The 72,089-nt window shown below is 42.5% G+C and overlaps 1 long non-coding RNA gene across 1 annotated transcript; it reads right to left on the reverse strand.

Moving 5' to 3' along the window:
• Positions 1–15,547: 15,547 nt before the first annotated feature.
• On the reverse strand, positions 15,548–32,856 carry LOC117073667. Its single transcript, XR_004433313.1, has 3 exons — positions 32,747–32,856; positions 16,234–16,279; positions 15,548–15,578 (listed from the first exon to the last, which is right to left on the reverse strand). It is a non-coding gene; the product is annotated as an uncharacterized LOC117073667 (long non-coding RNA).
• Between the last annotated feature and the right edge of the window lie 39,233 nt (positions 32,857–72,089).

Consider the following 72,089-nt stretch of genomic DNA (forward strand, 5'->3'; position numbering starts at 1 on the left):
AATTATTTTTATTTACTCCTAGTTCAATAAGGGAGTCTGTAGAAAAATTACTCTTCTTTCTGAAGTCTTATCTGGAAGAGTATTTACTCACAATAGTCTTTTTCTTTTTTCACAAGAAAATATATTTCACAAACAAAAGAAAATTGTTTAATTTTCTTTAAATTAAGTTTAAAGAAATAAAGTTTAAATTAAATTAATTTGATTAATTGCATTTGTGGCTATACTATAAAAAGGTGAGGCATTGAAATCTTTGATAATCTATGCAATGGGAAATGGGGCTATTACATTTTTAATTATTGCGGTAATTAAAGTTTTGAAGTTTTGCACCATCTGTCATGGAGAAGAGGCTTAGTTCTGAAACATATTTGGACAGCTTTTGCTGAATGACTAGTTCACACACAGGTAGCTGTGCATATAGTAGTACAGTTGTGGGTTGTTTAATGATGGGGATACATTCCAAGAAATACCTTGTTAGGCAATTTTGTCATTGTGAGAATGTCCCAAAGTGTACTTACATAAACCTAGTGGTACCACCTATTATGCACTTAGGCTATAGCATTGTATATATGATCTGTCATTGACCCAAATGTCATTACTCAGCTCAAGACTATATTTGATTTTGGCCAGCATGGGTTGGGCAATCTCTTCCAGCACTGTGGCTCGGTGATCACATGGATTTTTCACTTACCACATTCCATGAAATGCAAAGAGAAGAATTAATGGGAAAGCCAGAGGTATTTTCCAATTTACATAGCTCCATTGTTGAAACTTGCATGTTCTCTCTTAGCCTCAATTAGCTATGACACACAGCCTTGCCTTTCTACTCTGAGTGATGCGTGTGTTATCCACAGCCTCAGGTGGTCAGCCAGACTGACTCAGGCCTCGGCAGGTGCTTGGATGTTATTGCTCCTTTTCATGCCCTTCTTCAGGGACAAATGCCAGGAAAGATATGCTATCTGAGAACATTAGAAAAGCTGTCACTACTCACAGCTTAGCACTGCTGGGAAAATCAGGTTCCTCTCCCTGATCAAGAACACCTGCCAGTTCCACATGCATCATCAGAAGGTGAACCTGTGAGTCACAGTGAGGCTCCAGGCTCCACGTGTGAGCGATCGTGCAAGCACCAACTCCTAGAGATGAAAGAGGTCCAAGAATGCCTGATCCAATTCTCCTCAGATGTGAGAGTCCCTGTCTGGCATCCTCTTAGGCGGCACTACAGTGCATGTTTGAAATGTGGGTTCAGAGCTGTGCCCTTGGATGTCATTATTATTGTTGATAGTTGTGGCTAGAACAACTCTAGGGGGCGCCATACACATGCACCCTCGAGCTGTGTGCCACAGCCTGTGGCCCTATCTGATGTCTGTGACTGATATTATCCTCTAAGAGCCAAGAAGACACTCAAGAAGATGTTTATGTCTGAGTTGAAGACCAACTACCTCCACGACCAAAGTGTCCCTGGAGAGTGCCCAAAGTCAAGTTTCAAATTCTCTGTAAGAATTATTTTTATGTTTTATCTAACCATAAGGGCCAGGCTGATCCTCACCAGTGTCTTGAGTGCCTCCTCTGACAGAGAAAACATTATTCCTTCTATCCATGAGACAATGGGAAAGGCAGTTCTTCCTCATGTTGAGGCACACACACTCAATTTGCCTGTGGCTTCCCGACATTGGTCCTGGTCCTGCCCTTTGGGGCTTGCCTTGGATTGGGATCTCAAAAAGCAGAAACACACTGTACTTTCAAGCATTTGCTTACTGTCCCTTTTCAACCCTAAGGCAAACCTATGGATGAGCAGGCATGAGGCCTCCTCCCACCTTATGAATGGGGATACCGAGGCTCACCCACAGGCCAGGTGCCTCCCAGTTCCTGTGGCTCTTGACCCTGGGGGCTAGAGCCCTCAGCTCAGCTTAGGATGGGCTGAGGGAAGGAGGGTGATATGGTTTCACTCTGTCCCCATCCAAATCTCACCTTGAATTGTAGCTCCCATAATCCCCTCATGTTGTGGGAGAAACCCGATGGGAAGTGTTTGAATCATGGGGGTGGGGTCTTCTGTGCTTTTCTCGTGACAGTAAATAAGTCTCATGAGATCTGATGGTTTTATAAAGAGGAGTCCCTCCACACATGCCCTCTTGCCTGCTGCTGTGTAAAATGTGTCTTTGCTCTTCCTTGCCATCCGCCATGATTGTGAGGCCTCCACAGCCATGTGGAACTGTGAGTCGATTAAACCTTTTTCCTTTGTAAGTTACCCAGTCTCGGGTATGTTGTTATTAGCAGCATGAGAACAGATGAATACAGAAAGCCTTCTGTTAAATGTTCTGTGCCAGCCCTTCCTGAGGATTGGTTGCCGCAGGGGCAGTCTGCTTCATTCCACTTGCTGTGCAGTGGCCCTGAGAGGATTCTGTAGGAAGAACGGTCTCTGTGCCTTGAATGGGTCTCTCGCTTAACATCAGTAGCTGACCCCCTGGGAGCCAGGAGAGAACAGAGATCTGCAGGCAACCCTGCTCAGAAGACTTAGTCCTATACAGAAGCTGCTGGGCAGTCTTCCACCTGAATTTTATGCTTTAATTATTCACCTTGTATATGATCTCATTTCACAGTTATATTCATTTTATTTTCACTTTAGCACTTGATTCCAAGATGTTAAACTTGGAGTGTGAAGCTATGAGAGATGGGTCTGGGATTATGACTATGCGGTCCTAATGCTTTCTCAATAATGAATATGCTCTGATCATAAGTTTCTTGCCTAGATTCCATTGCTGCTTTCTGGACCAAATGCATTTTGTTTGACCAAAGAGTGGGTGCCATTTGACTTTCAGGAGAGCTTATAAAGTTTCAGGAGGATGGAAAATAAATTCCTTTATGTAAGAATTTATAGGATTTGAAATTAGAATCTAAAAATGGAATAAGTGGTGATTTTTATATTGAAGTAACATAACTATTAGACATAAATTTTTCTACAATGTCAGATTTTTAAATTATGTACTTGTAGATGAAGGATCGGTTATCGACTGATAAACCGATGATAACCGGCTGATAAACAAATGACTCCAAAGTTTAGTGACTTAAAACAACAGCCATTTACTTTGTCCTGTGCTTCAGGATGTAGACTGCAGTCAGCAAAACATTTGTTTTGCTCGTCTTGCTTACAAAGAGAGGTCCTCTGGTCATCTAGCCACTGGCTACCTGTAGTTATTTAATTTTAATTACGAATTAATTTAAGAAAATAAAATGTCTGATCCTCAGCCACACTGGTCATGTTTCAGGTGCTCACTAGTTGCATGGGAGTGGAAGATGCCCTGAAAACAGTGCAATTATAGAACATTTCCATCATCACTGTAATTTCTACTGGGCAGCACTAATTCAGAGCCTTGCCTATTGCTGGACAGTTTAAGATGACCTCTGTCATGTGTCCGGTGGTCAGTGCTGGCTGTCCAGTGGAGTATGGATCTCCACAGTCTGGTCTGACTTCTTCTCATGGAGTTTGGTTTCAAAAACTGTAAAGCAAGAAGGTGGCCCACATGCCAAGGTCTTTGAAGGCCTCCACTGACATCACATGTATTGATGTCCCATTAGCTAACACAGATCACGTGACCCACCCCAGAGTTAATACAGGAGGGGCCTGAGCACGGTGCACCCCCCCAAAAACACAACTCAATGAGAGCATTGAAAACTACCACATGGTGAGACGTACATGTTATTTTGGAATAATTAGTAAGCACTCAAAGCACAGTATATTTCGAAAGCATCATTTAGGTCATCATCTCCATTGGACTCACATAAGCCAGTTCTACAAAATTATACCACAATAACAAAGATTGCCAAGGCTCAGCAAAGTATTCACACACATACACACACACAACTTTGTGTCTAAACTTACTATAATTAAGCTAGAATTTTCACCACACTATAACTCTTTGCCTTGATGGTAGAATATTGATTCAATAAATATCTGTTCAATGAGACAGTGCAGGTGACATAAGTACAAAGACAATTATCATCCCATTTTCTTGCTGGAAGAAATAAACACTAAAAATTATAAATATGGAAAATTTATAGCCATGTGGTTCATAAAGGAGGGAAAAAAAAGCAATAGTCAAAAGTAATTCAAGAGCCTGGTAATAACAGCTTCTAATATAGCATAATCTTCCACATGGCACTGTATTTCTTACATGCATTGCATGTTCTAATCAGTTTAATAGACTCAGCATCATTTCATCACTGCCTGCCATCACATTCTGCCAGATAGCATCAGTGAACAAGAGGGATAAAGATTGCTGTTTTGTTCTGCAGTTATATATTTTTGTGGGGAGAAAAATAAGGTTAAATAAGCAAGTAAATGATATGGTAAGGCGGAAGAAGAATTAGATACAACAGGGTTGAATTGCTGGTGTTGGAGTGCCTGAGGGGGCAGGGATTCAGGTTCCTGAGTTCAGGGTGAGCCTCTTCAGGGAGGTGAGGGGGAGGCCTAGCAGGTGCCCTGGGGAGGAACCCTCATGTGGGAGCAGCTCAGGGGGTCCCAGAGCAGGTATAAGGAAGCCAGATGGAAAGTAAAGAGTCAGAGAGTGGGGTGTAGTGGTCAAGGTTCTCCAAAGAGGTAGAACCAATAGGCTACATGTACAGAGATATCTATGGGAGGGAGGGGATTTATTAGGAAATTTGGCTCACACAATTATGGAGGCTAAGAAGTCCCATGGCAGGCCATCAGTAAGCTGGAGACCCTGGGATGCTGGCAGTGTGGCTCAGTCCAGGTCTGAAAGCCTTGGCGCCAGGGAAACCTATGGTGTAACTCTCAGCCTGAGGAAGCCTGAGAGCGTCGGGGGCTCTGATGGGAGTCCTGAAGTCCAAAGCTTGGAGAGCTTGGAGAGCTTGAGCTTGGAGTTCTGATATCCAAGGATAGGCGAAGAGTTTCCCAACTATGGAAGAGAGAGCTTTCTGCTTTTTTTTCCCATCTGGCCCCCCAACTGATTGAATGGTGCCTGCCCAAATTGAGGATTAATCCTCCCCCCTCAGCCCACTAACTCACATGCCAATCTCATCTGGAAACACCCTGGCAGACACACCCAGGAGTAACACTTTACCAGCTACCCACGTACCCCTTATCCAGTCAGGCTGACAGAAAATTAACCATCACAGGGGGCTTAGATTTTCTCCCTCTGAATGAAATGCGGGGCTCCCTCCAGGTCTGGAAAGACTGGCATGGCTTTCCTCCTGCGCACAAGTTTCACTTGTGATGGAGGTGAGCATCCTATCTGTAGCTATAAATGTATCTGTATCTGTATCTCTGTCTATGTATAATCTTATCCTTTTCATTCTCAACATTGTATTAAAATCATGTACCCGTGTCAGGTAAACACTCTTTGCATGTACACCATGATGATCACAGAAAACACTCAACAGTTTGGGTCTTGGGAGATGGCCACAGCTTTGTTTGTGGGATTGTATGTCCAGAATTGTGTTTAGGGTTACAGAACCAAGATGGCTGGCAGTAAAATGGGTGGCTGTGTTTCCCTGAGCCTCAGTTTCTCCAGCTGTGAAAGGGGCTGATGGCCCCAGACCCTTCCTATACTGGTTAAGTGAACTTGGGGACAAACATAGAGGATAGAGATGCAGAGCCGAGAAGCCTTGAGCACAGGCTTGCTATGGATGCAGGTTGGGGGTGTGCCGTCAGTAGAGGATGGTATCCAGCCATCACCAGGCTTCTCTGAGTTGCTGAAGGAAGAGATGGGGTTCGTTGAACAGCAGGAATTCTTCCAGAGGAAGGTCAGTGAGTTGTGCGGCCCCTCCGGCCTCTGCCCCGCACCTGGGGACACATGGTTCCCACATTCTGAGGCCAGTCACATTCACAGGTACTAACACACACAGGCGCTCCCACCAGGCACTTCCCACTGCTGTTGACATGCGTTTCTATTTTTGCAAGAAGTGATTTAACATGAGCCTCTGCGGTTTTAATGCAAGCTTGTTTACAAAAGAACGAGGTTTAGACAGAAGGGGGGAAAGAGAGAACAATTTAATTCCTTCTCTCAAAGGATTAGTGCCCTTGATAAAAGTGAACAGAGGGGCCGGGGGAGGAAATTCCTCTCCTAGGGTTGATAGCAGCGCAGATACAGAGGCCAATCTGGCTTCCTTCCCACCACACACCAGCCATGGCCAAAGGCCCAGTTGGTATCAGCCTCAGCCCTGGCCCTGAATTGAGGATGATGCTGACCTGCGTGGCCTGACTGACAAGCACGCAGAAAAAGGCACCAATGAAGTAGAAGACCCTGGAGTAGGCATGTCCAGATGGCGTCACTTGGTTAGAGATGTGCCACAATGTTTTCATGTCCTCAAGCTTGTTGGAGCTTTTGCTCAGGCCCCTGTCACAAGCATGCAGCAGCATGATGCTTTTGGGAGTGGAAATGAAGACAGTTTTATAAGAAAGCAACTTTCTCTTGTGAGAACACAGCTGGTTCTTCAGCCATGAGTTCTAGTTTGAATCTGCCAGCCTTTCCCATCTGTTTGACATTCCACAGCTTTGTGGGTGGAGACGAGGCATTTTTGAGTGGAGTGTCCCCCGCCCCTAACCTGGAATTTGGTGCAACATTGGAAGGTAAAGGTGGAGTTTCCAAGAGAACAGCACTGAAGGAGGGCTGGGAAAGCACAAGACAGGAAAAGTCTGTGCCAAAAGACTCTGGATAGGAAGAAACACAAGAAAAAATTTATCCAAAGTCAAGATTGAGTGGGAGCCCAGAGGAATGTTGCATTCAAATGGCAAGTGTTCTACTTAACTTAGCATCTTGTAATTTAGTATCTAAAGCAATTTGGTACCTTCTTTTAATTTAGTGTCTTTTTTCTATAATGCCAAGTTGCATATATAAAAACATGTATTTCCTTATGCTCAGAATAATGAATACATGTTAATTATTACCATGACTCAATAATCACTTTTTGTTTTGGCAAAAGTTAGCAATATCCATTTGAATTTTAAAAGTTAGTTTACAGAATCTTCAAGAAAATGTGCTTTGCAGACATATTTTGGATAGCTTTTTTCTCATAATACTTTTCTTGGTTTTTCAGGAGGGATTATATTTGCACTCCATTGCCTTTCAATGGAAAATTGACTAAAGAAATTGAAAATAAGGCACAGTGTTTGTAAAATTTGATATTTAAATGCCCCATTTGATGAAATTAGATAATGCTAAGATTGTTTGAATGACTTGCAATTTCAAAAACTTAGAGCAAATAATGTATTTTTATTGTTTCAAGATGGAAACAAAACTCTCAGTTGCCTGGTTTTGGCTTTGGATGGACTCTACAGATGTTTCATGTGCCTTGCCAATTCAGAGGCTCACCTTAACCCCCGCCCCTCCCAATAAATCCGTTGGCTTTACCCACCAGTCTCAGCACATCTCAACTGATGGCATCACCAATGCCTGCTTACAGCACCTGATCAACAAGGGGTTATGGAAAATAAGTGAGTGAATGAACACAATTGTGCTGCCTGTTGGCATTTGGAGAATCATGAGTTTATGGCTGAGTAGCATTTTTTCTTTTCTTGTGTTATGCTGTGACTACCAGTGCGTAGAGCCAGACATGGGAGTGCCATGAGGGCCCAGACTGGGAAGCAGCAGAGCCTAGACTGATGTGGGCCTTGGAGACAGGATGGTCATTTCCTGTGGTTTCAGCAAAACTCAGTGTGGTTTGGGAATAATTTCCCTTTGAAATTAAGTTATCTTAGAAATCTGTCAGTGGTTTAATATTTTCAACCCATGAATGTTCACAAACGTATCCTTTAAATTTGAGCACTGTGAAACAGAGCTATTCTGGGACTTACACGAGGAGTTGCTGCTGGGGGATTCTCCTTGGGTAAGGCAATGACCCAGGTGAGAACACTGCCCCTCAAGATTTGGGCACCTCTCATGGTTGAACGGCTCTCCCTGGGCTTCTGCTTGGCTTCTCCCCCACCGCCTCGCAACACCCCTGGTGCAGGAGTGAAGGAACCTGGAGGAAGTAGGTTCCTGGATCAGGGTTGGGGGCTCTGATGACAAGGATGGCTGAACTGGAGGGCCATAGTGATTTCCTCAGACCCCTGTTTCAGTATGAGCAACCCTAACAGCTTCATAAGGTTCTGAAACCATCATATCTTGAACAGACTCAGATTTAGTATCCCTTCTTTATGTCCCCTTGGGGTTTCTTTAAAACCACCGGGGCTGTGGGCTTGATTCTCAGACTGTAGGGAAGCTCAGAGGCATGGGGATGTGTAGAGAGCAGGAGAAGGGATCTCCAAAGTCCCTGGAGTCTGCAGGAAGGAGCAACTGTGGGACCTCCCTGGGGTGGACACATTTTGGATCATGCACAGGGGCATTGTCCAATGCAATGGGGACTGATGTCCATAAAGACAGGCATGTATTCTAATGGCCTACTTGGATGGGTGCATTTTTTTTCCCACAAATGTGCTGTGTAATGTATTAAGGATGATCTGCATATCTGCTTGTGGTAATGTTTTATGGCATCAATATAAATCAAATAACAGTGGTTAATACTTCCTGTTCCCGAATGAGGACATCTGGTTTGGGGATGTTCAGTAATACACCTGACACCATACAGGTGTTAGTGGTAGAACCAGAATGCACTCCAACCTGTGACTGATCCCACACATTCCTTCCATACCCTGCAGGTCAAGAGCATGGAGATGCAGAAAATAAGGCTTTTTTTCTGTAAAGACAGCTTATTCTACACTTAGTTCAGGCATATTTTGATATACACAGTGAAGGAGAAACATGGGTTATACTTTGATGTTATGCATGGACAAGCCAAAGATATAATTTTCCTAATTTTTGGCCAGAAACCATCCCACATTCAAGAAATGGCTCAATGGGATATTCAAGTAACAAAAAGATAGTTAACGTTTGTTAATGACTAAAATGTGTTTGAAGCTTTAGATATTTTCACTTTCATTATTTCATTTCAATTAATCACCTATAACATTCATTCCTTCATTGATTTCATTCATCCCATCAACAAATGCTTTGTAAGACCTTTATTTGGAGAAGGACCGATTATGTGCTGGGAGGTCCATGGTATACAATACATATAGATCATACATTTAGGGAGCTTGCATTCAAATATGAAAAAGATTCACTAATTTCAGGTGGTAGCAAATACAATTAAAACAGCAGGGTAATGTGATAGAGAGTGGCCAGACAGAAGGGACTTTCATCTCATCTCATCTCATCATGATGACAGTAGGATTCCTGCAAAGATCCTATCAAGACAAGTGGTATGTACAAAGGCCCTGTGGCAGGAAGGAGGTTGCTACTTTTTTAGTTGACATGTCTGAGGAACAGAGAGAAAGCCAATGCAGTCAGAGAGTAAGCAAAGGAAAGCAAAAGCAAATCTTACTCTGCAAATGAAAGAGCCTATATTTAGAAAAATAGAGTATTTAGAAAAATATTTACTTTTCTAATATTTAGATATTTAGAAAAATAGAGTTGGCTAAAGTCACATTACTGAGGAAACTTTACCTCATTTCTTGCCCCTGTCTAATACTAGATTTCCCATATACTTTTTTTTTTTTTGAGACAGAGTCTCACTCTGTTGCCCAGGCTGGAGTGCACTGGTGCAATCTCGGCTCACTGTAACCTCCACCTCCTGGGTTCAAGCAAGCAATTCTCCTGCCTCAGCCTCCCAAGTAGCTGGGATTATAGGCACCTGCCACCATGCCCAGCTGATTGTTTGTATTTCTAGTAGAGACAGGGTTTTGCTATGTTGGCCAGGCTGGTCTTGAACTCCTGACCTCAGGTGATCCACCCACCTCAGCCTCCCAAAATGGTGAGATTACAGGCATGAGCCACCACGACAGGCTCCCATGTGCTTTCTAAATCTCTGCACCTCTTCCCTTCATAAGACCTTTTGTTGGCCGGGCGCGGTGGCTCACGCCTGTAATCCCAGCACTTTGGGAGGCCGAGACGGGCAGATCACAAGGTCAGGAGATCCAGACCATGGTGAAACCCCGTCTCTACTAAAAATACAAAAAATTAGCCGGGCGCGGTGGCGGGCGCCTGTAGTCCCAGCTACTCAGGAGGCTGAGGCAGGAGAATGGCGTGAGCCCGGGAGGCGGAGCTTGCAGTGAGCCGAGATCGTGCCACTGCACTCCAGCCTGGGCGACAGAGCGAGACTCCGTCTCAAAAAAAAAAAAAGACCTTTTGTTATCAATGATCCCTTCTATCTACTATATCTTCAACCTTACCCTTTCTTCTGCATTTCAATGCTCCAAATCTCCTTTATTTTAAACAGTTCCTCACTAGCTTGAAGGTGTCTCTATTGCATCAAATATAAACTAATTTCATGAAACTTGCTATAGCATGAATGTTTATGTCTTCCTAAAATTCATGTATTGAGGCCAGACATGGTGGCTCATGCCTGTAATCTCAGCACTTTGGGAGGCCGAGGTGGGAAGATCACTTGAGGTCAAGAATTTGAGGCCAGCCTGGCCAACATGGTGAAACCTCATCTTTACTAAAATTATAAAAATTAACCGGGCATGGTAGTGTACTCCTGTAATCTGAGCTACTCTGGTGGCTGAGGCAGGAGAATCACTTGATCCTGAGAGGTGGAGGTTGCAGTGAGCTGAGATGGCACCACTGCACTCCAGCCTGTGTGACAGACTGAGACTCTGTCTCAAAAAAAAAAAAAAAAACAAAAGACAAAAATAAAAACAAATTCATATGTTGAAATTGTAACCCCCAAGGTGATGATATTAGGAAGTGGGACCTTTGGAGGTGATTAGGTCATGAAGGAGAGACCTCATGAATGGAATCAATCCCTTTATAAAAGCACTCGCCCCTTCCACCTTGTCAGGACACAGTGAGAAGGTCCTGTCTATGAGCCAGGAAGAGAGCCCTTGCCAGACACCAAATCCACTGGTGCCTTGGTCTTGAACTTTCTAGCCTCAAGAACCATGGGAAATAAATTGTCATTGTTTAGAGGCCACCTGGTTTGTAATATTTGGTTGTAACAGCCAAAATAGACAAGACAAAATTCTTCCCCAGATATGGTCCCTTGCCAAGGTTTCTTGCCTCCATGGATAGCACTCCCATGCACCTGTTGCACAAGTCATAGTTTCAGAGTCATACTGGACATCATCCATCCATCCTGTGTTCAAGTACACTTGACTTCCATCCTAAATATCTCTCAAATCCATTTGTCTTACTTTACCTCCACTACCAGATCCTGGTCTATGTAGCTATCATCTTCAACCTCCATGTCCTTAATTGCCAAAAGCACCCTCTCCGCCTGCCTGCTCCTTAGAGCACCTCCCCAATCCAGTCTCCACAAGTGACGATTGTGGTCTTTAAAAGCTATAAACTTGTCTCAGAAAGCCCTCAGCCATACACATGTAACATATATTCACATGTGCCCACAGCCATAAAATCATGTTTCCTAGTGTAATTTCCAAAAGTCTGGTATTACTTTTCATAGGCTCACCTTAGGTACTAATTGCATGGTTTAGAATGATTATCCCTCTCTAGATTATCTAGTTTATACCCATCACACAGACTGTGATTAAATAAATTAAAAGGTATGTTCCTTCAGGCACGATGGCTTAAGAATGATGATGTAATTTTTAAATTTAACTTCTGTTTCGATCTGCTGACTGGACCACGGTTTGTGTTCTAAGTTGAAAACTTTTTTGGAGTAAACACTCTGATGGTAGCAATACTTCCCCACTTCCAGATCAGAAAGGTTCCAAGGGGTGCCTTAACCCTGGCATTGTTGTGGTCTGCACTGGAGGGTGTCTGTTGCGTCTGGCCTGCTCACCTGGTAGAGTAATTAGGGAGGCGTTTGCATGGCTTGTTCTTTGTTAAATCACTCAGTAGAACTGGCAGCATCTGGAGCTGTACCATGGAATATTTAGACAGCAGGTCTTTGGACCAGAACTTTGATATGTAAATGATTTCCAATCATTTGCTCTCCCGAGACCTGTTGGTTGTCTTGACTAAGATCCACGATGCAGAAACCAAAATGAGAAGCCCTGAATGTTCTGGTTGGGGATTCTCATGTGAGTCATTGTCAGAGTTCTGGAAAAGAAATTATATTTGTTTCTCTTTCTAGAAAGCCAAGGAGCATCCCAATTTTAAAATTTTCTCTTTCTTTTTTTTTTTTGATTTTCACATTTTTTCCCCTAAATCTTGCCCACACAGAGTTGGGGTCGAAGTTGTGAGGCCTGGCTGGGGTGGGAGCCCTGCTGACCCCTAATTCACATTTTCCTATGTATTTGCCCCTCACCTGAAAGAGCTCAATTCTCAGGGAAGTTTTGTTCTTGTTAACTTGCTCTCACCCAACTTCTGGGCAGAATTTACTTTGTGTATGCTCACATAATCATCGGGGAGAGTAGTTCTCCACTCCTCAGGACTAGGAACAAAACCTAAACAGGGCTTAGCATGACATCGAACTGGGGTTACGAGATACTGACTTGCAAGATGCAAGATAACACTCCCCAGCAGCACTGAAGATCATGTGTCTCCAGGCTGAAACCAGTCTGTGTGTCTGGAACCCACTCTGACGAGGCTACTGCATCTGTTGCTTGGGCATTTCCCAAGGCCTGTGGATTGAGCCATCTCAGGAGTGTGAAGAGGGTGGAACAAAAGTCATGAGGAATTGGTTGGTGATTGAATGGTGAGGAGCTAGAAGTAGTGGTCCTGGATGCAGGTACCCTGTCTGTTTCTTGGTGGCAAGGTGACCCCAGGAAAGAAACTCTTACTGGACCCTTATGCTTTCATCTTTAGAGCAGGATGAAGATACCTACTTACAGATTTACAGTGACGCAGCAGCTGGGATGATGTGAAGCACTACAATGATTAATACTGGGGCATATTTACTGTGAGGAGGTGGGAGATGCCGGAAGAAAAGGGGGTCCTTAATGAGCAATCCTGGAGCAGGGAGGGCAAGGATGTGGACGAGGGCTGGTGGAATCCCCCAAACTCTGCAGTGGGATTGAAGATGCCAGCTCTTCATGGGGCTGAGAGATCCTCAAGGCAATGTGTCTCTTTCCCCATCTTTACAGACAAAGCGTGTGAAGTCAATAGGGATAAAATGAGTAATCCAAGGTCATAAAGCGAGAGAGCTGTTCTAGGACAAGCACTTGGTGCTCATGTCAGGCTCTCTCTGCCACATCTTGAGAATACGTGGCTCCTTTGTGAGTAAATGCTTTAGTGTGATGAAGGAAATAGAAGAGACGTAGTGAAATGTTTTCATGCTTTGTATTTGCACTCTTGATTATCTCATTAATTCTCCGTGACAGGTTTTGCTAGCCGTGCATTTTGTCTTGGTGTTTCGTTTTTAAAGGCTATTATTATTTCCGTGATTCATCCTAACAATGGTGGTTATTTCTAGAGAGTCAGGAATTTTAGTCTCAGTGTTTTAACATCTTCATCTCTAATACTTAGAGAAAGTCTTTGACCTAAAATGTATCATTGTAATTGACATGAAATAATAACGTGATGCCAAGTCCCAGAACGCTTCCTGGAAGACAGCATCTGTGGAAATGTTCAACGGGATGAATGCTGGGAGGATACATGAGCCCACGTGTGCATGGAGTTGTACTATGTGTGTGTAAACTTGCACCATGAGAATCAGGAAGCCTACATTTGGGGAGAGGAGGAAAAAAAGGGAAGAGGAGACAATGGAGCAAAACTGGTTCGATGGTAAGATATCCTCAGGGCTAACCTACCACTTTTTTACAAAATCTGTGTAAGTAATTAAATGGATTGAAATAAATGAACTTTTGTTGTGTCAGGGAGGACAAAAACTGTTTCCTCTACCCTTTTAGGTTCAGTAACCAGGATCTTGAAAATTAAAGAATAAAAGACAAATTAATTGGAGGAAAAAAGCTTATTTTATATGCATATAGATGGGCTCACAGAAATGAAATGGAAACTCAAAGAGGCATTCTCAGAGGGTTACATACAATTTTAACAAAGAGTAATGCGTTTGTGGAAAAGTCACATAATGAATGAAAAAGGTTTTGAGCTTCCAGGTGTGGTGAATGGTGGGAGGGTATTAGGGAATTAATGAAAGATAAGCATTATTTTTTATAAGATTTGTTATGTAGACTCCTCTTGGTGGTGTTGCTGTACTGACAATAGCCTAGAGTTATCTCTCATCAGGAGTCATTCTGTCCTTCCAGGGGAGAAGGGTACCTTCACAAAGGGAAATATATGTCCTGACTTTAGGCGAATGAGAGAAGGCGGTGTTTTTCAGTCCAGAAGGCAGTCCTTAGAGATTTCTAGATGTTAGGTTTGAAGCATATGTAGATGTGGAGGGAGGGAGGCAGTGCATGTTTCCTGATTTGCGGTTTAAATGACTTGAAATAGTATATACATTAGTGTTCCAGTCATAGAATATCACTAAAGCATCTAGCTTCAGCTTGCAGGGCTTCTTCACATAGTCTCAATAAGGATCGGGGCAGTCAGGTTTTAGTTCTCAGTGGTGCCAAGTGAGGAAGATGAGAGAAAAATTAGAAATGTTAATTACTGACAAAATGCACAGAAAGGCAAGATTCAGTTTACAAAGAGTTAAAAATAGTTCAAAGACAGTGAACACTTACAAGGGTGGATAATAGTTTTCCATTTAAATATAAATTTCTCTCTGCAGTCATCTGCATTCCTGTCAAAAAGAATCAAAATAAGACTATTTTTGTTTGCAAAATAAGTCTAGTCTCATTAAACTTGGCCTGATTATTTACATAAGTGCAGCAAGAATGGTAATGGACCATATAGGCTCTTTTTAAAGTTTGCATTTATGGAACTTTTAATGACTCGCAGATTGGACTTTTAACAACTTCTTAAGACTAGGAAGCCAAGCCAAGAACTCATCATCAGATTTTTCCTGCAATATTTATAGATTTGGGTGAATTTTCCTCTTCTCAAAATTCCTAAAGTATTCTAAAATTCCTGGAGCTGTCAGGAAGTGACTTTCTTTACTCATCTGTAAATCTGGGAACCTGTAGGCCAGGTAGCAGGCCAATATCTCAAGAGGGCTTTGTACGTATAAAGTTAAACACAGGCCCTTAAAACTATCAAGCCATATGTAATTCTATGTACATCAGTTACAAATATTTCACTCAAAGCCTAGGTAATATAATCAATGTGTCATTTTACATCTGTTTCCTTTTACAAGGAGAATAGATTCATCAGTAGGAAGAAAAAGATAAATGGTTCATTACTTAAATTAGTCTGTGGTGGGTTTCCAACAACAACAAAATAAATAATGGTAACAGTAAAAAAAGGTTCATTACTGTTTATGAAAGTGTAACCTATTAAATGACTGTAAGTCAGATAGCTTAAGAGAAAAGAGAAAAAGGGGTTTCTCAAATATGGAAAACAAAATGTTAAAAGAATAACCAGGGTTTTAGACAAAAAGCCATATAATCATTCACTTCAGTTAATTCAGTCCCATGTAATTAATTCTTACTCTGATTGATCTTGGGTTAGTGGTTTGATTAATCTATTAGCTTCTTCATGGAGTGATGTAAATCCTTCTTTGTTTCTTTCTTTTCTTTCTCTTTTTTTTTTTCAAATGAAGCACCTTGCCTTGACCTGTAGCTGATGGCAGTACGTTTCCATAAAGCATCAGAGTAAGAAAAAACAACTGTCTGTGAATGATAAAGGACTGAAAAATACCTGTTAAATATTTGATGAATGTTTGTTTTAACATACTTGGCAAAGGAATTTGATTATTTCTGTGGCATGCAACATTTTAAGGTAGCTTAACTTATGACTGATAACATTGTACCAGGATATATTATGGTCAGCAAAGACAATGAAAAATTTCTAGAAATTTCATAGAATGTCTGAAACACTAATATTAATATACCTACACAAATACAACACAAGAAGGCTAAACATCACTTCATAATTATGTCTTATTTGACAATGCTTCTTAGATAGTTTAAAGTATCAAATAAACCTAATTAGTTTAACACCTCCCTTTTTATAAAGTGAGAGAATAAATCCCTTGAGTTTTGCAGAAGTCCTCTGGGAAATTCCAAAGTCAGCTTGAGGTTAAAAAAAAAAAAAAAGGTTTTACTTAGCATTTGATTTTGGGAAAGATGTCGAAATATCAAAATGTGGAACACTTGATTCAATAGGATCACAGATCAGCATGAAACAATACTTAGTTATCTGTTCTGTCAGAGACAATAGAAGCTCTCAAGGGCAAATACAGGTTACACGATTATTAAACAAACAAACCCCTTACCTCTTTCAATATTGAGTGGGCTTGGTTTTCTTACATAATCAAATACCTGAAAAAAGGAACACAAAGTAAAGAAAATTATTTTAATAAGACACAGAATGCTTATTTCCTAAGTAAATTACTCAAGTAAAGAAAAGCCTTTACAATCCCTTATTAAGAATAGACCATTAATCTAAGAAAACTTTACATTTTTAGCAGAAAAGAATAATCAAACTCTAGTTTTTCATTTGTACACTATGTATATTAAAACCCATTCAAAAATCTTATAATAGATTTAATTTAATTTTAGCTTTCTTGACCATATGAGATATGAGACAAGGTTCTCTTTCTTGTTCTGTTTTCCCCAGGCACTTTAACACTTTCTATATTCTTTCAGACTTTCGTCATTTAATTTCTTCTCTCTCAATCTGCAACAACCTATATACAACATTATACTACTTTAGGAAAACACATTCCCTTCACAGAAACACATGCTTCGTATCTTTTACCTTTTCTTATCAAGTTTCCCTACATACTTTGTGCATACAACTCTTTCTTTTTTACCTTTATTATTCCTGGTAGTTAATTTACGTAAATTGATTATAATTCCTAACCCTTAGTAATAGTTTCCAGTGAAAATGAAGTTAGCAGTTATGAACTGTCATATATTAACATTTTGTAGTATATTAGCAAATTTATGAAGATATCACTTTACAGTTTATAGAGGCATATGCTTTCTTATAGTACAGTTGTTCCAGATTGCAAAAAGAACATGTTTATTAACAGATGCAAGTATCTTTAGTCTCTTTGTAAAAATAAGAGGCCAAAATTTGACAAAACTTACATTCAGCAATGAATGCTTCAGTATTTTAACTTATTTCGGAATGATCTAGATATTCAATGACTATCATTTAATGTAACTTAGTATAACTTTAAAGTTTCAAGTTATCAAAAAATTTCTCAAAGTATTTTTAAACAGACCTATTATAAAACATAATTATTGTTGTAAATTTTATTTATAAACTTGTTTCCCACTCACAGCTATTTAATTCACTTGTTCCTAATTATGCTTGAATTGCTCATTAAAATTTCATGAGACATTTTATAAAGATAACCTTCTTCTAAAGTTATTTCCTGGTTAACTATTTTAATAGCACTCATATGTAATAAAGAGGCATAAATCACAGCACAAAGAACCAGAAGTTAAATATCTGCACCACCCTTTTTACTGCCATCTTTGACATATATATATATGTATAATGCAATGTATTTTTATTGTGTATTTTGTTTTTAGGTTTATAATTTTAAGTATATAATCTTCAAGTTAAGAAATATGTATTTGACTAGTACATCCAGGTGGAATAAATCTTGTTGGCTCACTAAAAACCGTATGTTTTCAGAGTTGCCGGCATTAAATCATTAAATATGACACAGACACATTAGTCTCATTTGCCAAAGATTATTCCAGATCATGTGAACTTGAATATTATTTGGGTTAGTTTACCTATTTTTAAGTTTTAGGAATACTTTAATTTATGTAAGTGCATATGTTTTTTTACGCCAATTAAAGTAGAAAAGTTTTTATTTGACAATACCATCTGGAGGTAGAAAACACTACATATACAGAACATGCACACATAGGCATACATAAAAATACAGATAGATGCAAAGAGATATCATATTTTACATTCTAAAAATTTAGTCATGAGTCACGCAAACATAGTAATACAAAATTTACTATTTAATAATTATTTTAAATAATGGGATCTGAATTATGTTTCAGGCAGATGGAACAAGTTAAGGTTACCTTCTTAGTGAGGGCTAAAACCTTTCACTACTCTTTGTAGAGAAGGTTTTTAAGATTTTCTTTCTTTTCTTTTTTTTTTTTTTTGAGACGGAGTCTCGCTCTGTCGTCCAGGCTGGAGTGCAGTGGCCGGATCTCAGCTCACTGCAAGCTCCGCCTCCCAGGTTTACGCCATTCTCCTGCCTCAGCTTCCGGAGTAGCTGGGACTACAGGCGCCCGCCACCTCACCCGGCTAGTTTTTTGTGTTTTTTTAGTAGAGACGGGGTTTCACTGTGTTAGCTAGGGTGGTCTCGATCTCCTGACCTCGTGATCCGCCCGTCTCGGCCTCCCAAAGTGCTGGGATTACAGGCTTGAGCCACCGCGCCCGGCCGGTTTTTAAGATTTTCATTGGCCCTGTTACATAATCTCATGGAGGCTGTGGTCAAAGGAGAGAAAAAAGTACGTAAGCTTTCTCTACAAAGGAATGTTGGGGCATATTTGCCTATTATCAGAGGTGTAGTGTAATTACTACTTAGTTTTTCTTTTTCTTTCTTATGTATAGGGCAGTCCAGTGAATTCTTGGTAATGAGATTTTAGCACCAAGGACTTTGCATGGGAAGACCCTGAGCTGCTGGAGTTTGATTAGAGAGTCTTGCTGCCTTTCTTCCGGCCTTTGGCAAAGCTGCTTTCTGGTTATCAGTATTTACATCGGTAAGTTGTATACTCTGCACTGACCCGAGTGGCTTTTCAATTCTTAATTTTGTTCCAAGTCTGACTTCAATCTCCCAATCTTGTCAAAAGATTTTTTGAGCCAGTCATAACATTATCCTGTCCTTTTTTTTTTTACTTTTAATTTGATCCTGTCACAAGTACAATGCCTAGAGTGGTGCAGTTGCTCTAGGTGAGAGCTCTTCAAAAACCCCTTTAGATATACAAGTCTGAATCTTCAAAGGTGTACATATTCTACTGCAACTCTAAACCAATGAGTTTTTTTATCAAAAAAATATTTTTTTAGTAGTGGTACTATATTGTATTCAGATTATCTTCTTTTTAAAATAATTTTAACTTTTATTTTAGATTTGGGGGGTGTATGTGCAGGTTTGTTGTGTGATGCTGTAGTTTGAGGTAAGACTGAGCCCATTACCCAGGTAGTGAGCTTAGTACCCAATAGGTAATATTTACAACCCTCGTCTCCCTCTGTCTCCCTCTAGTAGTCCCCACTGTCTGTTGTTGTCATCTTTATGTCCAGGAGTACACAATGTTTAGCTCTCACCTATAAGTGAGAACAAAAATGAGACTTTCTGTTCCTGTATTAGTTCACTTAGGATCATGGCCTTCAGATGCATTCATATTGCTGCAAAGGACATAATTCATTTTACGGCTGTGTAGTATTCCGTGGTTTATATGTACCACGTTTTCTTTATCCAATCCACTGTGGATATGCATCTACACTGATTGCATGTATTTACTATTGTGAATAGTACTACAATGAACATACACACACATGTATCCTCTTGGTAGAACAATTTATTTTCTTTTGGATATGTACCCAGTCATGGGATTGCTGGATCAAATGGTAGCTCTGTTTTAAGTTCCTTGAGAAATCTCAATAAACCTTTTTATGACTTAAATCCAATATGCCTTTTGTGACTTAACCATGGACATAAGAGGCATCTCCAAACAGGGTGCAAAAGACATAGCCCATATGACCCAAAGTTACTCCCAAAGATAGTCAAAGAAAGCAAAGACTCTCATTGCGACAGGCAGTAAGAATGTTATTTTTGAAAACTTGCATCTCTGGTCTCCCACAAAAGTCAGATGCCTCCAATTACAAATCTAATAATCTGTGATACTAGGTAGGCAATACTGAAAACTTTCTAAGTACCACAAGACAATGAAGGGGAGATAATAAAGAGATAATAAGGGATCCTATGGGCTGAAACATTTTATTTAGACAAATTCCCTCAAGAATCAACATGATTGGCAATTGAGTGTCTTAGTTCCCCAATCTGGTGCCTGGCAACCTGCAAACACAGGCCTGACACCTGTAACCCCTTCCAGGCCGAAAAACCAGAGAGAAAGCACTGTTCCTGGATGTAGGCCAAACACTGAAAGTACAAAATAAGACAAGAGGAAGATTTTGTCCTATGATTCTCCTCTTTATGATAAATGACATGAAAGACAGAGACAGAGGAAAACAATGGATACTCCTAAAAGGGAAAAGATCAATAGCCAATGCACACTTAAAACCAAATTTATGAGAGTCACAATCAAAGAAACAAATTCACTAATCCAAAACCAGATTATCAGGATAAAAAGATTTGTTTCTTATGCATATGGGGCGGGGGTGCTCATAGAAACAAAATGAAAGTCACACAGGGTGGGCAGATCTGGAATCTCATATACCATTTTAACAAAAGGTGGAGGAACTACAAGACAAAAGGTGGAGGAACTACAAGATAATAGGTGGAGGAACTACAAGACAAAGGAGAGCATTTTGAGCCTCTAGGAGTGGTGGATTGTGGGAAGGTAAATATATGGGGAACTAATGGACAATACATGTTACTTTAGGGAAGTTTGTTATGTACATTCCGCTCTGAGCCATCTCTGGGCTGCTAAGAGTCTAAAGTCATCTCTGGTGATTAAGAGTCATTCTATCCCTCCTGGTATGAGACAGAGGAGAAGATACCTTTGCAGAAGGACATCTATACTCTGCTTTTAGGCAAATGGGGGAGAATAGAGAACTTTATCTGCAGGCTGCTGTTTCTCAATTGCCTTCAGCTCAAAACCATCCTTATGCTAACTTGGCATGTTTTGGGGTATGGTTCTTTGAAAACCAGTCACTGTAGCTGGAAACCAGACTTTAAAAACACCAGGTATCTCCTAAAACCAAGGAGTCTTTGTTCTCATAAAAATGCATGCTTCCCACACCCCATGACTCAAGCCAAAACCGGGATGAATGTTTTAAAGTAGTAAACACATGATGACAGTTCTAAGTCCTTTCTGATTTTCCAGAATCCAGCATCAGTTTCTATGGTGACATTTAAGAATGTTACTCGTGTAAGTATCAAGTCCTTGTTTTGTAAATTGTATTATGGCCTTTCCCACCCATATATTTCACTTTTTAAAATAAACGTAAACAAGTTTACTCTTGTAAAATACAAAATTAATTATCATTATTTTTAAACATCCATATATCTTCAAGGTACAGTGTAACTACTCTATGCATATACATTTATTATATTTGATCATTTGTGTACATTTTTATAACAGATGCTCTCAAAAAGGAAACACAATGGTACATTACAACAATACTTAATCTATTTATAAAGTATTGAGAAATATAATACCCTATACTCTTACAAGGTTTTATAAAGCAATTTAATTCTAAATTAGAAGGGGAAAGCTTTTTATTAGAAAGCATCCATTTTTGTGATAGGCACAATTCTAAAGCATGTTATTCCTTTAATTTCTAGAAGAACTTAATGAAGTCAGTTCCATTCAATCTATGTACTCTATTTAATTTTAGTTAAGAAAATAAGAGGTCCCATGCCCACTCATTGCCCAGGCCACACAGGGAAATACAGCTAGGAACTAGAATTCAGTGTATCCCATATCTCTTGACTTCATGTTCTTTCTACCACATTTGTCTGCCTCTATATTGCCCTACAGTTATGCCCAGCTAAATCAAGAGAGAATTTACAACTAGATTATTAGATGCATAATCTACTTGGTCAGTTAAATGAATTGAATATGTGCTGTTTACTTAGGTAATGTTTCCTCATTTTAATAACACAGAAAGATATTCTGGATTATGTAGATAAAATATCTATATTCAGTATAGCCTTGCAATTTTAAAGACCAAATTTTTGCTTCTGTTTAAGATTACTTTGTTGCCAGGTAGTATTCACTTAATTAGAATCAACCATTTAAGAAGAGAAGGGGTAGAATCATAGAAGCTCTTCCAAGTGCATTTTAAATAAGGGTGGGATTATATTCAGATTAAAAAAACTCAATTTTTAAAGAGCAAGATCAAAATTACATTTGTTTGGCTGGTTTTTTATTTTGTAAATTGATGAAGTTGGGTAGGAGGATATGAGCTATAAGCATACATTGTTTTTAGGGGTTTGTTTGTTCTACTTTTTTAAAATAAATGATTGCAGATTTACTATATATGTCCATTCTCATGCTTCTAATAAAGACTTAGCCGAGACTGGGTAATTTATAAAGAATAGAGGTTTAATTGATTCACAGTTCCACATGGCTAGGGAGGCCTCAGATCACAGTGGAGGTGAAGGAGGAGCAAAGTCACGTTTTACATGGCAGCAGGCAAGAAAGCATGTGCAGGGGAACTCCCCTTTATAAATCCATCAGATCTCATGAGATGTATTCACTATAACGAGAACAGCACATGAAAGACCAGCCTCCATAATTCAATTACCACCCACATGTGGGAATTGTGGGAGCTACAATTCAAGATGAGATTTGAGTGGGGACACAGCCAAACCATATCACTAACTTCATGGAAAGTGGCCATGATAGTACAAAGGGATCACAGGTACCCTTCACCCAGTTCCCCCCACTGATGACATCTTACATAACTAGATTACAGTATCAAAACCAGTAGATGACATTGGAGCAATCCATAGAGTTTTTCAGATTCCACCAGTTTTGTGTGCACTCATGTCTGTGTGCACTGATAGTTCTATAAAGTTTCATCACACATGTAGATTTATGTAACCACCGCTACCATCAAGGTACAGAACTGTTCCATCACTACGAAGATCTCCTGCATGCCATCTTGGTGGATGTTCCATGGGTGCTTAAAAAGGATGCATATTCTACCATTTGTTGGGTGTAGTGTTCTATAAATATCAATTAGATTCTGTGGGTTGACATTGCTGTTAAGTTAAAATTATCCAATCTAAAATTCCAATAATGCAGAAACTGAAACATTTTGGTCTAATATATCAGTTGGCTTTCTCTGGTTAATAAAGCAGGAAGAATCTGTGGCTTTTAACCAGAACAATTTGTTTCTTGTGCATCTGGGGGCTTCGGTTCTTCTAAGTTTGTCATGGCTGGGCTCACCCATAGCTCTGGCGATCAACTGAGGGTTGGCTGAGCTAGGCTAAGTTCAGCTTGGACTGGCTCTGCTGCACGTGTCTCTCATCCTATTCCTGAAACCAGTGGGCCACCATGGGTATATGCTGCTCCTGGTGATTGCAGAACAGAATCAGGAACTCTCTGCTGGAGAAAGTGTTTTCAGCAGGTTGCTTTTCCGTAGATTCAAAAGAGTGTCATTCTTCTTTCAACTGCAGTATCTTTTTGTCATAATTTTTCATCATTACAGAAAAGGCTCTGGGTTTGTTTAGTACTGGGTTATAGCCCCATGGGAGCTGAGCGGTGGGCCAGCCCTATTTTTGGACTGGTGAAGGTGTCCACTCAAAGCCTATCTGTGCCTTCCCTCTGCCTGATGGGGCAGGAAAAATTGAGTCAGGATGCTAAAATTTCCTAGTACCTCAGTAGGATCCAATTCTTCCTAGGTCACAGATACAAGAGGGTACCCTTGTTGGCCCCCTCTCCTGCCTCATCCTCCAATACCTTCATGAATAGCCTAATTTATTAATAGTCTGAAGCTTCATTTTCACCCTCTTTGAAGTTCTTCAAATTGGGTCGACATGCACTTTATCTGGCAGGGATTCTTTACTGTTCCTGGCATGTGAGTGGCTTGTTCCAAGCATTGTTTTAAGATTTTCTATATTGTGTATTCTGTTGTTCATCTCAATGTCAGTCTCAGAAGAGGGTAAGTAGAGAAACACATGTTACTACTTCTATCTTGCCAGGAATTCTTGACCTTTTCAGTAGAAAGCATCGTGGGAAAACATACAGAGTGGAACACAGGTAACATGCTCAGAAGAGTGATGAATAACTCCCAGAATTCTGTCAAAGTTCTCCTGTCATTTGCACAAGTCTGTTCTACAACCTGGAGAAGAATCTCCCTCTCAGGTCCCCCTTGTCTTCTACAGCAGGTGAGTTATTGCAGCATCCATGTACATCTAGCTCACCATGCTCTGGCTGTAGTGTTTATTAGCCTCGTTATGTTTGTATCAACCCTACACTCCCTGAAGATTCAATTCCAGTGGAAGTTTCTGTATGAAGTTGTCTACCTCCCTTCCCACTGACAAGAATAAAATCTAGGGAGATGGCTGGGAAAAGTCTGTTCCCTGCTACCAATAATATCTGGGTATTCCTTCATTCTTCCCTTTTAAGATCGGGATGTGAGAAGCTCTCACTTTTTTTTCCCACAAGATAGAACCAGATGATAGATACTTGAGGGCCCAGTTGACCATTTTGGAACAGCTTTTGGCATTCCTGTCATGCAGAAATTGGACTTCTAACCCAAAGACAAAACAATACTCTGCCTAAGAAGTATAAATAAGTAATGTTTCATGTGTTTATTGCCAACATTTCAAGTGCTTAGGCAGAATTAGGCATTTTCCTTTACTTTTTATTTTTATTTTTGTTTGTTTGTTTGTTTTTTTGAGACGGAGTCTTGCTCTGTCGCCAAGGCTGGAGTGCAGTGGTGTAATCTTGGCTCACTGCAAGCTCTGCCTCCCAGGTTCATGTCATTCTCCTGCCTCAGCCTCCTGAGTAGTTGGGACTATAGGCACCCACCACTACGCCCAGTTAATTTTTTGTATTTTTTTTAGTAGAGACGGGATTTCACCATGTTGGCCAGGATGGTCTCCATCTCCTGATCTCATGATCCACCTGCCTCGGCCTCCCAAAGTGCTGGGATTACAGGCATAAGCCACCGTGCCCGGCCTCTTTTGTTCTTTTTATACCTGTCAGTTAGTTTTTTTTCTATTCATTGCAGATAATATTGTTGGCTTGTTAATTCGAGCATTATTTTCAGAGTTGTTTAAATGAAGAGGAAACCTTGTGTTATAAGGCAAATCCCGATGTATATAATATCAGCATAAAAGTACATTTGTAATCTGTCAAATTCAGTGCTTTTTAACCTGTTTTCCTCATTATATACATCTTATATACATACATAAATGCATACATATATATACATAAATACATGAATATATGTGTATTTCCCTGAATAGACATAAAAGCATATCTTCAGTATATATTCTAGAATGAGAGAAAAATTAAGGGTAGAAGATACCTTAGCACTCACGTGAGGGAAAAACAGAGGTCCCCAGAAATGAATTGTTTTTCCCAGGGTCACAAGGACTCATGGCAGACCCCAAATTAGCAGCCTGGCCTCCTTGTGTCTGTTCCATGTAGGATGTGGCACAGCTCTACTGGGAGATGTGCAAATTGGTACCACCACTTTGAAAAATGCTTTGGCATTCTCTGATAACGACAAATGTGTGCACACCCTCTGAGTCAGTTATTTTAATTCACATGTGTAATCAACAGGTTTGCAAATCCATATTCACCAAAAGACATTATAAGACCAGCTATGGTACACTAGCTCTCAGCTGCAAAGGAACCAATATCTGTCAACCATTAATGGATGAATATGTTTTGTTATATTCATTCAATGGAAAATAATAAACCTCTGCTTCACATGGTAACTTGTATGATTATCACAAATGTAATGTTCAGTGACAGAACCAAGCCGTATGATTCCATTTATTCAAGGCTCAAAAAGTCAGAAATGACTGTGTCAAAAAGTCAGTGACTCTGGAAAGTGTTGGCTTCTGAGGAGTCTGTAAGGGGTGGAGGTAACGCTAATGTTCTGTGTCCTAATCTGTCTGTGGAGAGCTGCTCACTTACGAGCTGTGCACTTTTTGAGAGGATATTATACTGCACATACATGTTTACAAATATAAATCCATACAAAGTATTCACTCTGAGGCTTTTGTCAATACTACCTCCCTTTCCATCTACAATGTTCCCATCTGTAAAATGGAACATATCAATGAGATGCACTCCCAAGACCTGTCCTGCTGGAACTTCCCCTGGTTCTCTGCTCAGTCTTGTTGCAGCACTTGGTGAGCTGGGTGAGTGCCCAGGAGTTGAGGGTTAGAAGAGGTGAAGGGTCACCTCTGGCAGCAGGTGAGCTGCCCTCAGTTTAGTGCTTGAATCTCTTTCCAGAGGTGGCCATTGGCTGGTGTTGGGAATTGCTGTGGAGTGGGCAGGCACTTCTTTATTTTGGAGAGAAGTCCGTTTCATTCCAGAACTGTTCTAATTGTTGAAAATTCATCACTTATCAACTTGGAATCTTTCAACCCCTCACCTGCTCTCTGAATTTATTACATCTGATTTCTGCCCTGCAGCAAAACAAAACCTGCTGTCTGCAGCCTGGCCAGAGTTGGACACAGGCAGCAGGTTTCCTGCCATGTCCTCTGAAGGGAAGGTGCTAGGATGGGTCAGTGGGACACCGACCTGCACGTTTTCTCCCAGACTGCATTTCTCGTCCTCATGCACTAGGTGCTGTCCCGCCGTGGGGTGGGCGTCCATGTGTCCAGAACATTTGGACTGTCTTCCTCCACCTGGACAGCACTGTCAGATGTCTGCCTACAGACACCCTCGCATTTCTCACGGTGCAGCAGAAGCTTCCCTCTGCCCCTTCCTGAAGTCACCTCACTCTCCCATGTCTGGCCACCTATCTCATCTTCGTCAAATCCACATGTGGAATGTAAACACAGGCCTGGGGTATGAGGATGGTGAGGAAAGCTTGTTATCTTGTGCCATGGATGGTATGGCTGTGCATACACGTTTGTATGTTCATATGTATGTGTGTATATATGTGCATATGTGTGCATGTGAGTGTGCATGTGTGCATGAGTGTGTGTACTTTTGTGTGTGTACATGTGTATGTGTGCATGTTTGTGTATGTGCATGTGCTTAAATGAAGCCCATGAGGCACCATTCATTTGTGTATCATCTTCCCTGGCATGTGCCCAGCACAGTACCTGACCCAGAGTTAAGCAGTAGTAAAGATCTGTGTGATTAAATCTAATACTGCACAGTGTGATTCATGTGGCCTGTGTCTCCCTATATTGGATTACAGAATCCATTAATTTTCATAGAAAAATTTACTGAGGGAGAAGAGCTGGTGTGTCTTGGCCCAGACTTTCCACCCACGGTGAACTGTGGATTTCTCTCTTCTCTCCCAGCCTTGGTTAGTCCCGCTGTCCTCAATGAGACTGTTTCCATGCTTCCCTTTAATTCCGTGCACTCAGTGGCTAAACACAAACTCTGGTACTATGATTGGAATCTTATCAAGATGTTGGTTACTGTGGTTATAAAAAGTAATATCTTAACGAAAATAAAAACAGGGAAGACAGAGCATGTAGTGCCTAGCTTTCTCTGGTTATATTTTTAGTCCAAAAGTTAGATGTCCTGGCTCTTGAGTTGGTTTCATGTGGCTGTAAGGAGAGGGTCAGTTAGGTTGTGATGTCTTTAGCCACAGAGACAGGTGCACATTTTGGGAATTATGTGGTCAGCCAGAACCACCTTCATAAAGCCTGGGAGGCTTTGTGTCTGAGCACCTTTTCCTGTTTACATCTCAGATGGGAATCTGAGTGAAGGGTTTGTTTTCTCCCTTTAATAACACATTATCAACTAGAAGGTTGTGCTGTTAAAAATACTGCTTTAAAAAAAAACACCTTTTAATTCTCCAAGGGTCCCTTCTGTGATGATTCTGTGTTCCTATGCAGTGGCCTGTTTAGGCTAGGAAAGCATGACCTGGCATTCAGGAGTCTGAAGAGTATTGACCACCTCTGGACTTGGAGCTTCCCTGAGGATCTGGTGCTACTGCTCCTCGAAAGGTCACTGTGAGTAGATTTAGTGTTTTGATAGCACAATTTATTTTAATTTAGAGAAGGCTTGCACCAAATCAGATTTTGGATCAGGGGATCTGACAGTTTAATTTATCCTGTGGAACATAGTTGTATTAGGCTGTTCTTGCTTTGCTCTGGAGAAATATCTGAGACTAAATCATTGATAAGAAGAGAGGTTTAATTGGCTCATGGTTCTTCAGGCTGTATAGGAAGCATAATGCCAGCATCTGCTGCTGGGGAGGCCTCAGGGAGCTTACAATTACCATAGAAGGTAAAGCAAAGGCAAAGCAGGAGAAAGCATATCACATGGTGAAAGCAGGAGCACAAGAGAGATGGGGAAGGTGCCACACACTTTCAAACCACCAGATCTCACTGACTATCATGAGGACCATACCAAAGGTGATGGTAATAATCCATTCTTGAGAAATCTGCCCCCAGGATCCCACCAGGCCCCACCTCCAACACTGGGGATTTCAGTTCAACATGAAATTTGGGTGGGGACACAGATCCAAACTATAACAACAGGCAAAGCAAAAACAAAAACAAAAACAGAAAAACAAACAACAACAACAACAACAACAACAAAACAGCTCTACTATAATTTGGGTCAATTGTAGAATCTGTTCCCGAAATAGCAACAGTGTAGAGTCGGGGGAAATATGATTTTGTTAATTGCATTGAACATAGGACTGTCAAAACTTCAGTTAGAATGTCAACATGAATGCAGAATGGCTCTTTGGATGCAAGTAAAATGGTCTAGAAGAGTCACTCAAGAAGGTAATGCCTGGCACATCATAACTTTCCTTTGGACTGCCACTCCCACTCTGCTTTTCTTGACTACCTCAGCATGGCCTTTCTCCTGCCAGAATGTGCCAGGCCCTCCCTGGAAAGCCTTCAGTGGCTCCCCATTGTTTCGGAATAAAATCCAGACTATTTCCTCAGCTCTACTCAGCCTGATCTCCTTCCTCTGTCCACTCTTCCCTCCACTGAACCTGCTGCATATTTTAGGTACAATACTGAGGTTTGCCGTTTCTTGAATCACACCTTTAACTTTCCCATCTCTGAGTGCTTTTATGTTTCTCAGTTCCAGAAAGTGCTTGTCCATCATCTACTACCACTGTTCCCATCCTAGCCCTCCAGATACTATTCCCACACCTTCTTTAACTTTGTGGTGGAACTCTGATTGGAATCATTCATGTCCACATCTGTTTGCCCAGCAGAAAGAGTCCCACATGCTACTTACTTAAAACAGTGGTTTTTATATCATCCACACCCAATAAATGTGAAGGACTTCAGGAAACACCCACAGTGACCTTTATGTTTCACATCACAGTTTACAAAATTGTTCTCACAGGAGCTGTGTGAATATAGTTTTATCCTCACTTCACTTGGTATGGTGACATGATGTTGCTCAAAATGCACATCTAAGTCTCTGGATTTCCAGGTTGACTGTACGTCTAGCTATTTTGTGTATCCTCAGACCCGGGTACAAGTCTGAGGTGACATGATGTTGCTCAAAATGCACATCTAGGTCTCTTGATTTCCAGGTTGCCTGTACACCTAGCTATTTTGTGTATCGCCAGACCTGGGTACAAGGGTGGTGCTGGCTTTTTGTTACCTTAATCTAAGGAGGTGTGAGGACACAGTGGTCCACACTGAGGAAGCTGATTGTTTCTACTTCCTTGGCTCTGCTAATCTCTGCAAACTGCAAACTGAGAGAACTGGCTGAAAGCCTCTAAGGAAATCACGGGTTAGAGAGTGATCTGGAAATAGCCTCTAGTTATGTTTTAACTCTGGACTGAATGACACCAAAATTAACTCAGGTAAGAAGAAGTCATTTTGAAAAGTCTCTGAAGAAGAATTCTGTAGTTTCTTTGAGTAAGATGAGTGACTTTTTTTCTAGTGAGAAAAGTATCAAATTCCATCTTAATTTCCTTACATCTAGCTTTATATATTTCAATTTGTATTTTTGTGCTTTTGATATTTTTGTTAGTCATTATTAATATTAAAGTTAAACTCATCCCAGAAATTCCTTATAATCCCTATATCTTAAAACAACTATTATTATCATCTTTCTCAGATAACCATATATTTCACACAATTGCGAAGGAGAAGCACACACCAGTTGTAACCTGTTTTCATCTAAATGATACAGTAGACATTTCTACATAGCTTTTGTAATTCTCTTTTCTGCCAAAATTGTAGCTAATTCTTCCCAGCAGGGTCCTCACTTCCTCCTCCTGGGGTGTTCCTGTGTTGCAGCACACATGACCATGCCTTGTATTTATTTATTTAGAGTGCTCTTCTCACTAGTCTGAAATTGGGAGCTTCTCCAGTGTCAGGACCAGAGCTTTCTCCCATTGCTGTCTATGTTTTACACTCGAGCTGTTCCATCATTAGGCTTCACAACAGATGCAATCCCTGGGCGCTTAAATCAAACTACCTTAACCTCTGAGCTCAGTGCTTGCCATCCAGGCCCCTTTTGTGCTGAGTGAAGGAATACAGGGCTTGGGGGTCGGGCGGACCTGTCTGTCATTTACAAGAGTCTCATAGCATGTCCTGTTATTTGAGCAATGATCATCTTTATATGGTGCCTTTAGGGTATGACTATATATAGGCATGTATTCATCCATGTGATGCTAAACAAGATGCAGGTACTTGCTAAAACACAAGCATGCACTTATGAGCAAATGAATGTACTCCAGTTTGATCAAGAAAACATCTGGAGGAAAAGAGGAAATTTAAAAATCATCACAATGTTTAGTCTACTTGTTGCCACACACCCTGACGTGGTCAGATGTGTTTTTCTGTTTGCGTGATTGTTTTGGCATGATGGAACTGAATTTGGAGGGACCCTCGGCTGTGGCTGTTGTCTTCAGCCTCACCGGGTTGCCTATCCTGGGCATCTTCAGCATGGAACTGACATGCTTTTCTCTGTGCTGGGCTGACCTTCACCGAGAGCTGCCCCTGCCTTCCTCCTATCAGAGGGAGGTGAAGGGCAGAAAGACACTGTGCCCTGCTGGCCAAGCCCCATGCCCAGTGCCTGATACTGGGGAGCCAACACTGCTCCCCAGTTGAGGCATTGTTGTTACTTAACTTTTAATCTGTGTATATTCATTGTGGAATAGGTCTATTTCGGATTTCACATAGATTCAATGAGTGACCGTTTGCCTTTTCCTCTTAAATGAAGAAAGAATTTTGATAAATAGGAATATTTTATTGGGAATAAGGGCAAACCTAACTAACTTCTGCCATATACAGAGACTACAGAGAGACAAGACACCTGCCTTCCGCCCACGGGTCCCGTGTTTCCCAGTCACTCCTGAGCTATAAAGGAAGCCAGCTGCATCCAGAAGCACAAAGGAGACTGATGCTAGACACCGTTAGCATGCTCTTTCCTTCAGCTGATGTGCTTCAGCTCCCCTAGTCTTCTGGGAACCTTTGAAAATATCCAACCTCTTGAATTCCCACCTCAGACATCACCTCATGCAGAAAGTCATTCCTGACAGTCTGTCAGAAAGCATTCAATCCTATTCTTCCTGTGTACCTCTGCACCAAGCCCACTTAGCTTGCTCTGATTTTCCATAGACTCTATTAATATGCAGCATATTATGACATTTACTTGTTTGTTTTACTTATGATGCACCACCCCCTCTCAGAAGATAAGTTTTAAGAATAAATATTTTTTTTTTGAGATGGAGTCTCACTCTGTTGCCCAGGCTGGAGTGTAGTGGCACAATCTCAGCTTACCGCAGCCTCCATCTCCTGGGTTCATGTAATTCTCACACCTCAGCCTCCCGAGTAGCTGGGATTACAGGCATGTGCCAACACGCCTGGTTAATTTTTATATTTTTAGTAGAGACGGAATTTCGCCATATTGGCCAGGCTGGTCTCAAACTCCTGACCTGAAGTGATCCACCCACCTTAGCCTTCCAAAGTGCTGAGATTATAGGTGTGAGCCACCGTGCTTGGCCAAGAAATCCATGTTTTTGTTGTTATTGGTTTATTGATGAATTACAAGTATCCAGAGTAGTGCTGGGCACATAGTAGCTGATTAAAAGTATCTGTGTAGTGAAGGCATCTACCATCACATCATAGATCAGCTCTGTGATTATTGATTGACATGCTTATTTCCTGAACTGCGGTGAAAGCTATGTGAGGACAAAGGTTGTGTTTTCTTCATTGTTGTATGTAGAGCACAGACTGCAGTACTGGGCACAAATTAGTGTTGATGAACATTCCAAAGATAAGTGAAAAATCAGAGTACTGTGCAAATCTGTGCAAATCAGAGTACTGATATTTTTTAAATAGCATGCCTGCAGGGACCAGGTAAACAATAGCAACAGCCCAGTAACGTGCAGGGAATGCAGCACCTCCTGAGTTTCTCAAACCATGGACAGGGGAGAGAGATGCCTCTTGGTACCCGGAAGCTGTTGAAGAAGGGCCCCTTACTGTGGACGTCTGCCCACCCAACCAGATTCTCAAGAGAAAATATGAGCTGCCACTGGTGTCCTGGGATACCGTTCCTCCCTTTCACCATTGCTGAGTTGTAAGGTAAGCCTTACTCCACACACACCACAAGGCACAACACTCCCCACTCAAGTCTCCATCTCATAGAGAGTTTGGTGAAGATCAAAAATGTAGCTGCCTCCCAGCCACTGGAGATTTACTTTCCGGAGAGGGTGATGCCTTATATCAGACAGCAAGGGTACCACTGTCACCTGGAGAGGGGAATGGTCTACATCAGAGCCAAGGGCACCCAGTCACCTGGGGAGAGTAATGGCTTGCCTCAGAGACCAAGAGTACACGCCTCTTCTAGAGGGAGTGGAGTGAAGCCTTGCATTCCAGAGCAGGAGCCTCCATCTCACCTGAGAACAGACTCTCCACCCCCATCCTATATCTACTGAATCAACATCTGCAGTTAACAAGGTCCTGGGGGTTTACATACCCACTGAAGTTGAAGTGCAAACCAGTTTAATGCAAGCTGTACCATGCAACACCTCTCACTGCTTCATCAGTTCAAACTAGCTAGCATCCAGGTTGAAGACTTCTCTTAGCTCTCAGGCGTGTACTTGGAAACATATGCATTGATATGCGGAAAACACAAGAACAACATTGACAGGGACACATAGGTGGCCGTGTAGGTATAAAGGAAACCATTCAAATGAGATCACTACCTGAAGTCACATTCCACACAAACCATAGAGCAGGGGTATTGTTTGTAATAGGGAGTGGTGAATGAGTTATATGTTCCTAGGATGGGCTAGGGAAAAATCCTTTCCTCTGTTTCAGTCAGGAGAAAAGGATGCGGATGTGGATTCCAAGTAGCTGAATAATTTGCTTGAAAGAATTGTGGTTGCAATCATCTAAATGGAAGGCTTAGGGCTAAAATGTACACCCATTTAAATATAAAAATTCCTGGGTTCCATTGCAGACCGACTAAATTAACATCACCATAGGTGGCCTAGGACTTTGTATTTCTAAGCAGTATTTCTGTGATTTTAATGTGCAGACTGGCATAGGAAACTGTAGTGAATTCCTATAATTTTGTGTGGCTTCAATATCCATTTTGAATATAGGTTTAACTTCCTTGTTACCCTTGACATGGTGTCTAGTTCTTCACTTTCTCCCAGTTCCTCAGTGTGGTTGACCTGGATATCTGCCCTATAAATCACCCCCTGGTGACCACTTTCCTATGAGACAGCTGGATGCAACCTACTTGACTTACCTCACTGACTCCCACACCCAGCATGGACCTCACAGGTGTGCCATAGTGACCATGTCTCAGTTGCAGTGTGACTCCACGGAGCTGATGCCTGCTGGCTCTAATCAATTAGAACACCCCTTAGGAAGCCTGCTTGGGTAATGTCCTGGACTCCAATAAACACTTTGGCCCATGGGCCCCTTATTCTCTCTCTTGCTCCCTATCCACTGTTTGAATGTCCGTTTCCCTGTTGGCTCCTCCTTTCCCACTGGCCCTGTGAAGCATGCTGCCTTCTTCTCTCTGGGATCTGTAAGAATCTGCTTCTTTGATTTCATGGATTTTGTTGAGTTGCCTCCTCTTTCTCACCTAATCCATAGACCAGCACATAACTTCTCTCCTGGGCAGGGCTTTCCTAGACATTGGCTATCTTAGTAGGAATAAACTGAACACAGGTCAGACATGATCCACAAGGGCATCTGCCAGTAAAAATCAGTTTCTGTGAAAGTGACAGCTGGTCACAGGTGACACTTAGGTATCAGCCTATCCACAAGGATAAAGAAGTATCTTATGACAGGCACACTGTAAACATCTATCACCAAATTCGTGAATCAGGGAAGTGCTAGAGTTTATTGCACTCATGTGAGAGAGACCTTAAGACTAAATTAGAAAGAAAACATAAAACAAAAAACAAAAAACACCACACACACAACAGAAGCACAAACACAGTCTCCCAGTTTGGCACCCACCCTTTGAGTGAGGTACCTGTATGACAACACAGTCAAGAACTTGGGCAGCCACTGTTTTCACAGTGCTGGTGACTTTCCAGGCTACATCCTCCTTTAGCAGTGCTTTGAAATGTCACGCAAAGTTACAACTTCTCAACTTTATTTTCCGTACATTAATAACGTCCTACCATTTAAGACCACCAGAACAATTCACATTCCACCTTCTTCCCTGCTTCATAGTTGTATATAAAGTTGCTTCCTTTCTCCACTAGAAAATGGGCCAAATTGAAAAATAATTAAAAAAGGAAACTTTTAATTTCAGAGTTAGTTTACATTACAGAAAGTTTGCAAAGAGAGTTCTTATATATTTCACACCCATTTGCCCCATTGTCAGCATCATATATATATATACACATATAAAACCACACCATATATATATTCATATATTTATATATATGAATTCATATATATATAGGGTATGGTTGTTTGTTACAATTAATGAATATTTTGGTAAGAGGATCTTTTTTTAAATCATGAATGGGTTTTGGATTTTATCAAGTGCTTTTCTGCATCAATTGATATAATAATATGATAATTTTTTAAAATTTAGCTTGTTGATGTGATGAATTAATTGACTTCGAAATGTTGAGCCAGCCTTGAATATATGGGATAAATCCCACTTGGTTGTGGTGTATAATTCTTTTGATAAACTGTTGGATTGATTTAAAGCTAATATTTTGTTTGAAGTTTTGCACCTATTCTCATAACAGATACTTGGTTTTAATTTTCTTTACTTGTAATGTCTTAATTTGATTTTGGCATTGGTGAAATTCTGGTATCATAGAATAAGTTATGAAGCACTCTCTCTGCTTCTATTTTGTGGAAGATATTGTGGAGAACTGGTATTGTTTGTTCCTTAAATGCTTGATAGGATTCGCCATTGAAAACACCTGTGCTGGTGTTTTTTTCTTTTTGTGGAAGGTTTTTAAACATGGATTCAATTAATGTGATAGATATATGTTAGTAGGTCACACTGATTGATAATACTATTCAGGTCATTTGATTTTCTGTTTTCTCAGTCTATCCATTGTTGAAAGATGGGTGTTGGAGTCTGCAATTATAGTAATGGATTTGTCTCTCCATATATACATAAGGTAACTTAGTGGAGCTCCTCACAGCACTGGTGCAATGATGTTTGCAGAGAAAGATCCTCTGTTTTGAGTCTGTGATTGGTTATGAGCCAGCCTCCAGAATCTGGGAGACTTGTTGAGAATCAGGATGCACATGCCCAAGAGAACTTCTCTGAAAAGTAGAGGGGAAAAAGCTGAGTACAAGTGGGGGCAGGGGAGGAGGGTGGGGACTCTATCTGGCAGAGTAAGACTTTGGAAGGAATATTGGTGGTGAAGAGTTTAGATGTGACACTCTGGGCCCCATGCAATGTGATGCCTCCTATAGAAATCATGGATTAAGTTAAATATAGAGAAGGAAAAGACTTCATTCTGTTCATATCTCATGAATCACAGAATCAAGGAAATAACTTGTTCACTTGATTTTGAGTCCTAGTTTCTTTGCAAAGCAACACTATGGCCTCACAATAACTATAACATTTGCCTCTAAATGAACACCTTTCCTGACTTACTTTCAAAGAACTCCTACAAATTAAAAAAAATGCTTAGAAAACAAATATTCAGATATCTTATAATGGCCAATACTGCAATAATACATGGTTCTAATTTTATTTTGTTTTGGATACAAATGTTCATAGCAGCTTTATTTGTAATAGTCAAAAACTGGAAACAACCCAAATGGCCATCAACAGGTCAATGAATAAACAAATTATGTCCTATCCATTTGATGGAATACTACTGAGCAATAAAAAGGAATTAACTATTGGTATATAATACAACATGAGTAAATCTCAAAGTAATTATGCTGAGTGAAAGACACCAGACCAAAAAATAAAGGAAAATTAATCCAAAGTGACAGAAAGCAAACCAGTGGTTGCCTGTGAAGGGCCAAGGGAAGGGGATTATGGAGGGGCACAAGCAAAGTTTTGGGGTGGTGACTGTTTACAATGAGAAGGGAAAGAATGCCAGTCCAGGATGTCAATTTGGGTGGCTCTAGAGAATTCTGAGCCCCTGTGGCCTATGGAGTGCAGGTTGCACCCGCTTTACTGTCCCAAGGACCTCTCTTGTGTCTGAGACCTAATCATTCAGCAGCCTTGAGAAGCGCAGGTAAATGCATTTCCAGATCCAACCCTGTCTTCAGTTGGAGTCACTCATGACAGTCACAAAACCAAGGCGGGAAGAGTTTGCCTCACTCTCTAGTGTGTTTCTCCTCTGTCTGCCAATTGTGGGATTTGAGAGCATGTGGGCTCCTGTTCCATTCATTTTAGTCCCAAATGCTGTTGCATCACACCAAAAGTAATGGCTGGGCTGCAGTGGAGCCGTTATCCTGGATTCTAGCCCCCACATCTCCTGACATTATGTTGTCTCAACATTCTTCCAAGTTCACAAATTAGAAGCTGAGGTCTAGGGAGACTAAGCCATGAGGCAATGCAGCTACTCATGCGTAGATCAATTTCTTCCAGTTCTAGTTAGTGTCTTTACATTCTAGGATTCAAGATTATACCTTATTTTTAGAAGGCAAGATAAGATCAGTTTTCACTGAAGCAATTTCACTTGGAGCTGCCAGCTCCCTTCCCTGCACTCTTGGTCTTGAATTCCAGCTCTTTAAACCTTGACCTGGATTTTGACCATGTTCTCATCCATCCTGACACTGATCCTGCTACTCTGCCTGCCTCTCTGACCTTGAACTTGCTTCCCACTTTGTCCTGAGCATTCCCAGCTGGCTCTCTAGTCTTCTTTCAGTTTACACATATACCTGCATTAATTCCTTATTTTATTTTATTTAGCAGCCTACTCTATGCCTGGCCTTATGTTAGAGCTACAAAAATGCACATGCCACAGCCCCAGAACTCAATCCTCGGGTTAAAGCACACACTGGCGGTAAGAGTCTCCCAGAGGCAGGTATCCCTAAAATGCTTAAAGATCAAGAAGCAGAGAGACATTGGCACTGTATAGAGTCACACGTGAGTCTTCACACTCAAACCCAAAGAGAAGAGTGTCTGAAGGAAACCGTGGGGGAAAGTACCTTAGAAAAAGGAGAGATTAGTCAAGCACTTGGAAGCATGGAAAGATTAGAATGCCTTTGGAGACATAAGCTCCAAGCCAAGTAGATAATCAAGTGTTTTCCCCTATAGATGAGGCATTTTGAGGACTAGCATTTCCTCCCTGTCGTTTGGTGGTACTTGAAGTAAATACACTCAGGATGAGCCTGTGTTGCATTCAATGCGATCAACTCAGGTGGAGTCACATTTACTTCTGCATCACATTTAATAGACCCCAACTACATGCAAATAGACCCAATGCCTCTGCCAAACCCCTTCTTCCCCTTCAGGGCTCACCCATACCTCCATCACTGCAAGGAGCCCCTGTGCTGTAAGCGCTGTTTTAAACATCCCTTCATGTTTAGACTGAGCTTCACATGGAACTATTTTCTAGGTCACAGCAAAGGGACTGAATATATACAAGACAGAATCTAAACTGAGCTCTCTCTATATATATACATATTTTTTAAACAGGGTCTCTCTCTGTCACCCAGGCTGGAATGCAGTGGTGAGATCTTGACTCACTGCAACCTCCGCCTCCTGGGCTCAAGAGATTCTCCCACCTCAGCCTCCTGTGTAGAGTAGCTAGGACTACAGGCATGCACCACCACGTTGGGCTAAGTTTTGTATTTTTAGTAGAGACAGGGATTCTCTATGTTACCCAGGCTAGTCTCAAACTTCTGACCTCAAGCCATCTGCCTGCCTCGGCCCTCTAAAGTGCTGAGATTACAGGCGCGTGCCCAGCGCTGGGTCTAAGCTATAAATTTCTAAATGTTTAATTGGACAAACTAACATGAAAGGACCCTCAGTTCAAAGTTGAGGGAGCTATAGCAGTGGCCCCCACAGCCAGAGTCCCAGGGCCTTCCCTCCAGTTCCTGCTCCCACCTTCTCAGTCAGTGGCATCCACTCCATGCTGTTGCGTATCCTGCTCCGGTCTCTCAGTCACTAAACCATCATTTCTCAGTAGGAAAAGGGCAATGACCTTTGCCCTGTCCCTACAGTTTCCCCAGATTTGTGAGTGAATAAATGAATAAATTAATGACTAATGATGAAACCCTCTTTCAAACGTTTATTCATAATGAAGATTTTCCTACATCCTTACCCCATCAGAACTTCTACCTCTTCTGCCCTTCCTCCTGCCCCGACTCCTCTTGCAGGGGTGCAGTCATCTGTCTGAAACAAATATTTCCTCTCCTTTATTCCATCCCTGATTCCCACCCTGTCCTGACTGTAAACCATCCTCCACCAAAACCAAGGCCATGTCGTGCGTCTTCCAGGTACTTTTCTAATTAAGAATCAGGTGCCTGCTGCAAAAGTTCAATGATACATTGTTTAAATTCCCCATCATTCCATGTCAATGCATCCTTGCTTGCCAAAACCTTGGCATTGAATGCTAGCTCCCGCTTTGTGCAGTAGAATGTGCTGCTCACATTCTCCTTAGCTCTGGAGAACACGTTAATGGGTAAATGACTCTCACTGGTCTGTCTGATGAGAATGTTCTGCCTTCACATTGACGCAAGCAGAACAACTGATCTCTCCGGTTTTGTGCTTGTCTTACCATCAGGTGACCAGACAGGGCCTCATCAGTTACCCCCAAAGATCCTGAAATTCAGATATCTTTTGTGTTTAATCTGTTGTTTTGACTGGTGTAACTCACAAACAATAACAGCATGGGAGAGCAGAGGGGCCACAGCTTTGCCTCTGGACAGAGAGCCGGTTGAGCTGCTGTAGAATTCCAAGGCTTAACCTCTCTGAATTTGGCCTTATTCATCAGTTAAGTGAAGAATAACACCTTAAATCTTGCACAAGCATGGTGAGGACTAACGATGGAAATATAAAACAACCTCACACATGGGGAGGGCTTGCTACTTCATTCAGTAAAAATAAACAACCACTACCACAACCACAAAATAAAAAAACAAACATCGACAATAGTTTCTGATAGCAGCAGAAACTAATATTTGCAGGAGGAAATGTATGCTATGGGATAGGAAATTATAGTTGTTTTTTGCTTTATGAAACATTTCTGTAGCTAAAGATTGATCAATCAAGAAAATTTTTTTCTTACAAATGTCTATATATAATGTTCTATTTTCCCACTTTATTTAAAAATGAAAGATATATGATACAAATATTTAAAAATGAAAATATATCTTAGCTTAATTTAAAAACCATTTGAAAGTGACTAGAGTATCTTTTTCTGTTAAAATTAATCATGATGAATTACTAAGTTACTAAATACACGCTAAATTACTAAATACATAAATTATCTAGTTAATTCTGAGTTATGTCTTCTCTTCTACAAAACTCAAAACAATAACAGGAAATACAGCCTGGAAATCCCCCAAATTTTATCAAGTGTTGCCTCAGTGTTCCATAAACATAATAGTCTCTGAGTAGTTCATATTTGGTTTCCTGGGATCTGATCTCTCTCCTTCTCCTTCCTTCCTTTCTTTACTTGGCTGAATTAAATAGGCACACAATGCATTGGCTGGTATACTATTTGCTGTGCATAACAGAAAAATAATCAGACATGAATTTTGCTCCTAGGGCATCTGCACATAAATTATAGAAGGATATAAGGCCTAAATTACCTGTTAGACTTTTTTAAGTATTTTTTTTTATTTTAGCTTTTTTCCAGCTTTATTGAGGTATAGCTGGAGAATAAGAATTGTATATATTTAAATAAAATATTGTATACATCTAAAGTATACAATTTGTTATGATATATATATACACACACACACATATATATGCATTGTGAAATGTCCATCATAATCCAGCTAATTAAAATTTTCACCACCTTTGTCACTCAGAGCAGCTTTCAATACACTGTGCTTTGAGGCATGAGGGTATTATAGAGGATACGTGTTACATGTTTTGGAGTGCAGTTTGGACCCACTGTCAGAGAAATCAGGGCAACATTGCAGAATTTAACATCTTTTGGAGAATTATAGTGTACATTTGCATATTAAAACCTCCAAAATTTCCTACTCTAAGGAACCTGTTTCGTTTTGCTTTACTGTTTGTTTTGTTTTTGTTCTTTTGAGATGGAGTTTCGCTCTTGTTGCCCAGGCTGGAGTGCAGTGGCGTGATCTCAGCTCACTGCAACCTCTGCCTCCCGAGTTTAAGCGATTCTCCTGCCTCAGTCTCCTGAGTAGCTGGGATTACAGGCATGCACCACCACGCCTGGTTAATTTTGTACTTTCAGTAGAGATGGGGTTTCTCCTTGATGGTCAGGCTGGTCTCACACCCCCGACCTCAGGTAAGCCACCCGCCTCGGCCTCCCAAAGTGCTGGGATTACAGGCGTGAGCCATCACGCCAGGCCTGTTTTTTGTTTTTTTAAGAATTGTTATTGATCTCATAAACTTGTCCAGACTTTGGCTGTGGAAAGCAGAGCCCACACCCAATCTGTAGCTACACACACTCCTCGGAGCGTGCCTAGGTGAGCCAGGGTTGACTACCAGGAGATTCCTCAAAGATTTGGAGTAATAAAGTTAGGAATAGAATACGAATAGGAAGAATGATTTCACTAGTAAGAAATTACTTTTCATAATGTAAAATAAAATGCAAAATTTATGTTTTGGGTGATTTAATGGACACTTAGTGTTTGCTGTGTGCCAGGCGTTGTCCTAAGCATATCACAAGTACAAAGTTGTGTAATCTTCACCAGCCTCCATGGAGTGTATTGTTATCCTCAGTTCCCAGATGAGGAAATTGGAGGTACGGTTGTTAACTCATTTCCCAAGATTTCACCATATCGTGTGTTAGAGAGGCGCCAGCACTCGCCTATCTTATTCTGATTCCTTGCTCTTAGCTGGGTTCTCTTGCCCTTGTGCAATATTGAAATGAGACATGAGGCTGCTAGCACATTCTGCCCCTTAGAGGGCTCCTCCAGGCAGTTCCTCCCAGTCCTCATGACAATGTGTGAACTCTCCCCAATCTCTTGGTCTATTTTAGTGTTCATGTTGGAGAAGCACTAACCCAGAGCATTTCTCTTAGGTGTTTGGAAACATCTGTCTGTCTTTAGAGTTCATTATGCCCCTTTCTCCTCCCCAGGAGATGGTATAATCCCTAAGGACAAGAGCCTTATCATAATCTTTGTTTCTCTCTGGATCAGCTCACAGGATGCCTGTGTGTCATCATGTACTTGTTCACCATGGCCTGAATCAAATTGAGGTTGTCAACAGATAAGGAATCATCTCACTTGCAGATGTCTGCTGATATACTGTATAGTTGTGAGACATCTAGATTCTGTGTTGAAATATCTAATTATTCCAGCTGATAATTGATATGGTTTTAATGTGTCCCCCAAAATCCACGTGTTGAAAACTTAATTCCCAAAGCAACAGTTTTGGGAGGTGGCGTCTAATGACAGGTGTTTGGGTTATGAGAACTCCACTCTCATGAATGAATTCATGTTACCTGTCTGAATTTGTTTTCTGTTGCTTATAACATAATACCTAAAACTGGGTGATTTATAAAGAAAAGGAACTTATTTCTTACAGTTTTGGAGATGACAAGTCCAAGGTCCAGGGACTGCATCTTGTGAGGACCTTCTTGCTGGTGGGGACTCTGCAGAGTCCCAAGGTGGCATAGGGCACCATATGACAAGGGGGCTGATTATGCTAGCTCCGATCTTTTTCCCTCTTCTTATAAAGCCACCAGTTCCATTCCCATGACAACCGATTAATCCATTAATTCCTGAACCCATTAATCCATGAATGGATTACTCTTTTCATGAGGGCAGATCCCTCGTGACCAATCACCTCTTAAAGGCCCCACCTCTCAATACTGCCACATTGGGGATTCAGTTTCTACATGCATTTTTGAGGGGAGAAAGATTCAAACCATAGCACTGCCATAACAAGGACTTTCAGGAGTAAGTTCTCTCTCTCCCACTCTTCTACTATGTGAAAACACAACGATCCTCCTCTCCAAAGGAGGCAGGGCTCAAGGTGCCATCTTGGAAGCAGAGAAACTGGGTCATAATCTGCAGTAGCTTCATATTGAAATTCCAGCCTCCAGAACTGTGAAAGAATAATTTTATATTCTTTATAAATTACTCAGTTTTATGTATTCTGTTATAGCAGCACAAAATGGATGAAGACAGTAGCTATGATGGTTTATTTTATGTCAACTTGACTGGGCTCCAGGTGCCCAGATATTTGGTCAAATATTATTCCGTGTATGTCTCTGAGTGTGTTTCTGGCTAAGATAAGTATTTGAATCCGTGGAATGAGTAAAGTACATGATCCCCCCTCACCAATGTGAGTGGGCGTCATCCAACTCATTGAGGGTCCGAATGGAACAAAAAGGCTGAGTAGGAGGGACATCTCCTGCCTGACTGTTGAATTGGGTGTCTTTTCCTGTATTCAGGCTTGAGCTGAAACATTGACTCTTCCTTGGTTTCAAGCCTACCGATCGTAGATCTTGGCCCTGTCAGGCTCCATAACCTTGTGAACTAATTTTATCTATCTATCTATCTATCTATCTATCTATCTATCTATCTATCTTCCATACTTGCTGTGTTAGTCATGTTAGTCAGGGACCTCCAGGAAACAGACCAATAGGAGATATTAGGAGACAGATGGTTCTGTTTCTGAGAGAGGCCTGACTAATATAGCAGCTTTGGAATATTGTTGACAGAGCGCCCATCCCTCACCTCTTCACTTCCTCCTTTAAGAAGCCATGCCTATGTTGGAGACTGAAGGCAACTTAAAAGTAACACAGGGGATGTGAACAGCCCTAAATACACCTCACCTAATATTCCAAGGTGTCAAGAATTACTCTGGTCGAAGCCTGGCTGAGAGAGAAAAAAATTTCGTGAAAAATTTTAAAGCTGATTTCATAATTATCATGCCCATCTTATCCCAGAATTCCTTTTGTCTCAGAATATTTTGTTTAAAAAAATGGATATTTCTAGTTTGTTCTTTCAGAGATTCCAGCGGTCTTTTATTTACCACAAAGCTGGTAAGTTCAGCACGAAGCAGAGAATAGCCAGTTACACCATATTGAGTTTCATGGGCCTTAATTCAATCAGATAAACTGCGGGTCATGTGGGCACTCTTAAGCAAGGAAAGACACAGTTGGAAAGAACAGAAGCTGCATGCCCGTGCACTGACAGTGATTCAGTCCTGGAGACCTCAATCTGCAGGGATGAGATCACGTAGAAACTTTTACAGTTGGTCCTCTTTCTGAAGGCTTTTAGCCCCTCATATTAATTTTAGGCCTAAAGGATTCTTAATATGGGAGGGACAATCACTGACTGAGGAGAAATAGATATTGTTATGAGTGCAGCTTTCCTCTGGACAAGATAAATTAGGCGCTCATATTCTTGCCCTCTGGGATGTTTTTGGCGATTGGGACTTCTGCAGCTAATTTCATTTTTCTGTTTTGTTGTTGTATGTTTGTTTTGCTGTTGTTGCTGTAGTTTCTACTTCTCTGCCCTTTTGTCTTGATTCTTGGAAAAACTCCTTCCCTTCTTTCAGTTTACTCATTTGTTTTTTGCGTTGCTTTGTTCTTTTTTTAAAAGCTGTTTTTCAGCCCATCTATTGATTTTTTTAAACATCTTTTTAATACCTGCCCATCTTCTCAAATCTCTTTGAAGATACGAATCTTAATTTAAATTTCAAATATATTCCTACTTATTTGTGTTGGTTTCTGATATACATGTGGTGACTTGCATGTGTGCCACTTCTATAACCAAATATCTGGATCTCATAGTTCTTGATGGGTATGAGTTTCTCAGCCCCCGTGGGGCCCAGCACTCAGGACGGGCTGCAGGTGGCCTGGCCTCGTTTCCTCTGGATGCTGGGTGTTCGGAATCTCTGCCTTGCTTCTGAACACCAGCACATTTCTAGAACCTTCTGCAGCTGCCGGTTCCGTTAATGAGTGAGAAGGGGAGGACCTCAAAACCTCATCATTTCCAGTGTGTGTGTTTAACCAAATGCTCTATTTTTTCTAAGATATGACTTTTACTTCTTTAGTGGCTCTCTCAGTGAAACATTAGCTGAAGCTGATGAAAATCTAATTGATTATTGAAGAATCTAATTAATGAAGAAAGGTTTGAATCCATCGAATGAGTAAAGTACATGATCCACCCTCACCAATGTGAGTGGCCATCATTTAACTGGCATCATCTGGTTTCTTCATTAATTAGATTCCATTTGTTTACTCTTCTCCAAGAATTCCTTCTAGTCTCTGCTCCTCAGATGATGCCATTCCTTGCTTTCTGGTTCAGATATAAATTTAAATACATCTTCTAGAATGTTGATAGAGATGGAATTCATCTTAAGACAGGCAACAGGAGCATATGCATTTGTTTTACAAGTTTGATCTATTGTTCTTTCTCCCAAATGGATTCATCTTCTGCTGACCTTCCTACTGTCCTTTACCAATCACAGAAAAGTAGGCCCTAGTTTCTTCTTCCTACAATCTCCACACTTGCACAGGTACACATATATACATAGCACACACACATGCACCCAGGCCACAGCCCCCCTTCTGGCTCTTTCTTAACAGCCATGCTCCGTGGACCGGAGCTCAATTTCCTTTGTGCGGCTCCCACTGCCCCTCGGAAATGCCCCGCGGAGTGTGGCTCGGTTCCTGCTTAGCTGAGCTGGAGGTGGAAGCCTTCAGGCCACGAAAACCCGGGAGTCTCCAGGGCCAGAACCCAGGGTGGTGCAGCTGCTCTCCTTTTCCCTGTCCTTCACGTTCTCAGTCACATCTTTTTATTTAAAAAAGAAAACTTTCACGAATCATAGAGCTATCCTCTTGAACTTTGAAATCAGAGCACTTAAACACCTATTCTCCATTCATTTAATCATGTTAGGGAGCTCCAGTTGCCCCCCTCATCCAACCCTGGCCCACCCTCTATATGTCCCACAGCCACCGCCCACCCAAAGGCCTCTCTCCATGCTGTGATCTTGTTCCATCCCCTCCCTGAGCCCTGAAATTCCTGCTGTGTCATTAAAATTTACCATTTATCTAGGAAGAGGCCAAATGAAATCACAGGTTGCTCAACCCTGTGCAGCTGATGAGCCGTACTTTCCTGGTAGATGCCTGAGCACATGGAGTTCTGCTGGGCTTTGGTGCCGCCCTCCTCTCATGACAGTGGAGATAATGCCTTTACATATCTCCAGGAATTAGCATAGCATGAAACTGCCTGGAGGAACGTTTTCTAAATTAAATGATTTCTAGTCATGGCTTCAAAGAGAGAGACAGAGAAAAATGATTCAGAACCATGTTCCTACATCTTCTACTTTACAGAGCCTTTAATGAGCACCTAATAGTTGCCAGGCCTTTTGCCAAGAGTCTAAGAGGTGGGGCAAGGAAAAATGATATTTAGATGAATTTGTGTTTGAGGCCTTCAAGAAGTTTATGGTAAAGCAGGAATGTTGGTCATATATACACATTAGGAAACTAGAATGTAGTTGTTAAAATAATGAATTGGGAAGCCATTAGGCTGAGGTGGGTTCCTACTGAAGCAAACAGAAACCCAACTCAATGCAAACAGCAAAATGAAACTTCGGGTTAATCAATCGGAAACCACCTACTAACCTCCAAGTAGGAATTTTCCACTTGAACCAATCAACTATTTTCTTTGTCTCTCTTCTGAAATACCTTAATAAAGGTTCCCCCAAGCACTTCCTGGCTGGAGCAGTGAAGAACTTGAAGTCTGAAGCTGCTTGATTCATGAATCTCTGAATGCTCAAAGAAATTATTAACATTTTGGCATACCTAAGTTTACCTTTTAATACAGTGAATGATATAAAAATGGTGCACAATGACAGGGAAGGACAAGATGAAGCTGAAATACCTGAGTCAAGTATGTTACTGTCCCTTCCTTTCTGTCTCACTCAAAGGCCCTCATAATGGCCCCAAGCTGGTGTATCACCCCACCCACTCCTGCCCCATATGGCTCCTCTGTGACCTGAGCTCCTTCCCTCCACTCTGCCTTCTGGATTTCCCATTTGCTGTTCCCTCCACCTGGACACGTCACCCCCTGTGCATGTGTCCCATGGCTCAGAGTCCTCTGTCACAGTAGGTGACTCTGAGTCCCTGGACCCAGACCTTCTGGTGCCTACCCTGCTAGTTTTTCTCTACAGCATGATTCTCCAAAACGTGTGTGTTTACTGTTCTGTTTACCATCCCCTCTCTCCACTGGAATGCAGGTGCCCCACCCAAGGGCACGTCTTACCTGCATCTGGGTGTGTTATCAGGAAACTCATGACGTGTGCCCGCACAGTCACAACCTCTCCAGGACCTTGCACCTAATTTGGCATTCATAATTTTGTGTCTTTTTCCTAAAAACAGTTCCTCAGCCTCAAATGATGTCTTGGGTCTCACAAAAACTCTCTACTTTGCCCATATCCCTGTCGGTGGCTGGCATAGAGAGGTGCTTACTAAATAAGTGGATGAGTGAAAGACTGAGTGGTTGAGTCTAGGAAGGCTTCTCAGAGTTGCTGACATCTGAGCAGCAAGCTGTGAACAAAGGCAGAGAGGCAGGAACAAGATGCTCTGCACAGGGACCCACTGAGCTGGGAGGGGAAAAGTGGCCAGAGCCCCAGGGGGAACATGAGAGGTGGGAAGAGCATTTGCACAGGCAGCACCAGCACGGTGGGAGAAGGGAGGGTAGTGTGGTGTGGTGTTCTCATCACCCGTGAGGGAGAAAGCAGTGACTTCATCCAGGCCTTTCTGACTCTCTCCTTTTCTCATGCTCCAGGGCTCAGGATAGCCCTGAGAAAGGGTTTTCAGTGGTGCCTGGGTAGCCCCCATGTCGTATTCACCCTCACACCATCGTGATTACAGACCACCCCAACCGGGAGACATTCTGGCCTGTAGCATGCTTGGTTTCCATTAGAAACAGAGGCCTGGACTGCTTAAGTTCCACACTGTCTCCTCATTTGAACGTGTTCAAGTCCAGGCCCTTTGAGGCTGGTTCTTTGGTGCCTTTGAAGTCATTTTCCTGGTGCTTTTGTGCAGCCATCTCAACCAGACTCCGGAATTCCCCTTGACCCTAAATGCTTTTCTCCCCACCTTCCTGCTTTCTTTGTTTGTTTCTTCAACCTGCTTCCTTGGAAACTGTGGGTAGGGTGCCGGCATGTACATTACCACTGCTATTGATAGGCACCAAGCCTATTACAACCTAAAGAATGTTCTTCCTCCAAGCACTGCAAAACCATAAACCCAATTGCTGGCCTCTCTGGGATGCTGTTTAAGAAAGGTGAGCCTTGCTCTTGGCTGAGTGTAAAGGATGATTATTTGGGGTTAAAGAAGCTCATGTCGAATTTCTTGCCAGCTGCACAGCCGTGGGAAATCCCCTGAAACTCTCCCAGCCCCGCTATCTCATTGGGAGTGTGAGGACAAACACAGGGCCCATCACGCACGTTGTTGGGAGAGACGAGAGACAGTGGCAATGAAAGTTGCAAACTACAGAAAAACACGAACCTATAAAAAGGCAGTGATTATGTTAGAAAATGGCAAATGTACATTAAAATCAAGCACAGGTTTCTCAACCCATTTCCTAGTGGATGAAAACTTCAAGCGACCATAAGCCCAGCACTGCCATTAAATTACTCTAAAATTCAGTTTGCACCAAAGGGAAGCCTAGAGACATTCTTGTCCCACTAGCTCATTTAACAGTTGGGGAAACTGAGGCTCAATGCAGCTGAGGGTCAGAATGGCTCTTTTGATTGGACACCCCACCTCCTCAGTGAGACTACCTGAAGATGGTGCAGGAAGTGCCCAGTAAGCCCTTGATTCAGGTCATTTACTCAAAGACGGCTAATTTCGTGAATCATGATAGGGCAGGGATGAATGGGCAAGATGGACCCTCAAGAAGCCTTTGACTCATAGAACCAATCCTTGTTGGGAGTTTCACCTGCACTGCCGGGGGAGGGGGAGGAGACCAGCAGCCCCAGACCTCGGTGGCCCTGCACCCTCCTTCATAGTTCACCCCTTCGGGGCTGGGCACCAAGGTGCCTTCCACCTTCAGCATGTGATGTTGTCACATTTTTCTCCTCTGTTCCTGGTTCTCAGACAGTAGCCCTGGTCTCTCCAAACCTGTCATCACCAACTTGTATCCACAGATTGAGGAGAGACTAGTCTTCCAACAGAAGACTCCCAAACACCATTTTAGGAAGGGAGATTATGTCACCGGCCCATCACCAAGGAATAATCCCCAAAGCTGGGCAGAGGCAGCCTGCCCTGACTCACATGTTCTTCTGGCAAGGGAGAAGCAGGCTGCACAGGTCTGTAAGCCAAGTCACTATCACTCCACAGCGAACCTGCCCAGTGGCAGAGGCAGGGAGGAAGGAGGTGCCCCAGGATGGTGAGAGACTGGTTGGGATGGCTGCACTGCACCTTCTGGAAGGAAAGCCTATTTGTCCTCACACTATGCAGGCTGGGAGCCTCCCTCACCTCTCGCAGTGCCCCTTAGCCTCACCTGCCTTTGAACACGCAGGTTCTACCTGCAAGTTTGTCCCTTCCCTCTTGTGTCTAATCAAATCCTCCTCACCTTGTCTGGATTTAGTAGAAATGATGTTTCCTTCAAAAAATTTGCCTGACCCCTTCCCATAAGACCCAATTAGGAGGCATAGCAGCTTCTACTTCCCGTGTCACAAAACTACCATGCTGCTCCTTGGCTGATGAGGCTGCCTGGATGCAAACCCGTGTCCCTGTGCCTTGGATTTCCTACTCTGCCCCAGCCCCTGCCTAGGAAGGACTAGATCCAGCCAGTGAGTGGAAAGCAGCACTTGAAGGGGGCAGCAGGGATCCCGGACACATGACCAGGCCCGTGTGGGGAATGCTGGCCCATCCCCCAGGCTCAGCGTTCTCTCCCAGGATGGCTGGGAAGCAGGAAACCACTGACTGAACTGACATTCTCACAGGATGCCTGTTTGCTCCAGTAAGGAACCGGCTGCTGTAACCACCTGCACATGTTTCTGTAATCATCATATCTCCTCTTTGCAACTTTCTTAGCCCTTGCTTGATCATGACCTTAATTCTGCTCTGCTCCCACCTCTCTGTGAAAAGCCCTGGATCACAGGGCCATGCACGTCCACATATCCCAGGCCCAGCTTCACAAAACCCACTGGGTCCCAAGGAAATGTAGAAATGTAGTCTCTGAGAGGACGACTGCTGGGGATGGACATGGGGAGCCCCCCGACCTGGAAAGACAACAGAAAGGTGTCTTGCTAAACTCACACGGTACAGAGGTGGCTGAACAGGGCCTGTATTAATCAGGTCGGGCTGCCACCACAAAGTGCCACACAGTGGATGGCTGACACATAGGCATTTATTCTCACAGCCCTAGCGGGGGGATGTCTGGGATTAAAGCATCAGCAGAGTTGGTTCCTCCTGAGGCCTTTCTCCTGGGCTTCTAGGTGACCATCCCCTCTCTGTGCCCTCACATGCTCAGTCCTCTGTGTGTGTCTGTGCCCCAATCTCCTCCTTTTATTAGGACGCCAGTCAGGTTGGATTAGGGCCCACCCTAATAACCTCATTTTACCTTTTAACCTTCATTTTACCTATTTAAAAACCCATCTCCACATATTGTCAGATGCTGAGTCCTGGGGGTTGGAACTTCAACATATGAATTGAGGGGACACAATTCAGCCCAAAAGAGGGACCAGGCTGGTGTCCCAGGACCTCCCACAGTGCTCTCCCTCCACTGTCCCTTCATCTTATTCTGGGCACCTTTTTCATACGGCCCAGCTCTTGCAAAAGCTGCCCCTTTCTCTCCCACTGCCACGACCCTTCTTTTCGGTGAACTTCTTTTCCTTCAGGCCTCGCCTCCAGTGCCACCTCCCTCTGGCAGCTCCTGTCTCCTGCGCTGAGTCAGTGGGAGTCAGGCGACAAGGCGGCACTGGCCTCCTTGTGATGCTGGTGCATTGGATGCGTGAGGGGTCTTCTCCCTCTCTTCACTCCTGTAGGGGAGGGAAGACGTTTTCTCCACCATCTGAGGGTTCCATAACTGAGTCTCTGAAAAAGAAATGGACCACAGACAGATTAACAGGAGGAAAGTACACACATTTATTATGTGCATTGGGGCATCACAGGAAAGTAAAGTGAATTCCCCGAAAACCCAGTGAGCTGTAGAAGCCTATATACCCTCTTCATAGTGGGGAAGGGAAGGGGTTTCAGGCAACTTGCGGGAGAGTCATGACTTTGGGGGAAAGATGAGTTGCCCCTTAGGAGAATAGATGATGAGGTCTGTCTGGGTGTGATGTCAGTTTCTAGCCTCCTCCCCTGTGATAAGAGCCTTCTTCCCTAGATAATGAAACTCCCTGGGATGGGATTGATGACAACTGAGTTCCTCTGGGGGCTCTATCTTTGGCTGATTAGAGGAGTTCAGAGAAAGCCTCTCCATGCAGTTGCTGCTTTCCAAGTGCCTTTGGCTTGATAATCAATATACCAAAGCAGCAGGTTTGAGAGTGGCATTCCCTGCACTCCTTCATCCTCAGTGTCTGTACATGATGCATCTCATTTCTTCAGAGCACACTTATGTAGCATATTACTGTCAGAGAATCTGTCTGAAGGTCATTTCACAAGTCATGGGAGTGGAACGTCCTGCAGGACAACCACGTTCCCTAGCCGGCAAGCGAGCCCGGGGCCTCCCATGGACATGTCTGCCTGCGAGTCGGCTGCAGATGTGCCAGGAACTGGTGGAATCTACCTTCCTGGTTTCCCAGAACTTTACTATAAATTCCTGCCTATTGTCAGGAAATGCTATGGAAATAGAAATAAATGAATTGGGAAGGCAGTATCAGTTTCAGGGAACATTGGACTGAGTTGAGAGGATTTTGTTATTTCCCAGGCCATATAGGTTTGCATTTCCATCTTCGGTTCCCTGGTCTAAGGAGAGGAAATTCAATCCTAGTAACTAGCACAGGAGGTTAACATAGATTTTTGGGAATGAAGGAAAATGTGTTTCTGTCCGATGTAGGCAGACTGGAAAAAGACATGGGGAAGTGGGGGCTCAGGGAGCTGATGCCAGTGGCCCCTTGGGGTGAACATCCCATGACCTCACACTGTGATGCTCTCAAATCAGCACAAGCTGCTTCCCCTGGTACACACTGCTGAACCTCCAACACCAAAATTAAATGGCACTGCATGAGGCATGCAGTTTCTTTGGAGAACTGAGCTTTATTTCCAGGAAGAGAAGTTTAAATCCATCAGACATTTATAAGCAGGGCCCTGTGGCATGCCCAGCATCAGAAGGGTGGTTCGAGTTTACGTCCTCCTTCTGCCCTGGAGAGGCTCATGGTTGGATGAAGACATGTAAATATAAAAACTCATCAAAACATGCTGAGGTGCTCATCACGATCAATGAGCTCTGTGCTGTGGGACAGAAGGACAATAAACTAGCACTGTGAGCTGCCACAGCCCTGCGGCCTAGGGTGGAGGGAGGGCTAAGAAGTCAGTCCAAGGAGTTCTGGGCAAATGGAATGACTACAGGCTCCATGCTGTGAAAGACTATTACAGAAATCACACATGGCTGTGCTATTTAAGATGTTTGTGGCTGAAAATGTATAACCTAATGAATACTGGCTGAAACCTGAGCTGCTTCTCACACTTCCAAGGAGGCCCTGAGCTTGGTGGTCTCATGGGCTGGAGGCACCCCTGCAAGACTCCTTACGCTTTCAAGATTCCAGCTCAAGCACCTGTCTTCATGGCAGCACCACGAGAAGGAAGGCAGTGGGACAAAAGGGACATTGCCATCACAGTGCTCACTCCTTTTATCATGGAGCAAGTGATTTGGCAGAAACCCCAACATTTATCTTTCCATCTTGTTAACCAAGTCAAGTCACATGTTCACCCCATGCCAAGCCTTGGCCAAGGCCGGTCAGATGGCCTTGATCAAAGCTTTCCCTATACAGGAACCCTCATATGTACAGCCTTGATTGTATCCTTTCCCTGTGCAGGAACTCCATATATATCACCTTTCCAGATACAGGACCATACCCTTTCCCTGTCTGGGAAGCCCCCATAGACACAACTTTGATCATACCCTGTGTTCCCTTATAGAAACCAAATTAGAGGCCCTTTTTAAAGAAGAAGGGAAAGTAGAGTCTCTTGGGGGGAAAAAAAAGCAGTGTGAGATAGCAAGATAAGAAGATATTAAGCCTTTATGAAAACAATTTAAAGTACATCAGGAAATGTATCACTGTCCTTAAAAAGTGACTACATTAAGTTCATACAAAAAATCCCAAGATGCGAAGGGTCTGGGCATCATTCTGTAGGAAGCTAGAACTCTGCTTCCTCTTTTTTTAATTTAAAAAATTTCTCACATTTTAAAACTTGTATTTTTCATACAGACAGGACCTCACTCTGCTACTCAGGCAGGTCTCGAACTCCTGGGCTGAAACTATCCTCCTGCCTCAAGCAATCCTTCTGCCTCGGCTTCCCAGAGTGCTGGGCTAACAGGCGTGAGTCACCATGCCTGCCCTTCAGCCTGCTTTACAGGGAAACCACCAAAATGGCCAGCTGGTATTTGAGGTGGGGTTCAGTGACAGGAAGCCCACACAGAGGGTCTTTGGCCATGTCCATGGCTCCATGTCCACCATCAATTCCAGAATGCCTCTTTCCCCATTTGAAGCAAGCACAGGATGCCACACAGTAGAGACTCTTACCAGCAGCTCAGGCATCTCCCCAGTCTAGACATGAGGCTGGGTAGAGGTCAGTCATTTTCAAGGTTTCCTATGATAATTCTTGCTGTTGTTCTTTCCTTTTGCAACCAGTGAGCGCTTTCAGAAGGCAAATGATTCAGGAACCAGATATTGAGCTAAAGAAAGAGAAGCTGTGGTGTCAGAGCCCCTCTGCAGGGCTGAGGATGCGTTGAGGGGAATGCTGGGGAAGCTGGGAAGGCCAGGAGGGGTCTGCTCCCAACGGGGAGGTGAGAAGGGTAAAGGCAGATGGGACACAGGACTGAGGCAGTGGGCTGGGCAGACCTCAGCAGCTGTTTGTGCCAGTCAACACTCAGTAGCTGGTCTGAAGACAGAGTTGGAGAGGTGAAACTTAGAGGCTTTCTGCAGCCTTGTCCGTAGTTTTACAATGTGGAGTTTATTACAATTCAAGGACACTGAGGCCAGCAGCTCAGGAGATGGTTTCCGGTGGAAGATCGTTTGTTACTCACATTTCCTAAGAGAAGGGGACATACCACACCATGCAGGGCCACATGAGAAGTACTAGAGTCACTCAGGAGGCAGAAGGAGCAGAGGAAAGTGTGGACAAGAGCTTTTATTGTGGTTTTCATGGGAAGGAACAGGTAGGGCAGGGTGGGAAGGCCTAGAATTGGCAGGTTTGAATTATTTCAGAGTGCTGGGGCAGAGGGGCTGTGCCTCATGGTCTGACACCAGGCCTTTGGGTGTTTAGGGCAGGAGGACAGTGGTCGGAGTGTGAGAGCCGTAAGGAGGTAGTTGGAGCTGTGGGCTCTGGATTGGTTGCTTAGTATTTGAAAAGTACAAGAGTTCAGAGTGATATTTATGAAACAGAAAGAAAGGCTGTTTCATGTGCTGGGAATCAGAGACTGTGCTGTGGTACTGCAAGGAAGTTGCATATTTCCTTCCATTATTTTATTGGAACAAGATTTATTAATTAATTCATTCAACAATATATATTGAGTTCCTACGGTGTGCTGGGCACTTGACATAAGATTTTCTGTTTTGAAATGTCGCAGATGTAGAAGCAATTAGTAGATAATAAGATAATTAAAAATGCAAATTATTAGATCGTTCTTCTGACATCAGTACTTGATTTGCATAAAGCACTTTCTTCTCTGTGTTCAATCGCAAAAAGAATAAAACATATTTGGCTAAAAAAAAAAAAAAAGAAAAGTACAGATCCAGCGCAGTGGCTCACGCCTGTAATGCCAGCACTTTGGGAGGCCGAGACGGGCGGATCACCTGAGGTCAGGAGGTTGAGACAAGCCTGGACAACATGATGAAATCCTGTCTCTACAAAAAACACAAAAATTAGCCAGGCAGTGTGGTGTGCACCTGTAATCCCAACTACTTGGGAAGCTGAGGCAGGAAAATCGCTTGAACCCGGGAGGCAGATTTTCTCCCTTTCTCCATAGCTAGAACATAAAAATAAAATAGGATACTGTGATTTGGTGATCAGAATTGTTTCTGCCTGTGTATTACCATTGACACTAGGCAACTTCCAACCACTGGTGGGTGAAAAGCTATATCCAGATGTACTGGGGCCAGAGCAGAAACGAGACCTCTGGGCAGATCCTGTCCCCAGCACAGGACCCCAGATGGATGTGGTGCATCCCTCCAGACAATGGGCTGCTGTAGACCCTGTGAGACCTAGTCCCTCCCTCTGTCCTTCCTTGGGTCGTTGTTTTCCTGGGCCTGTAACATGCTCTTCCTGGGTGTCCTCTTCTCTTCTACAGCCTTGCCCTCCCCTGTTCGGGCACAGTTTCTTGTGTCCAATGCTGAGACTGCATCTCCTCTTCCATGGACTCCATCTCATTCTCTGCATGATCGTCCTGAGTTTCTAGCCTGTGACCCCTTTCCTTCCAGGTGCCTGGCACATCTGCTGCCCTGTGTACTGCTGGCTCTCTGCATCTGAGCTGCCCCTTGGCCTGAGAGTTGGGTCTCTGATACAGACTGACCAAAAGATTGTGCTCAACCAGTGTTCTCAGAAGTTTTTTTTCCCGCTTTACTGGGAAAAGCCCACATCTTTTTAAATTTTAATTACATAGACCAATAGTTCCAGGAGACAGCATTCTTCCTTCAGTGCTGAATTTCTAAGCATGATTAATTTTGTTTTGAAGACTTCTTAGTCCCGGTTGCTAATAATGTTGAAACTTCATTACACGTAGATACTAGCAGTGATATTCTCACCAAGCATTTCACCTTAAGATGTAAGGTAACTCTCACGAATATCCTGTGGTGATTTGATTCCCATCCCATAAATAAAGAAACTGGGACTTGCCCAGTAAGTGGTGTGGGGAGGATTCAGTTCCACCTCTTCCACCAAGCATATTCTTCTTTGCTCTTCACCATCTGAGCTAACCCTTTCCTACAGGATGCCAGCCCAGGGCACTACTAGAGCTGGGACTTCCACAGTCAGAGTGCATTTTCTTCCAGAGCCCAAGGAAGGGTTTATTGGCCTTTGCTTGGAGAGAGATTCTAACAAATTTTCTAGAGATTCTTTCCTGGTGAGAAGGGGAATGAAAAAAAAGAGAGACAGACAGTTAGAGACAGAGACAGACAAGAGATAGAGACATGGAGATAGATAAGGACAGAGAGAGATAAGACAGAGAGATAGAGACAGACAGACAGAGACAGAGAGACAGACAGAGAGACAAAGAGTGACAAGAGATAGAGACAGAGATAAAAAGACAGAGAGATAGACAGAGATAGAGACAGAGAGAGATATAGAGATAGAGACAGAGACAAACAGAAAAAGAGAGACAGAGAGATAAAGAGACAAATAGACAGAGACAGAGATCAAGAGAGCCCCAGAGGAGAAGTTCTTAGGCGTCAAGCCATGGTGGAGGAGCCCAGCACACACAGGCTGTCCGAGCAGTCTCCTCGGCCTTCATTCTCCCTCCATGTGTGTAAGAACAGCCTTCTGGGGCTCACAAAAGAGGGCATCTGGGGCTCCTAAATGAGGCCTCAGGACAAAGACCCACTGGGTCTCACTCAGAACAAGTCAACCTGCTTCACCCAGCAGCAGAGAAAGGATGTTGTTAGGAGCAGAACAAGAGACTCCAGGCTGCATTCAAAGTCTTCTCTAACAAACACAATTGCAGCAGCATTGTTCTCCAATCAGAGCCTCATTGACTGAGTGGCTCTTGTTATCTGACCTTCCTGTGAATGTCTGGGAGCGCTCCGAGCCAACACAGCCTCTTACGTAAGAGGATTTTAGAAAGAGCCCTTTGTGCCAACAGGTGGTGAGGACGTATCCATGAGGGCAGGTCTTCCCCACCTTTCCTCATTTACTGAGCCCATGAATGGCTGGGACCAGGGCCTGCAGCGGGAACAAAAGCCCCATTCACAGGCACAGTCTCTGGAGAGCTCCCACCGCATAATGCAGGGCTCTGGCTTCCAGGTTCGCAGCACGCGCTGCTCCCGCCCACCCGCTCCAGACTTCCGAGGGGACTCTGCAGTGTGATGCTGCAGGTGGGAACAAAAGTTCATTTTCCATTGTGGGAAAAAAATGTGTGGAAAGCATTACCATACTATTATTCAGAAACATCTAGACAATTCCTTAGTCACTGAATGGCTGGTTTTCCCTGCTATACCCAGACTCAGCTGAGGTGCCTGGGACTCTGGAATCTTCTCCACCATGCGAACACGTATCAACAGGGTTAGGAGTCGATGGGCACAGCCCTCTCCTCACCTCTCACCTCTGTGCCTCTTCATGGATGTGACATTGAGTCCACTCTGTTGTGTTCCCATGAGGCACCTTGATTCATCTTCAGCTTTCGGGGCCAACAATAACTCCTGCTCCTTTTTTACTCCAGACTCTGGCCTTTTCACTAGATATTTACAACAAGATTAGACACTGTTAATGCTCCAGGTGAACTACGTTCTTTTCTTGTAGGCTCACATCACAGTTGTGACCTAACAGGTCTGTGCAATTATTCCTTATTGTCTTTTTCTCCCCAATGGGGAGAGGACTGTGTCTTGGTTTGCTTCCCCTGAGACCCTGTACTAACACAGCATCAGCACTGGACACCATGGCCAAATCAAAGCTCAACTTTCTCTGTTCTCAGTGCTCACTGTGGGTCCCCACAGTCCCAACACAGAGTGGGAATGGGCCAAGCTGTGACTCCTGAACCTGTCTCTTCCTTGGAGTGAGCTTCATACATTATGAGCACAGTGTTCTTTTCTTTCTTTCCTTTCTTTCTTTCTTTCTTTCTTTCTTTCTTTCTTTCTTTCTTTCTTTCTTTTTTCTTTCTTTCTTTCTTTTTGAGACAGTCTGACTCTGTCACCACGCTGGAGTGCAGTGGTGCCATCTTTGGCACACTGCAACCTCTGCCTCCCAGGTTCAAGCGATTCTCCTGCCTCAGCCTCCTGAGCAGCTGGGACTACAGGCGCATGCCACTACACCCAGCTAATTTTTGTATTTTTAGTAGAGACGGGGTTTCACCATGTTGGTCAGGATAGTCTTGATCTCTTGACCTCGTGATCCACCCGCCTCGGCCTCCTAAAGTGCTGGGATTACAGGCATGAGCCACTGCACCCAGCCGTGTTCTTTTTAATGAACTAAATAATCTAAGTAATGCAATGGAAGAAGTTGGTGGAGAATCTAATTTATCTTCCCAGTCTGGGATCCGCAATCTCACATTTGTCCTCCTGCCTCTGCTTGCCACTTTCTCCCTTTGGTAGTCAAGTTTTTATGCATAAATCCTGATTCATGGAAGAGAATTAGAATTCATGGTCTACTTCTGATCTAGTGGCCTGTTAGGTTGGTAAAAATCTTTATCATCACTGTAGCAACCATTCATCCTTTCCTAATGTTGGCAAGGTGTTCATTCACTTAATCCTCATAAACCACAGGATGCAGTGGGTAGCTGCCATTCTCATCCCTGTCTTATATATGTGATAGCTGAGGTGCCCAGAGGGTCACTCACCTGCTGGGCCACACACTGAGTGGGGAAGCAGGGCTGTGGCCAGCTGGCCAGCAGGGCTGCTTGCCTAGGACACATTCTCAGCCACCCCACTGAGGTACTCCTAGCCACAAGCCTTCGGATTCACTGTCGACACTGAGGCAAGAGATGATCCTTCAACTGAATATTGCAAAAAAGAAGAATTTTGGAAATAAAGTAGTCATGGAAATAAAAGAAATTTAGGAAATTTGTTTCCTAAGGAAAATTGTTGCTTTGCTGGATCTGAGGGGTGACTGCATCAGGTCTGAGAGGTTAAGTCTCTCAGAGAAATATTCACAGCTTATGTGTAGGATGAACCACAGTGTGGCTATCTCCAGAAAGACAACACTGAATTGGTAAGAGATTTGTAACAGGAAGAGGCTACTGTATTCCAGGTGGATCTGGACCATCCCACTATTTGATTTCTTGATTGGGTTCACATTGACAATTTTTGTCTGCCTTTTTCAGATCCATGTGAAAGGCCACTGCTACCAGCCTCTCCACGGGGTCCATCACATATTTTGATGGGGATTTTGCCTTTAATATAGTCTAGTGTCTTTGAAACATCCCTTTCTTCCTGTCATTCAAATTTGTTTTATTGTCCTCTGTATTTCATAGGAAAACAAATATTGCTTGTTATATATTTCTGTTAAAATATGGCATACACTTTTGCTGTTCTGGTTTTGCATCCTTTTAAAACTCTGTGTCATGATCTTTTTATCGGACTTTAACTTTTCAAGATTTCCATGTGTGTGGGAAACAATGACTTTTTTGTCTACAAATTCCGAGTTTCCTATTGCTCTCTAAGGAAGCTGCTCTTCTGTAACGACTGTGTCAGCATTTCCATTGCCTCATACTTAATTAACATGTTTCATTCATCTGTTGCAATTATCGTGTTTTTTTTTTTTTTCTAAAAAATGCCAGGTTTTAATGTAGAACAGTTATCCCACGATTAATTAGAACCTTTCAGCTCACTATTCTTGGAATATCCTTTTACAATTTTAGCACCCTATAGATTATCTGAGGCTCAAAAAAAAAAAAAAAATTTTATTGTTACTACTGAAATAGTTGGAAACAATGAGGAGTGGGAGGGATATAGATTCAGCTCTCAGAAGACGTGTGATATGCCCCGTTCCCCAAACCCTGGCCCTGTGGGGATTTCTTCATCCTTCAACGTCAGCCCACAGGATGAGGATATGATGGAATGGGGGGGTGTAGTTTACTGTCAACCTCTCTTAAATACCCCTTTTCCAGCTATTCTTTGATCTCTCCCTCTCATTCTCTACGGGCAGGAAAACAGCGCACTTTTTCATATTGCACTTAAATAAAAGAGTTAGATGCAATGGGGTCTCTCTAAACACTATGGGAGCAAGAGGAATGAGGCTTCCAAGATTGCCCATTGCCTGAAGAACTTTGCTGAAGATGCTGCTCTGTTTATGAATGCAGCATTTACGAATAAGACCTGCAACAGCCAGAGGCTCGATGGTGGAGAAGGAGGCATCAGGCCATGAGTTACAGTTCAGTGCTGTGACAACGGGGGTGAAGTCCATGCCCAAAGCCAAGGGAGATTAATGGTGCCTCTGGGCTTGTGGAAATCTCCCTAAAGGAGGTCACACTTCTGGGAAGAGATATTTGCATACCAAGGGACTTTGGAGTGGGCAGAGCTGTCCAGGAGTGGGAAGTCAGGAGGAGAGAGTAAACTAACTCACCAAGTTTCACCTGGGGGCCCGAGGCACAACCTCTGATGCTGGCAAGGAGTTCTTGTCTGAACTAAGGATTACACCAATCATGGGTCACTCTAGGTGTGAGCTCTGTTTAGGAATTATACCTCAGGGGTACAGTTTAAGCTGCAATTTACTGGAAGAGTTTTCATAACTTCCCAGGTGACAGTACTTTTGGCTCTGTTAACTGAACTGGAAGCTTCCAGTTCCTGGCCTCTGTGATCCTGTGACAAAGTGACTCTGACCAGGTAACCCTTCTGTTTGGGAAAAGAGAGTCCTACTCAGAATAGGCGCCAGGACCTGACAGGAGAGGTGGTCCCTGAAGTATCTGCTTCCCCACCAGGGCTCCCTTGCTTCCTCCCCACTTACCCCATCTCCTGTTCTGCGTATACTTTTATTTTATTTTAATCTCATTTATTGTCTGTCTCCTCCCAAGGATGTATGTTCCAGGAGTACAGGGATTCTTCTCTCTTTTAATTTCTGTGATATCCTCAGCACATAGTACTTTGCCTGACTTGTAGTAGGAGCTCTATAAGTTGTTGTGGAATGAATAAATGAATTAAATCATTGATAAATTATTCACCACTGTAACCATAATTAATTCGGACCCAGCGTGAACATTGAGTGTCCCCTAGCCTGTCACACAATGTTTCCATATATTGGGATGTTTATGACATTGCAGTTGCACTGACTCACTGCACAACGTGTCCTGCTCCCGTCCTGTAGGCCTTAGGTGGAGGCAGAGCCTACATGGTGCATTCCTGTGTCTCATTTCAACCTAGGGAAGCTGACTGTGAGTAGGGTATGAGGACGTTTGTGCCCAGGCAGGTTTATTATGAGGCTGGGGTCTTGTTCTACACCACGTACACACACACATAATTGGACTTCTGCCTATGTACAGATGGCAGAAATTTGGCCAATTAGTCTCTCTCTCTCTGGAAAATTAGTAAGAATCAAAAATAGAAATAAGGACCTAGGAAGTCATTAAGCACTGTTAGTGATGAATAACTTGGTTAAGGCATTACAGACTCCTGCACTGAAAAGACAAGCAAAAGCCCTGGAGCCACCCAGGGTCCTGAGTGATGGTCCTGCACACCCTCCCACTCTCCAAGGTCAGTTCCTGCAGGGCTGGTAAAACCTCAGTGCCAGGGGTGCCCTCACAAATGTTTCTAAACCCAAGCCCTTGAGGTCACCTACATGAATTCCTTACACATACAGCCAACGAGTCTGCATGAAGTCTGTCTCCAGGTTGGAGTCTGCTTTGTAGAGGACAAGGGAGCCATCCCTGAGGTGGGAGGGAAGAGGGGAGGAAGCACAGGTGGGTTGGAGGCAGAGCTTCAAACATGGGCCTACAGGTGTATAAGCTCTCAGAAGACAAGAGGGAGAAGGCAAAGAAGTGCAAAGAAGTGTTCATCATCTTAATTTTCCTGAAAGTATCATTCCAGAAAGAGGCAGACCAAGTTGTAATTCAAACCCAGGGCTCTGACTCCAGAACCCAGGCTTCTGTGCTGTATCCACATCTCTAACGCTGACTCAGGCACCTAACGGGAACAGCTGGGCTTGACGGAGCAGCGTGATTAGAAGAAACCATGTTCCTAGGAAAACTGTTTTAACTCAATGAGTGTAGTCAAAATTGTGGATTATTGTGGCTTATTAAAGCAGAGCTCCATTGTCGAAATGCCAGCTCCCTGTCAAACCAGCATTGGGGCTTTCAAATCTTAATTTATAGTCCTCCTGACCACCTTGCCAGTGGGTACAGGTGACTTTATTTGACAAATGAGGAGACTGAGGCACAAAAAGTTTGATGAGTGTGCTCAGGGTTGCAGAGATTGTAGGTGACAAAGCTGAGAAAGCTTTGGTAGATTGATGGCTGATTTATTTTTTTCTTTCCTTTGTTCTTTTTTGCAACCTGGCATGTGCCAGGCAAGTTAACCTACTCCTATGAAAATGATCTGCTTTCAGGCCACGCCCAGCCTATCAGGGACATGAAGCAGAGCTGCACCATCCAGAGACTCAAAATCGGGAGGCCCTATCAGTTCCAAGGAGGAAAAAAAATCACCTTTGATTGCTCGAATCTGGGAAGGACAGGTAGATGGGGTGACATTTGAAATGAGTCTTGAAGAGTTCTAGGAAATGACTGAAAAGAGGCTTTCCAGTTTGCGGAGCATGATCGCCCTTGATATTTAGTTGTATTTTACTGGTTGAAAAGTCTTTTCATATTTATTTTTTCACATAATAAAATTTGCAGGGTGATTTTCATGGAGTGACCAAGATAAATATGTGGAGCTGAGAATATGTGTGCTGGGCAAGGGCAATGGCCAGCCAGTCAGCCACAGACAGAGCACAGGGGGCCAAGTGCTCTGGGCCAGCCCTTGGGGGATTGTGAAAAGTAGACTCCAGAATCCCCCTCCCCTCAGTAAGAACCAGCTTTATTTAACAACAGACACTGGAGAAGTTCAGAGAAACCAAAAGGTGATTCTTTGAAAAGATGAATAAAATTGATAAATCTCTAGCTGAGAGGAAGTAGGGAGGGGCAGGAGACAGGGAAGAGGGGAGGGAGGAGACAGAGAGATGAAGAAGGGGCACCTACAGAGACCCTACAGACAGAAAGGAAAATAGGGAATATTGGGAAAACTTTATGTCATACATTTGACACACTAGCTATTAAAATGGATAATTTTTTTTTCCACCTGAGGTCAGGAGTTTGAGACCAGCCTGACCAACATGGTGAAACCTCATCTCTACTAAAAAATACAAAAATTAGCCAAGCATGGTGGCAGGCACCTATAGGCTGGAGTGCAGTGGCACCGTCTGGGCTCAATGAAACCTCCACCCCCAGGGTTCAAGTGATTCTCCCGCCTCAGCCTCCTGAGTAGCTGAGATTACAGGTGCCCACCACCATGACCAGGTATTTATTTTTTATTTTTTTTGTATTTTTAGTCGAAGTGGGGTTTCGCCATGTTGGCCAGGCTGCTCTCGAACTCCTGACCTCAGGCGATTTGCCTGCCTTGGCCTCCCAAAGTGCTGGGATTACAGGTGTGAGCTACGGTATCTGGGCTAGAAATATTCTAAAAGACACAAATGACCAAGCTAGGTTTCGTTCCAATCATGATGAAAAACCATTGAGAAGTTGTTGTTGTGAAGTGAGTTGAGGGGAAAGATGGGCATGGGAGCCCAGACGCAGAAACTTGCAGCCACCCAGGGAGCAAAGACGGGTCCTACTAGGAGGCTGATGGTGGCAGTGGCTGAGGGCATTAGGAACTAGAGAAGAAGAGGAATCCTGAGGATCCAAAGCTCTCAATATCATCACCTGGGGAAAGCCATTTACCATCTCAGGACCCAGAGGTAGGAACGTGCTTAAGGGGTTTGGGGAAACAAGCGTTCAGTTTTGGGGATGTCAAGGCTGAATAGCTGGTATCCAAATGCATAGAAGTCGAGAGGCAGTTGTGCATGCTAGTACCATGCAGAAGAAATGTTGGGTCAGGAGACATAAACATTAGGAAGCTATCAGCACATAGTGCAGCTTCAGAGGAGTGAGTGCAGTGAGAATGGGAGAATAAGACTGAGCCAGAAATTTTCTGGGAATTGGGGAGAAGAAGGAACAACACAGGAGGAAAACCAGAGGGAGTGATGTGATAACAGCTGAGCCCACAGGGCCTTTTTAAAAAATGTGATGACAAAATCTGTGTCAAATGCTGCTGAAAGGCCTGTATAGTGAACACTGCAAATTTCCCATAGTTTTGATCAAGTGAAATTTATTAGTGGCCCTGATGAGAACATTTTCACTGAAAGGAAGGACACCTGGAATGATGGAATGGGAGAAGGGAAGGACAAATATCAGATGCAGACACTATAAACAATTCTTTCAAGGGGTTCATGATAGAAGAAAGCAAAAAAATGGTGGAAAGGTGGAAAATATTGGTACCATGTTAATACTTCGATGCTAGAGAAAATTGTTGTTAAAGTGAGGCATAATGTGACGAGTATGATATTGTTGGTAACTACCTAGTAAATATTGATAGGGTTGATTGTGGAAGACAGCGTGGCTATTCCTCAAGGATCTAGAACCAGAAATACCATTTGACTCAGTAATGCCATTACTGGGTATATATCCAAAGGAATAGAAATCATGCTACTATAAAGATACATGCACATGTATGTTTATCGCAGCACTATTTACAATAGCAAAGACATGGAACCAACCCAAATGCCCATCAATGATAGACTGGATAAAGAAAATGTGGTACATATACACCATGGAATACTATGCAGCCCTAAAAAGGAATGAGAGCATGTTCTTTGCAGGGACATGGATGAAGCTAGAAGCCATCAACCTCAGCAAACTAACACAGGAACAGAAAATCAAACACTGCATGTTCTCACTCATAATTGGGAGCTGAACATTGAAAATACACGGACACAGAGAGGGGAACAACACACATCAGGGCCTGTTGAGGGGTGGGGGGTGAGGGGAAGGAACTTAGAGGATGGATCAATAGGTAGCAAACCACCATGACACTTGTATACCTATGTAACAAGCCTGCACGTTCTGCATATGTATCCCATTTTTTTAGAATATATAAAGAAAAATGATATTGATAGGGTTGAATTGGAAATTCCCAACTCCAACATTTTCTGCAGAAATCAAATACACAAAAACTAAAATATATTTTAAATGTACTATGTAATTTCTTACTTAATTGCATTATGAAGTGAATTTTTCTGCAAAGCAAAGTATCTTTTAGCAAAGACCTGAGCCCTGTAATGCACGACTCTTTGAGCCCACTTTCCCTACGCTGGGCTCACTGACCAGCAGGACGTGGGTGACACTGATTCCAACAACCTGCTCATCCTGGTTGACAACTCAGGGATCACTGTGCAGCTGTTCTCTATAGAGAACCCTAGACTAAAGGTCAGACGGGAACCTGAAGTCGTTCTTAGCATCAAGGAATGTGTCTGGATGGATATTAGGCATTTTCCAAGAACTTATTTCACAGTGATTAAGGCATTTCTTGGGAGAAGGTCTAGAATTTAGAAATCTTTTGGCATTTCTGGCTTAGCGGAGCTTTTTCCATTCAGAAGTTCTTCCACTGCCTCATTATTTTTAAAATAAATGTTTATGGAAAGACATTGTTAAAGGAAAACAGAGTTTAGTAATTATTTCTATTCTGATTCTTTCCCTTAAATCCAGTAATATTTTAGGTTGGACCTATCTGAATATTTTTAGCGTTCATCAACACTGATTATTAATGATTTACATTTTTACAAGAAATTGATTGTATGAGTAGTCTGTACTAGGCATATAAGAAACATTGGTTTGAAAGTGTTACAAAAAGAATAAGGAGTTAACTTTTTTCCTTCTTTTGTCTTTCTTCCTTACATATTTATTGAAAGCCAACATGTAGTGGGAACTGTTTTTTTTTCCATGGAATTCAAAGAAGATACTGGCATAGGTACTGCCCTATGGGATTCCACAGCCCAGTGTGGGAGCCTGTCACAGAAACTAACAACAGTGGCAGCAGTGACACTGGGGTAATAATAAGCTACTACTGCTTAGTATGTGCCAGGCTCTCTGCTAAACACTGTCAAAAGTACATGCTATCATTTTCGTTATGGCTTAGATGAGAAATCTGAAGCACAAAGAGGTTGAATGACTTGTGCTTCCTGTCACAGGATTGATGAACCACAGAGGCGTGCATCCCTACAGCCAGCACTTGGTACAATGACCCAGGGAGTGAGCAGAGGAAGTGCCCCAGGGAATCCAGGAGACCCATTCAGCAGCCCAGACGGAGGGTCTTAAAAGATACACAGGAGTAAGTCCAGAGAAGAGGGTTTGTGGAAGGCAGCCACTGGCAGGAATGAAACGGTGAATGTCTGGGAGGTGAGGTGCTTCGACAGAGAGGAAATCATAGTAATGCAGAGTCCCTGGAGTGGAGAGAGGGGGATGAGAGTCAGGGTAGTGGGCTGAGGGGCTGGAAGGGCATGAAGGACTTAGGCATTTTGTCAGGAAGATGGAATTCTGTCTAGTGGGTTTTAGTGTCACTGAACCAAACTGGATCCATTTGCCTACACAACGGAAAGTCAAACACCCAAGCACTGAGTTTTTGCAGCAAGCAAGTTTGATTGCTGTTTGGACAGAAGATAGCAGGAAATGCTCAACTCTGTCTCTCTGAGCTGGGTTTGGAGCTTTATGAGCACAGGTAATGAGGTGCTATCTGATTGGATCTTGCAATTAGGTTTTGCTGGGAGGCATGATCTGACCGGATTCTGCCATGGAGAGATGCCAGGCTAGATCTGATTGGATCCTGGATCCTGGTGTACTGTGTTGGCTTCTTAATTCAGTCTCATTCCTCTGCCTGACCACTTAGGTTGCACTGGTGCCTTGTTTCTTTGGGCATGCTCCAGTAACATGGCCTTCAACATGGGGGTCCATGGCAACTGACAAACAACTCATGACTGTTATATAAAAGTGGAACTAGATCAGTCTGTGTGGTGACATTGGGAAGAATATTTGGGGTGGGGGAGGGCATGCTTTACAAAGAACATTCCATATGTTCTACAGAGGTGGGACCGGAGAAGGAGAGAACTAAGGTAATAGATTGGGAAAGAAAAACGGATTGGATAAACATTTAGAAACTAACAATGACACAGCCTAGAGAATGCTTGTTTAAGGAGCAGGAAGGAGAAAACGAATGTAGAATGTACCTGACTTCCTGGACATGGTTCTTGCTCTTTTTCTTATGATTCAAATCTAACTCCTTTTATGCATAGGGTCAGATCTGCGACTGATTTTCCCACTCTGTAAGGCTGGGATTCCATTGGGAATCTAGGGCTGAGAAAACTCTATCCCCATTGAGACTGTTCTTCCCACCCCCACTTTGCACATCTGTCTGTTTCCCTGTGGGACTGTATGGATTATTTGGATGCAACAAGCAGATGTCATTCTAATCTGAAGCTTCAGAGCCTCCATGGTACCTGGAACACAACTGATATTTCAAAAAAGTACCTAAGGAAGGAAACCATGGTAACATCAGAGTGAAGAAACCTGGCAGACACCACCTTAACCAGGTGACCAGGGTCATCATCACCCGGAATCAGACCTGTTGGTACCATGTACTGCTAATGGTATGATGAGAAGGGCATTTCATGTGCATGTCGCTCCTCTTCAAAATCTGTAACCCCAGTCTAATAATGAGTAAACACCAGACAAACCCAAATTGGGAACATCCTACAAGATACTTGACCAGTACTCTTCAAAAATGCAAGGTCATGAAAGATAAAGAGAGACAGACATTGCTGAACTTCACCTGACCCCTGTATTCCCAGAAGCATGAAGATGGAGAAATCTACCTACCAGCTCACATATTCTCACTCTCGACCTGTCTACCTGCCCCTTTAAGACACCGGACTCTTCAGTTCTCCCTGTTACAACCACCTGAATAACATCATCCTTAGTTGTCTGTTGCATTTTGTCTTTCCTAAGACTGAGAAAACAAATACTTGTAATGTAATATTCTTGACTGCCCTAAACAGATAACAGGCATTTGTGGGACACCTAGGGAAATATTAATAAAGTCTGCAGTTTAGTTATTACTGTTTTAATGTTAATGTTTTCATTTCAATAAATGCATGTGATTATGAAAAATGTTAACATTAGGGAAACAGGTGAACCCTGTACTACCTTTTTAGGTATCTGGTATGTCCAAAACTATTTGAAAAAAATCCTTTTTAAAGTTTCGGCTAAATGGCTAAATAAATATCAGCAAACATTTGTGTCTCCTCTGGAGCTCTGGGATCCTAAAATGTTACAGAGGATAGTGGCGCACATGTCCCAGAGCCGCATCTAGGATGCGGCACTCATTCTCCACACTGCCAACAGTACTGAAGGAGGACAGCCCAGCCAATGCTTCTCCAGGCATTGCCTGAGCCAATGAGAGACCAAGACCCTGCCTCTCTCCAGGGCAACACATTTACCAAGACTAGTGACAGTAGGGGAGAGAGAGGCCTTCTCCCTTGCTTTATGAGGGTGCCTCTGGGGCCCTTTTGGACCTAGAGCTTTCTGTCTTATGACCACATTGCATTACAAACCTTGCATTTTTCCAATTCTATCAACTTCAACCCCCGTTGATTGTTGATCCCAACAGCATTCACCAATAAACTTCCTCTTCAAAATCTTTGGCTAAGAGACTATATTCCAAGGAACCTGACCTGTGTCAGGCATTTACCACATTGGTGCAAAAGTAGTTGCAGTTTTTAACCATTACTTTTAATAGCAAAATCCTCAATTTCTTTTAATAAAAAGCACACATCACACACACACACACACACACACATACACACAACCACCTGCACTACTGTACTAATTGGGGTTCTCCAGAAAAACAACCAATGTGAGGGGTTATTTTTAATAACTAGCTCTTGTGATTGTGGGGGCTGGCGAGTTGGAAATCTGCAGGACAGGCCAGCAGGCTGGAGAAACAGAGAGTATCTATGTTACAGTCTGGAAGCAGAATTCCTTCTTTTGGAAATTTTGATGTTTGCTCATAGGGTCTTTAATAGATTCAACTGACTTGAAAAGGCATATCCATCCACATTATGGAGGACTTTGCTTTATGCACAGTCTACTGATTTAAATGTTAATCATATCTAAAAATACCTTCACAGCAACATCAAGACTGATGCTTGGCTGAACATCTAAGCACCATGACCTACCCAAGTTGACACAAAAATGTCAACCATCACAGTCTACCCACAATGTCAGCAAATGTAAAAGCAATAATTGCACATAGCATAGGCTATGGCAGAGCATGCTGTCTAGAGGGATCTTGCCTGTTACTACAGAAAGACATTTTCGAGGTCAGGACTCGAAATGGGGAATGTGAATAGAGGCACTGTTCCTTGTGTGACATCACTGGCATGTATTAAACACACGATTTTCTGGATTTACACTTATTTTATTATAATAATATAAATGAGATTGTGAGCAATAAGTTGAATAACATACTTATAAAATGTTGTCAAACTTCACTTTTATTTTTATATGTCATCTACTTTTAAAATTTCTTTCAATGTGAGAAGCTTTCCCCAAGCTGGTGTATAAACACTCGGCTTTAAAAAAATGTTCTGGTCCCTTGAAAGCAATAGGGAGTTTCATCATAATTTCAGTTTGCAAGAGAGATTCTTGATTCAGAAGTTAGTGTGCTCAGACCAAAATATTTAGCAGTATTTTGATCTTCAAAGTTAAGCTTTCCCTCTCCTGCAAAGCAGAAGGAAAAGGAGCTGCCAGGGAGGCATCCATATTGGGTCTATAGGTTGGCAGCAGAAAATATATTTTATGGTCTAAACATATTTCTCAAAATAATTAATATAGGACTGCATACAAAATAGGTGCTTATTATCTGTAGATTTTTTAGTAAGATTGGCATGCTTTCCTCTAACTCAATTAGGAAAATATTTTTAGGAGATAGGAATGAGTAGATGTACCTAATATGGCACAGAAGATGAGGACCCACATTTGGTCATTAGATTTAGCAAAGTAAGGGTTACTAATAGCTTACACAAGAGTAATATTTTGGTAGCATGTTGGGACAAAAGCCTCACTGTAATGTTAATAAAAATTGGGAGAAAAAGCCACAGTGAGAGTAGAAAATGGCAAGAAGTTCCTTAGATGAGAAGTAACCGGGGTGAAAAGGAAATTGTGTGGGTGTGTATGTGTGCATGCTCTAAGACGGGCAAGGTAACAACATGTTTTTACGCTGATTAGAACTACCTAGAAGAGAGTGTGAGAAGGAACAACAACTGATGCTATAGGGGAGAGGACAGAATTGCAGGCATGCGTCCCTCACTAGGGGAGAGGCAATAGTAGATGACAGTCAAATGTGGGGGCCACAGACAGTTTCTCCTCGGCCACAGGAAGGAATGCAGAGCATGTGGCTCAGACATGGTCGAGGAGGCTTGTGGAAGTTCTTGTGCCTGCTCTCTTCTTATTGTGTTATTTTCTCAGTGAAATAGGGAGCTAGTCATCAGCTGACGGGAGGATGAATTAGAAGTTTGAAGAGAGGAGAATGACTCATGTTATAGCTCAGGGGATTTGGAGAATAAATAGACTCTAGCACGATAACTGGGTGGTGTTATGTCATGGCTCAGATACTGGTGTCATGAGCTCTTCCTCAACTCCAGAGTCCAGTTTGAAAGTGACCGAATCCTCTTGTTTTGTCCCAGACTTTCTCAGTTTTGAGAAAGTCTCATGTCTCAGGAAGCCCCGCAGTCCCGGGCAAGGCGGATGACTGGCCACCATGTCAAAGTTATCCTGGTTATCAACCTTAAGTCTTTTCTCTTGAGATGTGAAGGGAGCAGACACCCCATTTTCACCTCTGTCTCAGTGGGAGGGGAAAGGTCATAGTGGCACTTTCTCTGAAGAAATCCTCACATAAAATCCTTCTCTCCATCTGCACTCTAACTCATGTTATCTGTATAAATGTCAGAGTCCAATAACTATTCTTGGGAAAGAACGTATTTTTAGAAAAATACCATTCAATAATTTTAGAAAGTTTGTTATTTTAAAATAGTTTAAAAATATATTATTTAAAAACACATTAAAATACATGACTTTAAAATTTTCTTTAGAATTTGGCATCTCTTGAAAGGTAGTGCATCAGTTGGACTTTAGATTTAGTGCCCTGTTACACTAAAAGTGTTGACTAAAAATGAAGCATCTACTCACACCATCACCTTTATTTCTTCTGCTTATTGTAGATGACATTGTTAGCTTTGAAACATTTCACCTCACTTCTTGCCTCTAAGGTGTATTGATATTTAACACAACCTTCAAAAGTAAATTATATCATCACTTAAATGGATCCAGAAACATGAATATTGATCGAATATTCCAGCCAAACTCCGAATAATGCTTTTGTCAGATGGCCTTTATCATCTCCCAAATCTCCGTCTCTACTTTTGACTTCATGAAAGGCTAAAGGGTAAGAAAATCACTGATACCCTTCTGTGCCAGATGAAAATGTTCTGTCTGATCAATTTTAAAGGTCAGTAACTATTAAAGGACAGTGCTTGTGGAAAACGATATGGCTTTGTAGTGTAAAACAAGAATCCTTTACACTCACTTAAGGATACAATCAACAAGTTATTACAATTTTTTTTTTTTTTTTTTGCTTTTGCGAATCTCCTTTTTTAAAACTCATTTTTTAAAGAAGACGGGTGGAAAAAACAGATGATACATTACTTGGGATCGAGCAAATTAGTATTACACAATCTTGGTTTATCAGCTTAAATATCTTGTATCTAGGAGGGAGGGATGAATTATTGAAAGGATTATGAAAATTATTATCTAGGGCTAGCTTAGCCCTCCTTTTTCTTACCATGTAATAAAAATCACATATACTTATTTTTTTCAGTAGAAGTATTATTTTTCTTGGAACTGTGTGCCAAAGAAGATAATGGAGAAGAAAGCACTGTGGGCTATCTGGGTTGGTTAACAAAATACAATCATGATTAATAGCAGAGATTTTAAAGGCATCTGCCTCCCAGGAAGATCACATCATCCAATTGTCTTCTCTCCCTGAGAGAGAAATTCCAGTCCCTTTCCTTGGTTGCATTTTCAGGACCTGATACAGCTAGCAGTTTATAGGACTGTAGAAGTCAGCCTTTGGACATGGATAGGGTTCAGGGTAGCAGGGTGGAGGGGAACCTGCTATAGTGGGAAATACTTGGGGTTTGGAGTTCATTGGGCTTGACTCTGCCATTTAGGGCGTAAACTTTGTCTGATTCTGAATGTTGCTATCTAGGAAGTAATACTAATAATTGCTTCAAAAAATTGTCGTGGGGATTGTCTGTCGTATGAGGTCACTTGCTGAATATCTGAGCTGAAGTTTGAGCTATTGAGTGCAATTCTCATTCTGAATTCTGAGTGCACAATTTCCTTTTCACCCCGGTTACTTCTCATCTAAGGAACTTCTTGCCATTTTCTACTCTCACTGTGGCTTTTTCTCCCAATTTTTATTAACATTACAGTGAGGCTTTTGTCCCAACATGCTACCAAAATATTACTCTTGTGTAAGCTATTAGTAACCCTTACTTTGCTAAATCTAATGACCAAATGTGGGTCCTCATCTTCTGTGCCATATTAGGTACATCTACTTCTGAGCCTACTCACAACTTATGTCCTGCAAAATGGGAAAGTGTTCTCATAATAAATTCCCCTGTGCTATGGGAAATGAAAAGGCTACAAAGCTTAGACTCTTTAGGAACACTAGAAAAAATGAAGCCTCTGATGCTTACACATACAGCAAATATTAAATTCAACCCACCTGCTAGCTAGATTAATTTAAATTTCACACTGGA

This window comes from Trachypithecus francoisi, unplaced genomic scaffold (genome assembly GCF_009764315.1).
Source record: "Trachypithecus francoisi isolate TF-2019V2 unplaced genomic scaffold, Tfra_2.0 Lachesis_group4, whole genome shotgun sequence".
In the NCBI taxonomy this organism is placed as follows: domain Eukaryota; kingdom Metazoa; phylum Chordata; class Mammalia; order Primates; family Cercopithecidae; genus Trachypithecus; species Trachypithecus francoisi.